The 72,089-nt window shown below is 41.9% G+C and overlaps 2 protein-coding genes and 2 pseudogenes across 2 annotated transcripts; 2 read left to right on the forward strand and 2 right to left on the reverse strand.

Moving 5' to 3' along the window:
• Positions 1 to 5,911: 5,911 nt before the first annotated feature.
• LOC119922180 (olfactory receptor 1020-like) lies at positions 5,912 to 17,305 on the forward strand. The gene is made up of 4 exons (XM_038742160.1): positions 5,912 to 5,965; positions 14,059 to 14,105; positions 16,441 to 16,507; positions 16,589 to 17,305. The coding sequence occupies exons 1-4, from the start codon at positions 5,912 to 5,914 to the stop codon at positions 17,303 to 17,305; spliced, it is 885 nt and encodes a 294-aa protein (XP_038598088.1).
• A 919-nt stretch (positions 17,306 to 18,224) lies between these two features.
• On the forward strand, positions 18,225 to 40,179 carry LOC119922181 (annotated as a pseudogene).
• A 945-nt stretch (positions 40,180 to 41,124) lies between these two features.
• Positions 41,125 to 42,186, reverse strand: LOC119922183 (olfactory receptor 1052-like). Its single transcript, XM_038742161.1, has 2 exons — positions 42,134 to 42,186; positions 41,125 to 42,007 (listed from the first exon to the last, which is right to left on the reverse strand). The coding sequence occupies exons 1-2, from the start codon at positions 42,184 to 42,186 to the stop codon at positions 41,125 to 41,127; spliced, it is 936 nt and encodes a 311-aa protein (XP_038598089.1).
• Positions 42,187 to 63,980: 21,794 nt separating this feature from the next.
• LOC119922184 overlaps positions 63,981 to 72,089 on the reverse strand; it is a 13,033-nt pseudogene continuing 4,924 nt past the window's right edge.

Consider the following 72,089-nt stretch of genomic DNA (forward strand, 5'->3'; position numbering starts at 1 on the left):
TTATTGAGTGCTTACTGTATGCAGAACACTGTACTTCCCTGCCTCCTTCCCTCCTGCCTCATGCTACCGATACTGCAGCATGGGGTAGTGGATAGAGCATGGGCCGAACAGCCATAAGGTCATGGGTTCTAATCCTGGCTCCACCATTAGTCTGCTGTGTGACCTTGGACGAGTCACTTAACTTATCTGTCCCTCAATTACCCCATCTGTAAAATTGCGATGAGACTGTGAGCCCCACATGGGACAGGGACTATGTCCAACCCAATTTGCTTGCATACACCCCAGTGCTTAGTACAGTGCCTGGCACATAATAAGCACTTAACAAATACCAGAATTATTATTATTATTATTAGTGCAGTTGCTGCTCACAATAGCCAAGTCTTCCCCTGCCACTCCTGAATGTGCTTCCCCAATTCTGATGGCTGGGTTTGTATTGACAGTAGCAGACACTTGTGGCTTGTATTTTCCTCCTCCTGCTCTCTGTCACTTGCTGTGGATCAGATTCCAGTTTCCCACTATTTCTCATAAGATGCCTTACGAGAGTATCTGGGAGTACACTAACGTCTCAATTATTCTCCAGAGGTTTTGCAATGCAAGCTCAATATTGGTTCTAAGTGTAGTTTTCCTTTAAGGCAAAGAAAGGTCCAAAGACAGTAATTGTTGAGGAGAGCCATTACAGGTAGAATATGAAGAGAGCAGGAAGATTCCAACGTGAACGTGATTCAATCCTATGAATCAAACACATTTCTCCTTTCATAGAGCATGCAGTTGCTGAAATGATTTTCAGAGAAGACACGTAACCTCAGCAAGGACATTGTATTAACAACAATGAGTCACAGAGAGTTCCATTAGGGTAAACTCTCTGGCAGAATTTGGTTCCATTCTAATGATAAACTGCTTCTACCTAGTTCCAAGGGGCACAGTGGAATAAATGGAAGAGAATAACTGTACCAGGGTGATTGAGTTCATTCTTTTGGGATTTAAGGACCACTCAGACTTACAATTTGTCATCTTTCTGCTGTTTTGGGCCATCTATCTCATCACTGTGGTGGAGAATCTGACCATATTCTTGTTGATCAAGATGACCTCCCAACTTGACAACCCCATACATTTTTCCTCAACAATCTGTCTTTCTTGGCTATCAGCTACTCTTCTATCATTGCTCCTAAAATGATGGTCAACGAACTTCTGGCCAAAAAGGTGGTATCGTTTGCAGAATGTGTTTTTCTTGTTCTCCCTAGCTGCTAGTGCTGAACGTTACCTTTCATTCATTCATTCAATTGTATTTATTGAGCACTTACTGTGTGCAGAGCGCTGTACTAAGCTCTTGGGAAGTACAAGTTGGCAACATTTAGAGACGGACCCTACCCAACAATGGGCTCACAGTCTAGAAGGGGGAAACAGACAACAAAACAAAACATGTGGACAGATGTCATCATCACAATAAATAAATAGAAATAAAGCTAGATGCACATCAGGCATGACAGAGGAGAGGGCAGAGTTAAGGCAGGAAAGGATAAACATTAAGTGAGCAAGTTTGGCTTGGTGTTTAGACTTTTGCCAGCAGTGTTCAGCAGCTTGAGCATAAGAGCAAAGGAGGCAGACACTGGCAGTGATCCAAAGCTGTGGGACAGTGGTATGAGAGTGGCGAAGGGAGAGGGGAGTGAGTGAGTTGAGTTGAGTAGAGAGAGTAGAGTTGAGAACAGTAATATGGCCATCAAGATTGGGTAGAGAGGATAGGGAGGCGAAGTGGGGTTTGATGCTCTGAGAAAGATGGATGAGGTCGAGAGAGTGGAGGTCTCTGTAGGGTAGTAATATAGATTTACAGGAGGAGGAGTGTGAGTGAGGAAGCAAATGAGAAGGTTATGATCAGAGAGAGGGATTTCAGAGTTGGTGAGGGTGGAGATAGTGCAGCGGTAGGAGATGACGAGGTCCAGGGTGTGACTAGGTTGGTTAGTGGGTGAGGTTGGGTGGAGCAGGAGGTTGGCAGCATCAAGGAGAGATCGAAGGCAGGCAGCAGAGGAGTTACCAGGGACATCCATGTGGATGCTGGAGTCTCCGAGGATCAGAGTGGGCATAGAAAAGGAGAGAAGGACAGTGAGAAAGGGGTCAAAATTGGTTTTAAAAGTTGAAGGTGGGGCCAGGGAGGCGGTAGATGACTGCTACAAGGATTTGGAGGGGGTGGTAGTGGCGATTAATATATGGGCTTCAAAGGAGGGGAAGGAAAGTGAAGGGGGAGGAGGGATAGTACGAAAGCAACATTGGGGTGCGAAAAGGAAGTCGACACCTCCTCCTTTGCCAGTGAGTCTGGGGGAGTGGGAGAAGAAGAGGCCTCTGCTGGAGAGAACAGCAGAAGTGACCGTGTCATCCGGGGTGAGCCCTGTTTTGGTTAGGGTCAGGAGGAGGAGAGAGCTGGAAAGGAACAGGTCAAGGATGAAAGGGAGCTTGCCTATTATAGAGCAGGAGTCCCGTAGGCCACACTTGGCAGCAGCTGTGAAGGGAGAAGAGGGAGGAAGAAGGGTGTGAGGGGAGGGTTTGTATTGGAATAAGTTGGTGGGGTCCTGGGCAGGGAGAGGGGGGAGAGGGGTGGTGATGGGCAGGGATAACTGGGATGGGGCGGGGGCGGGTAGGAGAGGAGAGAAGGGTGTGGAAGTGATTGGGTTGGAAGGGAGGGTTTGAGGGTTGGCACTGGTACAAAGGGACTTTGGGGAGGGGGTAAGGGGAAGAGTGGGGATGGGAGAAAGGGAGGGAAAGATCTGGGTGGGAGAGGGGAAGGGGAATGTGAGGCCTGGGAAGGGCAGATGGTTCCAGGGGAAGTGATAGTTCTTGGTGAGGTCAGATAGGTAAATGACAGCAAAGAGAGTAATTAACAATTAACATGCAATAACAATAATAAAATAAGTAGATGATGACATCACAGAGAGCAGTTAACAATTAACATGTGATGGCAACAATAAAATAAGCAGATATTGACATCACAGAGTGCAAGTAACAATTATAACAATTAACATGTGATAGCAATGATAAAATAAGCAGATGATGACATCATAGTGAGCAGTTAACAATTAACATGCAGAAGCATCCATAAAATAGCCAGATGATGCCCAAAGCAGCAGGATGAATTGTTCATGGGTCAGTCAAATCAAATCAAAAAGGCTAATGACAAGGAGAGTCCAGGGGCTCTTGGCAGAAATGTCTGATATGGTGGAGTATGGAGTCCTATGGATGGCAGCTCTGGAGTTGGGCGTAACTGTTATGAGTGTTCATGAGAGAAGAAACGCCTGGGAAGAGGAGTAAACAGACAAATAGCATAGGTGGGCTGAGTAGGTGTGAATGGGGTTATTATTGAAGTAACTCGGTGGGAACAAGGGCCTTTTTCTTCTGGGATGGGGGCAGGGGTAATCAGTCCTGGCTGGTCCGGGAAGGAGGGAGTGGGGGCTCCTCAAAGAAAGTCGCTTATGGGGGGGACGACGGGGGGATGGAAGTAGGGGGACACAATGTCTCATGATCCCAGTTGGCTACTTGGACAGAGTGGAGTTCCCTTCGAGGGGTGAGTCTAGTGATGATTTTTTTTTTGGAGGAAAACCCAGTCCAGGGGCCTCGGTGTCCTGGACTGATTGGGGTCGGGGATGCAGATGTTCGAGAGGAGGACGGCCAGGAGCCCGGCCACGAATAATGGCAGCCCAATAAGAGGCTGTTCGTGGAGGGAGGGAGAGTCCCCGCCCCTCGTGGCAGCGTCCGGAGGTGAGAGGTCCTTCCTGGAGCAGGGGCCCCACTCTGTAATGGCAGACGGGCCTCAGGATCAGGGATCCCGGGCCCCTATGGCGGAGTCCGGAGGATAGTAGCCTTCTGGGAGCAGGGGCGTCGAGAGGCCCCCCTCCTCCACTAGAATCACTAACTTTTCACCTTCCCATTCATTGAAAATATATTTTCCTCTGCACCATCCTTCTCAAACCCTCCTGGACCTTCTTGTTCCTTAGGCTGTAAATCAAGAGATTCAGGATCGTTAACAAGTGAGTCCCCCTCCCAGGGTCACACCTGGAGCATTTCTCGTACTCTACCAGCATCAGCTATGGGAGGGAGAATCAAGCAGTGGCATACCCATTCCATTCCGAGCTTGGCAAGTGACTAGTGAGAGGTAGGCAACCTGCTACAAGTCAAAACTCACCCATGCTGGGCAGGAGCGGCATGGGAGAGAGTCGAGGTCAGACACTTAAGTTTACTTTGCAGAAGGAGACAATGTTAAACCACTTCCATTACCAAGAAAACTCTATGGATACACTACCAGAACGATTTCGGATGGAGAGCAAGGCGTTCTGGGAGAGATGTGTCTGTGGTGCTGCTATGTGTCAGAAATGATTCAACGGCAAAAGACAAGGCAAGAACAAGAGAGTAAAAAGCACAGACAGTAATTTGGCCTGAGCCAACGGATAGGTGAAAGTTGGATGAAAATATGCAAATAGCATTGTTCCATTGAAAACGGTGATCACGGTCAGGTGGGAGACACAGGTGCGGAAGGCTTTTTGCTTTAGGATGGTCGAGAAAATATACACATAGGAGCTGATTACTCTCAGAAAGACGATTACTGTAATGGCCCCAGAGAAAGTCAAGAGCAAGACCTTATTGTTGTAGGCGTTGGAACAGGAGAGTTTGAACAATAATGGGATGTCACAGAAATAATGATTAATGACATTAGGTCCATAGAAAGACAAACTCAGTAAATCACTCGTATGCGTAAGTGAGTTCAAAAAGTCCATTAAGTAGAATTCAGTCACCGGACATATAAAGGCCTTTAGGGTCATAATGCCTGTATAGTTAAGTAGGTAGCAAATAGCTAAATATCGGTTGTAAGCCATCATAGCCAGCAGGTGACACTCTGTGGTTATGAACACGTTGAAACAGGAATATTGGAGGATACACCCTGCATCAGAGATGATTCTCCTCTCAGATATGAAGTTCACCAGCATCTTGGTAGGCAAAAATGATGAAGAGCAGAAATCTAAGAAAGCCAGGTGATCGAGGAAAAAATACTGGAGGGGAATGAAGCTGGCAACTCACCTCAATTAACACGATCATCCAGAGATTTCATACCACAGTTACCAAATAAATAAAAGGAAACAGCACAAAAAAGGTCATTCGCAAGCCAGGGTTATCTGTCAGCCCCAAGAGAACAAATTGTCTTATCACAATACCATTCCCTTTAGCCATTTATGAGACTTCTCCAAGTGATACCTGACAGAATAAGAGATCAGATCAGTCATCAGTTAGGGGACAACGGATTAAATATTAAATCTCACCTGTTTAAGTTACATCTACCTCAGCACTTAGAAGATTGCCTGCGACATAGTAAGAACTTACCAAATATGCAGTATGTCCCAGTGGCAAGAGTATGGCCTTGGGAGTCAGAGTACATGGGTTCTAATCCTGGCTCCGCCACTTGTCTGCTGTGTGAGCTTGGGCAAGTCATTTAACTTTTCTGTGCCTCAGTTAGCTCATATGTAAAATGGGGATTAAGACTGTGAGCCCCAAGTGGGACAACCTTATTACCTTGTATCTACCAGTGCTTAGAATAGTGCTTGGTACATAGTAAGTGCTTAACAAATATCATTACTATTATTACAGACATACCAACTCTAAGGTATTCTCCCAAGTGCTCGGTATTATGCTCTGCACACTGTAAGCATTCAAAGTACCACTGATTGATTGATTGATTTTAAAAAAATACCACTCATGTTAATAGGTAAGTGCACTTGCCCCAGAATGCTCAGATCCTGGAATCCCCAGATCAAGACCAGCAGCTTCATAGAGGAATTGGAAACACACATCACCATGGCTATTCGTCTAGAGTAGCCAGCCATGGTTATCCTGCTCAACCTCTTGAAGATGGGAGGGGTATAGAAGTGGAGCCGAGATGGTGACTGTCACCCTAGCAAGTGAAGTCTTCTGTTCCAGAGATGAAGAAGAGGTATTCTTAAAAAGATAGGAAGCTCCAGAGATGGTTCCAGATTTTAACTGCTGGTCTCAGTCGAGTAAAGATAGTTTTCTCGAATTCCTAGGTGTGGTTTCTGTTTTTGCTTCCCCACTGCTCCACCTGTCCCCCAGAGAAACAGAGTCCCCCTAAATGCCAAAATAAAAAGGGAACTTTTCCTGACCCCCTCATCTGATTAGGTAACTTGCTGAAAGGAGATAATCCTATTTTTCTCACAGTGAAAATTAAATGCACATTTGTGCATTTTTGCCATGCTAAAAAAATGTTGTTTTTCTTTCTTTTCAGAAAGGGTGGAGAGGGACACAGATTAAATGCATAATAAGAATGGGAAATCTTGTAGGAGGAGAAAAGGGAGGAAATCCAGGGCAAGTCTGAAGTTTGACTGCATCTCCATAATTGGAACACTTTTTAAATGTTTACCCACCTTCAAAGCCTTATTAAAAGCACATCTCCTCCAAGAGGTCTTTCCCGGCTAAGCCCTCATTTCAATTTATCCCACTACCTTCCTTATAGCTCTTGCATTTGTATTTGCACACATTATCCATCCATCCATTAGCACCACAGCACTTTTGTACATATGAGAAGCAATATGGCATAGTGGCTAGACACCTGGGAGTCAGAAGGTAATGGATTCTAATCGTGGCTCTGCAACTTGTCTGCTGTGTGATCTTGGGCAAGTCACTTCACTTCTTTGTGCCTCAGTTACATCATCTGAAAAATGGGTATTGAGACTGTGATACCCACGTGGGACAGGGATTGTCTATTTGCTTGTAACTATCCCGGCACTCAGTACAGTGCCTGGCACATAGTAAGCACTTAACAAATACCATTATTGTCATTATTATTATTATTATTATTATCATCAGTAGTTTATTTACTTATATGAATGTCTGTCTCCCCATCTAGACTGTAAACTCACTGTAGCAGGGAACATATCTAACAAATGTGACATACCATACTCTCCCTAGTGTTTAGTACAATGTTTTGCAAACAGTTACCACTCAGTAAATACAGTTGATGGATTAAATTAAATATCAACAGAGAAGATTTAAATATCAATTAGAGAAGCAGCGTTGTTCAGTGGAAAGAGCACGGGCTTTGGAGTAAGAGGTCATGGGTTCAAATCCCGGCTCTGCCAACTGTCAGCTGTGTGATTTGGGGCAAGTCACTTAACTTCTCTGTGCCTAAATTACCTCATCTGTAAAATGGGGATTAAAAGTGTAAGTCCCCCGTGGGACAACCTGATCACCTTGTAACCTCCCCAGCGCTTAGAACAGTGCTTTGCATATAGTAAGCACCTAACAAATACCATTATTATTATTATTATTGTTATTATTATCAACACCCCTTCTCTTTAAATGAGGCAAATTAATTGACTAGGACATTTTTCTTCCTCTTCTTCCCACCCCCCATACATGTTTGACACTGACAGATGTGGATAAAGGGTGTCAGAGTGAAGAAAGGGAAGTCAGAGTGGAAGGGGAAATCAGAAAAAGAAAAGTACACCCAGGTCCTTGGATTGAGGGAAAATATTTCCAGGACATTCGCAGAGAAGAAATGTGGGCAGTGATTTGATTTCCCAAGCTAACCGTTCAGAGAAGGAAATAAGTTTTATTCCTTTTATAGCTAGATGGACAACGTTTTATGAGGACTGAGGATTCAGGAAAGCTCAGGATACTTTATTTTTGTGTTAATTGAATCAAATTGGCTAACATTTAAATATTATTTCCTTCCCATAACATTAATAACAAAGTTCCTTCAGCCCAGTGTCCCAGATTTCAGAACATTCACTTTAGATATAATAATGCATGTGTTTGAAACCCTGGCAATCTCCTAACTTTTTTTAAATAGTTCCCCATATGTTTGCTAGAAGTTCTCCTTTCAGATGTACCTAGGCATTTTCTAAGCCAAGACAGGGCTGTGTCGTTTTAATTTCACCACTCCCATTTCTACTAAATGTCTCCTACTAAACCGTAATCACTAGACCTCACATAAAATCAGACTCACATTTGACAGAGCTCTATTCTTGCTGCACTAAAACACTGTTATTAATGTCAACAATCCACTCACTTGTTTCATTAACTTTTATAAGCTATTAACTCAGCGATAACAATATGCATCTCTTTGGAGAATAAGCATTTGCTTTATCTTGTAATTTAGTTTCAAAGAAATGCATTTTTTCCTACCTGATCCTACCTAATTCTGCTAGAAAGATCACCTGCAAGGGATTGTGAAATAAATTTGATATATTTCTGCAGTTCAGACCCAGATGAACTTCATTTGAGGTTTTATGTGCCTCAAATGAACAGTGCCTGATACTGACCAAGATTTCCTTCTTGCTTCATTATGTATAGAGAAGCAGTGTGGATTAGTGGAAATAGTTTGGGCTTGGGAGTCAGAGGTCGTGGGTTCTAATCCTGGGTTCTCCACTTGTGAGCTGTGTGACTTTGGGCAAGTAACTTCACTTCTCTGTACCTCCGTTACCTCATTTGTAAAATGGGGATTAAGACTGTGATCTCCAAGTGGGCCAACCTGATTACTTTGTAACTACCCCAGCATTTAGAACAATCAATCAATCAATCAATCATATTTATTGAGCACTTACTGTGTGCAGAGCACTGTACTAAGCACTTGGGAAGTACAAGTTGGCAACATATAGAGACGGTCCCTACCCAACAATGGGCTCACAGTCTAGAAGGGGGAGACAGAGAAAAAAACAAAACAAAACATATTAACAAAATAAAATAAATAGAATTGATATGTATAAGTTAAATAAATAAATAAATAAATAAATAGAGTAATAAACACAAACATATATGCATATATACAGGTGCTGTGGGGAAGGGAAGGAAGTAAGGTGGGGGGATGGAGACGGGGAGGAGGGGGGAGAAAGGAGGTGGCTCAGTCTGGGAAGGCCACTTGGAGGAGGTGAGCTCTCAGAAGGGCCTTGAAGGGAGGAAGACAGCTAGCTTAGCAGATGGGCAGAGGGAGGGCATTCCAGGCCAGGGGGATGACATGGGCCGGGGGTCCACGGCGGGACAAGTGAGAACGAGGCATGGTGAGGAGATTAGCGGTGGAGGAGCGGAGGGTGTGGGCTGGGCTGTAGAAGGAGAGAAGGAAGGTGAGGTAGGAGGGGGCAAGGTGATGGAGAGCCTTGAAGCCGAGGGTGAGGAGTTTCTGCCTGATGCGTAGGTTGATCGGTAGCCACTGGAGATTTTTGAGGAGGAGAGTAACATGCCCAGAGCGTTTCTGGACAAAGACAATCCGGGCAGCGACGTGAAATACAGATTGAAGAGGGGAGAGACAAGAGGATGGGAGATTGGAGAGGAGGCTGATACAGTAATCCAGACGGGATAGGATGAGAGCTTGAATTTAGCACATTATTATTTAACAAATAAAAGCATTTAACAAATACCATTATTATTATTTTGGCTCTGCATTTATACATGGTTTAGGGACAATTGGGGTTTGAATCTCTAGTGATTTGTCAAGTTTTGATTTTACACTAAACATGTTCCTGATTATGAACAATTAGAGCTAGGTCTGGGAATGAGAAGTCCCTCAGCTTTCAAGAAAATTGCTCCATGTTTTCTTAGCATGGAAATCAAAGGGAAGAGACCTGAATCATGAAAGGTTGGTATATGTATATACATGCACGTGAACACAATCAATCAATCATGGTATTTATTGAGTGCTTACTATCTGCAAAACACTCTACTGAGAGCAAAAACACACACTCCCAAACACACATGCACATGCACATGCACACACACACACACACACGCACACACATTCTCTCTCTCTCTCTCTCTCTCTCTCTCTCTCTCTCTCTCTCTCTCTCTCTCTCTTGGAATAAAGGATGATTTTACTGACTTTAATTTTTTTTGACCAAGTACACTAGTGTGCCTGGTAAGAGAAATATGATGGAAAATCTGTGATTATCCTATCCTATCATGTAACCACTGCAGGACTTAGCACAGTATTGGCACAGGGTAAATTCCTAACAATTATATCGCAGTTTTATTATTATTAGCAAACAATAACAGTAATAAGAATAATAATGATCCCTTCCACCTCATATGCATTTAAAGTTTGTAATAATAATAATAATAATAATAATAATGGTAATAATAATGGCATTTGTTAAGCGCTTACTATGTGTGAAACACTGTTCTAAGTGTTGGGGGATTACAAGGAAATCAGGTTGTCCCACGTGGGGCTCACAGTCTTAATCCCCATTTTACAGATGAGGTAACTGAGGCACAGAGAAGTTGTGACTTCCCCAAGGTCACACAGCAGACATGTGGCAGAGTCGTGGTAAGAATCCATGACCTCTGACTCCCAAGCCCGTTCTCTTTTCACTGAGCAAGAAGTAGTTTTTCTTGCAAGAGGTCATGCTCGAACATTGCTGTCCCCTTAGGGCAGAGTTAAGCAGAAATGCTTCCCTCATTATTCTCCCCTGAATCTACTATAGGTAACCTGTCCTTTTGAATTTGAGTCTTCTTTCCAAATCTTAACACTTAGCACCTCATTATCACCAGGGCTGGTACAGTTTAGTGATCATTTTGCAAATGAAGAAGATTCTGATAGATTTTTTTCCATGTTATTAAACAGAATCCCCAGAGGTTTATTTAAACTCTCCAGTTCTTATACCTTTTCTCCTGGTTTATTGCAAGCTCACTCACCCATGGATACGAGATTATTAGACTTGAATTTTAGGCTTTTGGAGATTGGTATTGTTTAAGTCAATCAATTCATCCAGCAATGGAATTTACTGAGCACTTGCCATGTGCAGAACACTAAACTACAGAACAACAGAATTATCAGACATGTTCGCTGCCCATAACGAGTTTACAGTCTAGATGAACTGAACTGAACTCTTTAACCCTGAACTAGGGATAAAATAAAAACAAAAAATAGGGACCATCCTATATTCAGAGAAATCCATGGAAAAAGAGTAGTTAGAAATCAATCAATTGTATTTACTGAGCACTTATTGCGTGTAGGTCATTGGGAGACAAGTACTGTGTCCAACCTGATTTTCATGTATATATCCCAGTGCTTAGTGCAGTGCTTGGCACATAGAAAACTCATGGCAAAATATTATCATTACTATTACTAAGTGCTTGGAAGAGAACAATACAGTGGGTCAATACAATTCCTGTTCTGATGGAGTTTACAGTCTTGTGAGAGCTAAGTACTAGTACTACTACTACTAATAATAATAATTAATGTTTGTTGAGTACTATGTTCCAAATATTGTGCCAAGTACTGGGGAAGGTACAATGCAATCGAGTCAGACACAGCCCTTGTCCCACATGGGTCTCACAGCCTAAGAGGAAAGGGGAACAAATATTGGATCCTCATTTTACAGTAGAGGTAACATTAATGTTTATCAAGTGCCCATTTGGTGCAGTGATAAGTGATTGGAAAGTTCAGAGTTTAAAAGTGGCATATTCTCTTCCCACAAGGAAATTGTACTCTGATAGGGGTGAAAAAAATAAATATATTTACAAGAGTAATCAAAGTAATTGAATGTGTAATGTAGAGTCCTAAAAATTGGTGTAATTAAGATCATAGTTTATATGGCATAAGGTGCTAGGGAATTAATCAAGAAAGGTTTATTAGAGCCTTTAATCAGTCTACCCAAATGCAACTAAAGAGACCCACTCATACTTGACTTGTAAAATGACCTTTAATAATAACAGTAACTATGGTATTTGGTAAGCACTTGCTATGTCCAAGCACTGTTCTAAACACTGGGGTAGATATAAGGTAATCAAGTTGGACACAGTCCCTGTCCCACATGGAACTCAGAGTCTTAATCCCCTTTTTACCAATGAGGTAACTGAGACACAGAGAAGTTAGGCAATTTGCCCAAGGTCACACAGCTGACAAGTGGCAGAGCTGGGATTAGAACCCATGTCCTCTGACTCCCAAACCCATGCTTTTGCCACTAGGCCATGCTGCTTCTACACACTTCTTAACTCTCAGTGGAAACCCCCAGAAATCAAAGTTGGGGATAATTGCCCCATGGACTGTGCCCAGACAAGTTCCTGAAACTGGGGAATGAGAACTATGAAGGGGCCTTCAATAGAGGAACCCTTGTATTATTTGGGGGTGATACCCCACTGTGGGGTATCTAGATTCATGCCCCCCCCCCTGTAATTAAAATCAATTACAGATGGGGAAAGCATCAGGGTATAAGGATATGCACATAAGTGCTGTGAAGATGGTGATGAGGTGAGTATCAGGAGTGCCTAAGGGGTACAGACCCATTCTATACACAACATAACTAACTCAATCAGTCAGTCAATCAACTGAATTTGTCCTTTGCTTTCTGTGTGCAGTGCAGTATACTAAGCACTTGGGATAGTACAATACAATTGGAATTGGTAGAATGAAACCTGCCCACAAGGCTCTTACAATCTAATAGGAGCGGTAGACATTAAATCAATTACAGATGGGGAAAACATCAGGGAACAAGGATATAATAATAGTAATAATAATAATGGCATTTATTAAGCACTTACTATGTGCAAAGCACTGTTCTAAGCGCTGGGGAGGTTACAAGGTGATCAGGTTGTCCCACGGGGGGCTCACAGTCTTAATCCCCATTTTACAGATAAGGTAACTGAGGCCCAGAGAAGTTAAGTGACTTGCCCGAAGTCACACAGCTGACAGTTGGCAGAGCTGGGATTTGAACCCATGACCGCTGACTTCAAAGCCCTTGCTCTTTCCACTGAGCCACAATGCTTCTAAGTGCTGTTAAGATGGCAATGAGGTGAGTATCAGAAGTGCCTAAAGGGTACAGACCCAAGTGCATAGATGATGCAGAAGAGAAGGTGAATATGGTGGGGAAATGAGAGACTAGTCAGGGAAGATTAAATCAATCAATCAATCAGTTGTATTATTTGAGCACTTACCATTTGCAGAGTAAGTGCTGGGGAGAGTTGGTATATATGTTCTTTGCCCAAAGGAGATTACAGTCTAGAGGAGTTTAGAAGCAGCATGGTGTAGTGGTTAGAGCAAGGGAATGGGAGTCAGAAGGTCATGAGTTCTAATCCCAGCTCTGTCACTTGTCTGCTGTGTGACTTTGGGCAAGTCACTTATTTCTCTGTGCTTCAGTAAACTCATCTGTAAAATGGGGATTGAGACTGTGAGCCCTCAGTGGGACAGGGACTGTGTCCAACCCAGTTTGCTTGCATCCACCCCAGCACTTAGTACAGTGCCTGGCCCACAGTAAATGCTCAACAAATACCATTATTATTATTATTATTACTACGTTCTTGGACGATATATGATTGTAAGAGGACTTTGGAGATTCTGACAGGGGTAGTATCACTGTTGTGCCAGAAGAGGGTTTTCTAGGCCAGAGGGATGTTGTATGTAAGGGATGAGTGGCAAGAGAGAGGATTAAAGGCATCAAGTTGTTGTTCTTTCCTGTTAAATCAAAACGACGTGAAAAAACAGTGAGTAAGGAAAAAGGACAGTTCATTCATTCATTCATTCAATCATATTTATTGAGCGCTTACTGTGTGGAGAGCACTGTACTAAGCACTTGGGAAGTACAAGTTGACAACATATAGAGATAGTCCCTACGCAACAATGGGACAGTTGACTTCAAAAATACAGAATTTACATCTCTGATCTATTTTTCTTCAGTCATGTATGCTGGAAAAATGGAAAACGTGAAGGAAGTCTCAGGCTTCACATGAGCAAAGTTTACCAAATTGCTTTTCCCCTCTCTAGAGAAATCAGTGTACTAATCTTGCTATAGGAGGTTTTTACCTCCCTCAGATGAATGAACAAATCCCCAGAGAGGGATGAGACTGGCCAACTAGGGAATTGAATGTATTCATTGAAGGGACTAAATATGCTTAGTCCCTTTAGTATACTAAAAGGGACTGAATATGCTTAAGCAGATGTAGATTCACTGATATAAATATAGATTCACATATATCATATGCTATGGTGGGTGTAAAATGTCAGGAGATGCCACAATTAGATTAAAAAGGTTTTGATTTAAGATTTTCTTGGATTATCATCCTTTCTTTTACTGGTTTAAGTATCGGCATCCAACCAAGAAGTCCTGTTTATCCATGAATGTGAAAAGGTATAACTTATCAAGTCTTTACAAATAATATTAAAAGGATGCCATGGGTCACGGGGTCAAATATGGTCACTATCCACAGGGAGAAGTCAAAGGATTAAGTGACCTACCACATTTATTGCGAAGAAATCCCGTGAGAAATGTGTTTAACTGCCAAAATAGTGAGAATGAAAGCAGCCCAGGGGGGTGATTCAGTTTCCTCATCTGTAAAATTGGGATTAGATATCTGTTCTCCCTCATACTTAGACTTTAAACCCTGATTTGGGCTGGGGTTGTGTTTGATGTAAATACCTTGTTTCTACCCCAACAGTTAGTGCAGTACTTGGCACCTAGTCAGAGCTTAACAAAAACTGTCATTATTATTGTTGTATTATTATTACTATTATGGCTATTATTATTATTATTATTGATTTTGAAGTGAAAGAAGGGAATAATGGGGGAAAAGCTAAAGAAAAACAAAATTCCAGGTACAATGGTCCAAATACTCAAGTGCCTCTCGTTTTTATAAATTCCTTTGACAAACAAATAAGAGAATTCTGATCAACAGGTTTCTGAAGATGTTTACTCCCAGCACATAGTCTTCCCCAAGACCCAGTGGAAGTAGCCAGGTCCCCAGTCCAGTGGCAGGAGTAAAAAGAGCAAATGGCTTCTTCTATTAACATTTAAAGGTCTCCACCCCAGGATTTCTGGGATGGCAGAACTTTTTTGCTTTCTGGAAAATGTAGTTTCCTAAGCAAGGAGAATCCCAGTTCCTTTTCCTGTTTCCTCTCAGTCTGTTAATTCCACCTCCTCCGTTTTAACAACCAGCCTTGCTAATAATAGGTATTACCTTTTATTTTATCCTCAGCACCAGGAATAAGAAACCTCCAATGTAATGTCCCTGACTGGCCTTAGTTTTTCAATCACGGGCTTAGAGGGAAATATTACCTCTTTCTAGACCAGTAGGGGATTGTGTGTAACTCTTCTCATCTCACCATAGTTGCATTCAGGAAATGCAACCTCCCTTCTCTCCTTCTACAGCCCAGCCTGCACCCTCCACTCCTCCACCACTAATCTCCTCTCCGTACCTCGTTCTCGCCTGTCCCGCCATCGACCCCCGGCCCACGTCATCCCCCGGGCCTGGAATGCCCTCCCTCTGCCCATCCGCCAAGCTAGCTCTCTTCCTCCCTTCAAGGCCCTGCTGAGAGCTCTCCTCCTCCAGGAGGCCTTCCCAGACTGAGCCCCTTCCTTCCTCTCCCCCTCGCCCCCCTCTCCATTCCCCCCATCTTACCTCCTTCCCTTCCCCACAGCACCTGTATATATGTATATATGTTTGTAATTATTTATTACTCTATTTATTTATTTATTTATTTTACTTGTACATATCTATTCTATTTATTTTATTTTGTTAGTATGTTTGGTTTTGTTCTCTGTCTCCCCCTTTTAGACTGTGAGCCCAATTTTGGGTAGGGACTGTCTCTATATGTTGCCAATTTGTACTTCCCAAGCGCTTAGTACAATGCTCTGCACATAGTAAGCGCTAAATAAATATGATTGATTGATTGATTGATTGAAATAATTCTGTCCTTATGTAAACAGTGATTACTTAGCATCTGGAGTACTGAACCACGTTTAGGGTTAGGGCTAGGGTCTAAATCTAACATTAAATCCTAAATATAGGGCTCAGTTTTCCTACAGATTTTGAAGAGCAGGTTCAGTCTGGCCTGGACATAGGCAGAGGGTTTTTGCCCAAAGAAGAGTAAGGACATAGTGTCCAAATTCAGCTCCCTGACCAAGGCCATCAGCATCTCAGAAGTGAAATTTATTACTTCATTAAGTAGCAGTATTGAGAACTTCCTATGGGCAGAGGAGGATGACAGAGTACAAAAGAAGAATTAGAAGACATTATAACACTTTTTAAATATTTCTCTCCCCCTATACATTAAGACTTACTTGTACTACTAGTTGTAGAAGTAGTAGTGGTAGTAGTAATAGTAGTAGTAACGAGAGCAGTAATAGCATTTATTAAGTGCTTACTCTTTTTAAAACACTGTATTAATCTCTGGTACAGAGTACACACCTGGGAATTAGGCATGGAGAACAGTGGGAGAAAAGCACTTCCTTAAAAATAAGCATGAAAATGGGAGAGAAATCCACTCATTCTCAATTTTTGTTTGGAGCTTAAATGTGCCATAAGATGTGAATCCCTGGAGAGCAACTGGATTAAGAATCTATTGTATCAAGACTCGGCTCTTCTCATGCACACTCACTTAGCAAGTACCCAACTAATATTGCATTGTTCCTTCCATTTCCATGGCAGAAGGAAATCTCACCATGTGGAATGAGTTTATCCTTTCAGGACTGACCGAGTGGATCTTCAGGTGGCCCTCTTTCTGTTTGTTCTCATGGCCTATTTTGTCACTCTGGTTGGCAACCTTGGGATGATGCTGCTGATCAAGATTGAGCCCCAACTTTACACCCCCATGTACTTTTTCCTCAATTGATCTTTTGCCGATTTCTGTTACTCATCATGCGTCACTCCCAGGATGCTAATGACCTTCTTGTCAGAAACCGAAGCCATTTCTTTCATTGGGTGTGTGTCCCAAGCTTATTTCTTTGGTGCATTTGGAACAACTGAGATATTCCTTCTAGTAGTGATGACATATGATCGATATGTGGCCATCTGCCACCCTCTGCTTTATACAGTCATTGTATCCCCCAGAGTCTGTGTTATCCTGCCATCAATTACTTACTTTGGTGGCTTTGCAAATTCTCTTATTCATACATATCTTACATTTAGGTTGTCATTCTGTCAATCCAATGTGATCAATCATTTCCTCTGTGAAATTTCACTACTGTTACAATCCTCTTGTTCAGATACGAGCATCAATTTCCTAGTGATGTTTATCTGTGTTACCTTTAATATCTTGAGCACACTCTGGACTATCCTGATCTCTTATATTTACATTCTTGCTGCCGTCCTGAGGACCCACTCTAGAGAGGGGAAATGGAAAGCTTTCTCCACTTGTACTTCCCACCTGACTGCTGTTTTTATTTTCTATGAGACCCTGATCATCATGTATCTCCAACCACATTCAAACTTTTCTCTAAATCAGAATGGATTGGTCTCAGTGTTTTATAATGTGTTTATCCCCATGCTGAATTCTCTGATCAGCAGCTTGAGAAACAAAGAATTGAAGAGTGTCTTTAGGAAAGTAATGTAGACAAAGGTGCTTTCTCTGTTTTTTGATGATTAAAAGTGGTACTCAGAATAAATCCCTTTTCCTCTTAGAATGTGTCATAGATATTGACACTTTTTCTATTAACCCAGAGATAATTTATGTCTTGGGAATGATATCTTACTCCTCCAAAATGCATGATGGTTAAAATTGTATGATCAGTTTCTTCCTCCCTCTATACCTCTCTTATGCTCTCTCTCTCTGTCTCTCTCTCACTCTCTCTCACTATCTCTCCCTCTCACTCTCTTTCTTTCTCTCTCTTTCTGAGGGACTATGCCTCCCTTCTTGAGGGAAGAGAAAAAAATCCCTATTGCCTGAGTCTGTATATGACATACCTAGTGTGATTTTAAAACTATTTTTAGCAGAACCTAAATCTCTGAGTGTCCTTAATGAAACCTATTTCACTAACCATTTATCAACAGGGGGATATGTTACTAGTTCTTGGCAATATAGTTCTACTCAGAAGTTCACCTAAAAAGCAAAAGGTTGAGGGAAACTAGAGTATTTTTTCTCTCTCTTCACTTATCTACCTCCTGATGTATTTAGAAGGATGTGCTGTTGAGAGATGCCACCTGGTGAAATGTTACTTAGTTGTCCTGTGGGTTCAAAGATGAAATTTTTAAGGATTTACACACCATCCTGGGTTGGCTACCACTGGCATCTCCCTACAGTCCAGTGTCACAGTAACTCCTTTGAGGTTGTGCTTCACTATGGTTTAAAACAGTTATTCTGTCTCCCCTTCTCGCTGTTGCCCTATATTAGCACCCAAGAAAATAGCCACTTAGGTATCTTCCTGCTAATTGTTCTTCTTCATAGTCTATCCAGGAAAGTTGTAATTCAGTAAATATGTCTTCAACACTGAAACACCGACTGTATTCCAGGAACTTGCCTTTTGTAATCTTAGATGGCTATTTGTTATGAAGTAGAACTGCTTGATATGAAAAGTGACTTATATGTTCTTGTGATGAAACTGCTTGAGGAGATGGATCTGTTATCTTTGGAAATCCCAGATTTCCCCTCTCCTTGGTCTCATGAGCAGATTCAGACCTGGATGTTCACAGTTCTAAGTATCAAATATTGCTCTAGCTTGTAATCCCCTTATAGGTGGGAAACATGTCAATTCTTTATTTTGTACTTTCCAAGGACTTAGATAATTGTTTGTCACCCAGTGGACTGTCAATAAATGATATTACCACTACTAAAAGGAATAATATTTATTATAATTTTTGTTCTCTTCCAGAGAAGCATAGGAGCATCTATGTTTTGTGTTCAGTTTTCTTAAAATTCTCATGTGCAGGCAAATTTTTTTTACACAGGATATGTGCTCAATAAATACCATTGATTGATTAAGTGGGGATTGGATGAATAACCATTTATTTCTGAGGAAGAATGGTTCATGGATTGAAATTTCCTCATGGCAAGAGCTGTGCCATTTACTTCTGCATCTTCCCAAGCACTTAGAAAACAGAGTAGGTGCTTAGTGAATAATACTGATGAGAACAGTCCATCTACTAGCAAATCAAAGGTAAAATGATGATATCTGTAGATAAATATTGATAAATATGTTCCTTAAGGAAGAGTTTAGAATCCAAAATGCACTTCACTGTGTTAAATATGACTGTCATCAATTTCCTCTATCAGTCTCCTAATTCAGAGTAATTATTTTCCCAAAGCCTCACAAATCATGAATTTAACAAAACAATCTAATTGCATGTTTCAAAATGAGCATTCATTAAGTCAATGAATCAAGGGTATTTATTGAATACTTATTGTGTGTAGAGATACGTACTAAGTGATTTGGAAAATACAGTACAACAGAGTTGGTAGACATCATCATCATCATCAATCATATTTATTGAGCGCTTACTGTGAGCAGAGCATTGTACTAAGCGCTTGGGAAGTACAAGTTGGCAACATATAGAGACAGCCCCTACCCAATAGTGGGCTCACAGTCTAAAAGGGGGAGACAGAGAACAAAACCAAACATACTAACAAAATAAAATAAATAGAACAGATATGTACAAGTAAAATAAATGAATAAATAAATAGAGTAATAAATATGTACAAAAATATGTACATATATACAGGTGCTGTGGGGAAGGGAAGGAGGTAAGATGGGGGGATGGAAAGGGGGATGAGGGGGAGAGGAAGGAAGGGGCTCATGTTCTCTGCACACACGGAGCTTATAGTCTAGAGGAGGAGAAAGAGTCAATTATATAAATAAGTAAATGAATAAGTAAATGAATAAATAAATAAATAAATAAATAAATAAATAGATAGATAAATTACAGGTATTTACATTAGTGACATGGGGTGAATAATGTTTACAAATCCAGGTGCAGTGGCCTCACAGAAAGAAGGAAAGGAGAGCTTAGTCTGGAAAGGCCTCTCGGAGGAGATGTGATTTGAATAAGGCTATGAGGGTGAGGAAAGTAATAATCTATCAATTATGAAGGGGGAGAGAATTCCAGGCCAGAGGCAGGATGTGGGTGAAGTGTTGGCGGTGAGATAAATGAGAACGAGGTACAATAAGTAGCAAAGAGGCTAAAGGAGTGAAGAGAGTTTGCAGAGTTGTAACAGAAAATCAGTGAGGTAAGATAGGAGGAGCAAGGTGATTGATTGCTTTAAAGCTAATGGTAAGGAATAAGATCATTCGGGTTGGCAATGTCTCATTCTAAACCATAAGGTAGAAAGATAGTTGAAGGAAAGGTGCATGAGTGCAAAGTTAAGCCACTCATCTCTGTCCTCATAATGCTGGTGCACAGTGGTATCATTCCAGCCAAGTGATGGGGCAAACTCTATGGGTAGAGACAGATACTCTATGGGTGGTTGAGAGTACTTCAGGGCTTATATGGTGAGGAAGTGTTCGAGTGGGAAGCAGTGAGGCCTAATGGAAAGAGCCCAGGCCTGGGAGTGAGAGGACCTGTATTCTAATCCAGACTCTGCCACTTGCCCACTGTATGACCTTGGACAAGAAACACAGTGGTAATTGTGGTATTTGTGAAGTGCTTCGTGTGTGTAAAACGCTGTTCTAAGCACTAGGGCAGATACTAGTTAATCAGATTGTACACAGTCCCTATCCAACAAGGGGCTCCACAGTTTAAGAAGGAGGGAGAACAGGTATTGAATGCCCTCTAGACTGTAAGCTTTCTGTGACCAAGAAATGTGTCTACCACCTCTGTTTTATTGAACTCTCCCAAACACTTGCTATGTTTGAAAGCCATTAAGCTTTCAATTAATACAAGTTGAATTATTGATTTTACAGACCAGGTAACAGGCACAAAGAAGTCAAGTGACTCGCTCCAAGTCACATACCAGGCACACGGTGGAGCCAAGGTAAGAACCCAGGTCCTCTGACTTAGGCCCATGCTCTTTCCATTTGGCCATGCTGTTCTTCTCTGCACCTCAGTTACCTTCTCTGTACAATGGGTATTGATTCCTCCTCTCTCCAATTTAAACTGTGAGCCCCATGTGGGACAGGAACTACAATGCTTGACATAGAGTAAACATTTAAGAAATAGCATTAAAAAAGAGATAACAGAGGGAATATTCCAGTTTTGTTGTTAATTAGTATCCCAGAAAACACATCCACATGTTTTTTTTTTGCTCCGGAAAATGAAGCCTTACTCAACTATAGAAATTCCCTATTTGAAAAGCAGAGAAAGTCGTGAAGAAACCAAACTGAAAATAAATTGGAATTTCATAAAAATTGCAATTGTTGAAAGGATGGGTTTAAGAAGAGCAACAATTACCATTCTTTCCCAAAGGGAGTGCTTGTTTCTTCTTTGTACATGGCAATTGGGGGATTAGGAGGAGAATTTGAATCATCATCATCATCATCAATCATCAATCGTATTTATTGAGCACTTACTGTGTGCAGAGCACTGTACTAAGCGCTTGGGAAGTACAAGTTGGCAACATATAGAGACAGTCCCTACCCAACAGTGGGCTCACAGTCTAAAAGGGGGAGACAGAGAACAAAACCAAACATACTAACAAAATAAAATAAATAGAATAGATATGTACAAGTAAAATAAATAAATAGAGTAACAAATATGTACAAACATATATACATATATACAGGTGCTGTGGGGAAGGGAAGGAAGTAAGATGGGGGGATGAAGAGGGGGACAAGGGGGAGAGGAAGGAAGGGGCTCAGTCTGGGAAGGCCTCCTGGAGGAGGTGAGCTCTCAGTAGGGCCTTGAAGGGAGGAAGAGAGCTAGCTTGGCAGATGGGCAGAGGGAGGGCATTCCAGGCCCGGGGGATGACGTGGGCCGGGGGTCGATGGCTGGACAGGCGAGAACGAGGTACGCTGAGGAGATTAGCGGCAGAGGAGCAGAGGGTGCGGGGTGGGCTGTAGAAGGAGAGAAGGGAGGTGAGGTAGGAGGGGGCGAGGTGATGGAGAGCCTTGAGGCCCAGGGTGAGGAGTTTCTGCCTGATGCACAGATTGATTGGTAGCCACTAGAGATTTTTGAGGAGGGGAGTAACATGCCCAGAGCATTTCTGGACAAAGACAATCCGGGCAGCAGCATGAAGTATGGATTGAAGTGGGGAAAGACACGAGGATGGGAGATCAGAGAGAAGGCTGATGCAGTAGTCCAGACGGGATAGGATGAGAGTTTGAATGAGAAGGGTAGCAGTGTGGATGGAGAGGAAAGGGTGGATCTTGGCAATGTTGCGGAGCTGAGACCGGCAGGTTTTGGTGACGGCTTGGATGTGAGGGGTGAACAAGAGAGTGGAGTCGAGGATGACACCAAGGTTGCGGGCTTGTGAGACGGGAAGGATGGTAGTGCCGTCAACAGAGATGGGAAAGTCAGGGAGAGGGCAGGGTTTGGGAGGGAAGACAAGGAGTTCAGTCTTGGATATGTTGAGTTTTAGGTGGCGGGCAGACATCCAGATGGAGATGTCCTGAAGGCAGGTGGAGATGCGAGCCTGGAGAGAGGGGGAGAGAGCAGGGGCAGAGATGTAGATCTGGGTGTCATCAGCGTAGAGATGCCAAGGCACCTCAGAGTAACTATGAACACCACCACCAGAGGGAAGTTGGAGTTACTGATAATCAGAGAGTAAATTATATAAATCTTTGTTCAGTCATTTGAAAGAACTAAACTTGATTTATAGTCGTAAAGCTGTAGATAATTTAATAAAGAATATAAATTTTAGACCATCATGGAGAGACCCAGGACCCAGAAATGGTATGTTTCTTGTGAGTAGGAAATATTTCTCTTATATTGTTGTATTGTACTCTCCTAAGAGTTTAGTAGAGTGCTTTGCACACAGCAAACTCTTAATAAATGTTGACTGATTGACTGACTATAGAATGTTGTCCCTGAGCCATTTGGGATCAGTACTGATAAAACATAAATAATTGAGGTAAAAAATTCAAAATAAACCATAGCTTTTGCAGAGACTTTTCTAAAGGTTTATTCAAGGAAAACAATTATAATTAATACATTACATACAATGGTAGTAGAATGAATTTCTATGAGGGCTGAGACAGTAGATTAAGATTTGGAAAAAAGGAAAGAGAAAGCAGAGAAAGAGAGGGATACAGTCAGCATGGCAGGAAGGAGTGAGATACACAGAGACAAAAAAAGGAAGAGAAAATAGAGAGCAAAGGTGAAGAGAAGAAACACATGCTTTCATAACTACACACAAACTTTCAACTCCCTCTCTAGCTCTACACACACACACACACACACGAACACACATGCGCGCATGCACACACACACACACACACACACACACACACACACACACAAATCCAGAAGAATATTCCAGAATGCCTTCTTCTTGGGCAGCCTGCAGGACACAGGAGTAGCAGAGATCATCTGAGAATGTCCCACCTCTGTCTGTCACGATGCTTACTGCCGTGGGTTCATGATGTTACTGTTACTGCTCCTGAAGTGAAGTTTCCTCCAGCTGGGGGAACGGCATGTACGTTGACTCCCTGGATCTTAAGAAACTCTGGAGAACAGCAGAGAACCTCTCTGTTCTCCTCTGAGATAGTGAAATGAGCCTGGGGCTGAAACAAGGGCAACATGGGAAGCACTGAAGTGTAGTGGGTAAATCACACAGCTGCTCTCTTTAAACTAAAAGATAGTTGAAGAAAATGGAAGATGAGTAGAAAAACGATCTACTCATTTCTGTCCTCAAAATGTTGGCCCACAATGGCATCATTCCAAGCAAGCTTCAGGGCTTACATGATGAGGATATGTTGACGTGGGAAGCAGCATGGCCTAGTGGGAAGAGACTAGACCTGGAAGTCAGAGGATTGGGGTTCTAATCCTGATCCTGCCGTTCATGCAATATTCAATATTCATTCAATAAATTCATATTTATTGAGCACTTACTGTGTTCAGAGCACTGTACTAAGTGCTTGGGAAGTACAGAGGATTGGGGTTCTTATCCTGATTCTGCCGTTCATTCATTCATTTATTCATTCAACTGTATTTATTGAGTGCTTACTGTGTTCAGAGCACTGTACTAAGTGCTTGGGAAGTACAAGCCGGCAATCAGTCAATCAATCAATCGTATTTGTTGAGCACTTACTGTGTGCAGAGCACTGTATTAAGCGCTTGGGAAGTACAAGTTGGCAACATATAGAGACAGTCCCTACCCAACAGTGGGCTCACAGTCTAGAAAGGGGAGACAGACAACAAAACTAAACAAGTAGACAGGTGTCAAAACCGTCAGAATGAATTTAATTATAGCTTTATGTACATCATTAATAAAATAAATAGAGAAGTAAATATATACAAGTAAAATAAATTAATAAATATGTACAAATATATACAAGAGCTGTGGGGAGGAGAAGCAGGTAGGGCAGAGGGAGGGTGGTGATGGGGAGGGGAGAAGGAGAGAAAAAAGGGGGCCCAGTCTGGGAAGGCCTCCTGGAGGAGATGAGCTCTCAGTAGGGCTTTGAAAGGAGGAAGAGAGCTAGTTTGACGGATGCATGGAGGGAGGGTATTCCAGGCCAAGGTAAGGACGTGGGCCAGGGGTTGAAGGCGGGAAAGGCGAGAACGAGGCACAGTGAGGAGATTAGTGGCAGAGGAGCGCAGGGTACGGGCTGTGCTGTAGAAGGAGAGAAGGCAGGTGAGGTAGGAGGGGGCAAGGTGATGGAAAGTCTTGTAGCAGTGAGTGAGGAGTTTTTCCTTGATTTCTAGGTTGACAGGCAACCACTGGAGATTTTTGAGGAGGGGAGTGACATGCCCAGAACGTTTCTATACAGAGATAATACGGGCAGCAGAGTGAAGTATAGACTGAATTAGGGAGAGACCGGAGGATAGGAGGTCAGAAAGGAGGCTGATGCAGTAATCCAGTCGGGATAGGATAAGAGATTGAACCAGCAAAGTGGAGGTTTGGATGGAGAGAAAAGGGTGGATCTTGGCAATGTTTTGAAGGTGAGACCGGCAGGTTTTGATGTTGGATTGGGTGTGTGGTGTGAATCAGAGAGTGGAGTCGAGGATAACATCAAGGTTGTGGGCTTGTGAGACGGGAAGAATGGTAGTGCCACCTACAGTGATGGGAAAGTCAGGGAGAGGACAGGGGTTGGGAGGGAAGCTAAGGAGCTCAGTCTTAGACATGCTGAGTTTTAGATTATGGGCAGACATCTAGATGGAGATGTCCTGAAGGCAGGAGGAGATGTGAGCCTGGAGGGAGGGAGAGAGAGCAGGGGTGGAGATGTAGATTTGGGTGTCATCAGCGTAGAGATGATAGTTGAGGCCGTGGGAGCGAATGAGTTCCCCAAGGGAGTGAGTATAGATAGAGAACAGCAGGGGACCAAGAACTGACCCTTGAGGAACCCCTACAAGGGGATGGGAGGGATGTCATGTGTCAGCTGTGTGACCTTGGGCCTCTCTGCCTCAGTTTTCTCAACTCCAAATGGGGATTTAATAGTTGATATTCATCTTAATTTGACTGTGAGATTCATATGGGACAAGAACTGTGCCTGACCTGATTAACTTGTGTCTACCCTAGTGCTTAGAGTAGTACTAAGTGTATAGTAAGAATTCAAGAAATACCATTTTTTTAAAAATGGAGGGATAGCCTAGCCTCAAGAATAGAGGCAGAGAATATGGAAGGGGCAGGGAGGGCATGATTATGTGACCACTCTGACTCCAGAAGACCCCCAGGAATGAACCTCTAACCAGATTCCAGAAACTCCAATTTCCTTTCTGCAGGGAGCCTAAGGAAGATGGATACTGGCACCACCTCCTCTAGATCTTGCTCTAAACACTGGCCTAGGAGCAGAGGGGCACGTGCCAGAATTCCCTTCACCCATCAGGTACCTAGATAAATTGGAAATTCAGAAAACTGGCATTCCCAACCCCTCCACCCCGAAGTTGAGTCAGGATTTGGATAAGTGGTAGGGTGAAAAGGCTAAGTGCAGCTCAGAAATCAGTTATGCTTTTATGGAGCTCTTCCTGTTTGCATAGCACAGTAATAGGCGCTTGGAGAAGTACAGTACAGTAGAGCTGGTAACCTGGTTCCTGCCCTCAAAGAGTTTGCAGTCTAGTAGATTGTCCACGGCACACAGTGTCACATTTGTTGTGGTGCCCACAAGGGCTGAGTGACCACCCTACAAACCAGATTTGGACCAAAGAAACTGGACCCCTGGTATCACTCTACACACTCAGGAGAGGCAACATTGCTTTTTGATTTTAGTGTTTTTCTCTTCCTTAATAAAATTTTTAAAATTTTGAACAAAAACTATCTATTACTAGTTTGCTTCCTGATGCTCTAAATCAGTCCATAATTCTTCTTCTACTGTGGGATTATGGGAGACACAGGCTTTATGTTTCCTCATCTGATACTGATGGAGAAAACCTTCAGTGCTGGTAGGTTTAATATTGAGTTAACCTAGAGATATTTCCAAGAGAGGAGACAAATATACGGCACGTTTTACACAGTTGATAACACCAATGGATCAATTTTTGAGGGCCTGAGAGAGACTCAGTTAGTGGAGGATAGATCTTCCTCCAGGAAGGTAAAAAGGAATCTGCTCATTGTCTACACCAGTTATTCACTTCAGTGATTTTCAGGGGGAAAATTATCAGAGAGCCTCAGACTTTTTGCTTTCATTTCTTTGACCAGATTCTGTCACACCCCAGCAGAGGAAAAACACACATTTTGGAGATCTGGCTGCAGCAAACACCACAGTGACCGAATTTATTCTTGTGGGTCTGGTTGACAATCCAGATATGAAGGTCATTGGCTTCCTGACATTCTTCATGATTTATTTGGTCACCTTGATTGGAAATATAGGGTTGGTTACAGTTATTAAGGCTGACACTCAACTGCACACCCCCATGTATTATTTTATCAGTCATTTGGCTTTCTTAGATGTCTGTTATTCCTCCACCGTTCTTCCCAAGATCTTAGACAACCTCAGCGCAGAATGAAACCATTTCCTTTAACGGATGTGCTGCCCAAATTTATTTTTTAATTGTTCCAGCCAGCAGAGAGTGTTATCTCCTGGCTGCAATGGCTTATGATCGTTACATGGCAATCTGTAATCCCCTGCTTTATTCATGCATTATGTCCCAGAGCGTCTGTTACCTCTTAGTGGCCGGCTTCTATCTGGTTGGCTTTATAACTGCCACCACGCAGACCTATCTCACCTTCAGATTACCCTTCTGTAGCTCCAGTGTCATTAATCATTTTGTCTGTGATGTTCCCCCACTGTTATCTCTGTCTTGTTCGGCTACCTACCTCAATGAGTTTGTGCTATTTGTCTTTGCCATCTTTCTTTGAGTATTAACCTCCTCAGAAATCTTGCTCCCTTATATATGCATATTAGGTGCCATCCTGAGAATCCAATCTGCAGAGGGGAAGCAGAAAGCTTTCTCCACCTATGCCATCCACCTGTGTTCGGTGGTACTTTTCTACGGGACATCAACATTTATTTACATGCGGTCAGCATCTGATTACTCTCTGGGGTGGGATAAATTGATTTCGGTGTTTTATACAGTGGTGATCCCCATACTGAGCCCCATCATCTACAGCCTGAGGAACCAGGAGGTCAAGAGGGCTCTGAGAAGATTCACTAGTATAAAAAAGGTTTTTTCATGCTGAATTTAAATGCAGCAGAATAATAGCATTGGAAATGGAGTGTTTGCTTTCTAGTTAGTCAACCATAGTTATTGAGCACTTATTGTTTGCAGAGCATGGTACAAACACTTAGGAGAGTACAGTATAACAATATCATAGACACATTCCCTGTCCACAAGGTGTTCACAGTCTAGAGGAGGAGATAGGCATTAATCTAAATGAATAAATTACAGATATGTACATAAGAGCTGTGGGGCTGGAAGGGGAGGATGAAAAAAGGGAGCAGGTCAGGTCGATTCAGAAGGAAGTTGAAGAAAAGAAAAGGAGAGCTTAGTCAGAGCTTAGTCTACTTAGTTAATCTTTAAAATGAGGATGTTTACAAATGTTAACTAAATTCTGAAATTTAATATAAAAATCAAATAGAAAAATCCAAATATTTCCTATGCATTTATATGAACAGATGTACCTCATGATTTCCTTTTCTGAAATTCAAAAATAGTGGAAAAGTATGACGCATACTTTGTTAACTGTCCTATACCAGGCCTGTTTTAACAATAATAATGATAATGATGGTATTTGTTAAGTGTTTACTATGTGCCAAGCACTGTTCTAAGTGCTGGCGGAGATACAGTGTTATCATGTTATATCAGATGGGGCTCACAGTCTTAATCCCCATTTTTACAGATCAGGTAACTGAGCCACAGAGAATTTAATTGATTTGTCCAAAGTCACACAGCTGACAAGGAGCCAGGATTAGAACTCACAACCTCTGACTTCCAAGATGGTACTCTTTCCACCAGGCCATGCTGCAAGCCTGCCTCTTAATATCTTAATCTTTGTGAAGACTTTGCTCAAAGAAGAGCAACCCCTACCCTTCTTATTGATGGGCCACTTCTGCAATGGTCTTCCAACATTCCACTACTATATCCCATTGGTAGAGATTGTGCTTCACCAGGTCTTTTCAAGGTTCATTCTGCCCTTCTGGCTTGGGTGTTTGTCCCCTTTCAGGTAACCAAACCATCATTGTTCAACTATTTGCCATAGATTTCCTACCCAAGGGAGCTGTGTTGCTGTGACCACCACCGTTCTGTTGTGCTGACTGAGTTTCAGTTTCCCATCGTTGGTAATTTCTTCCTGCCATTTGATATTGTGTATGGTTCATAGATCATACTGACTGTAGGAGATGGATGCAGATCTTGAAAATAAGTAGCAGCCTGGCCTAGTGGGTAGAGCACCAGACTGGGAGTCAGAAGCACTTTGTTTCTAATCCTGTTTCTGCCGCTAGTCTGCTGTATGATCTTGGGCAAATCACTTTACTTCTCTGGGCCTCAGTTACCTTATCTGTAAAATGGGAGTTAAGACTGTAAGTCTGATGTGGGACAGAGATGATAACCAACCTGATTAACCCCATTAGTACAGTGTCTGGCACATAGTAAGTGCTGAACAAATATGATATTTTTAAAAATACAAACATCACAGTCATGTTCAAGTTTAGATACCACAACAATCCCCTCATGGACTCCAACTAGGCTTGGCGTTAGTTAACTTGGCATTTCATATTATTAATCTGCCAAAAGTCTTTTTGTATGTCTGGATTCTGTGTTCTACTGAACTCTGTTGCACAGTCACCTCTCTTCACTATGGTCTACTTCATCACTTGCATATTACCCCATGGCAGTGACTTGCTTTCTTGTTTCCGGGGCCTCTGGTATTCTTCACCTTACTGTGATAGTCTTGACAGTTCTTTGATTATACCTCCCTGCTCAGCTCAGGTACTTTCTTGGCTCTTTGCATTATCAGCATCAACAGCATTTCGTGAGCATCTACTGTGTGCAATGTTCAGTATTAGATGCTTGAGAAATCTATCGATGGTATTTACTGAGCACTTACTATATTCAGTCCACCGTCCTATGCATTTGGGATGGATAAATACCACAGAATTAGCAGACATGTTCCCTGCCCATAGCAAGAAAATACAGAAGAAAAAGAGGTGATTCCTTTTCTTGAGGAGCTACACTACCCACCCTATCCTGGTTTTTGATCAGGGCAAAAGGAAGAGATCAGAGCACAGAGGAAAATATCGTGCCTGATTCCAAGGTCAGGAAGTGGAGAAGACTGGTGAATTTAGTTGGGGAGGAATGAAGGGAAAATCTAGGCTAGATGCATGAGGGTGGAAGTTGTAAGATAATAACTCTATTCTTCTATCCTAAGCAGAGAGTACCCACAGAAAGCAATCAATAAATGCTATTGATTAATAAGGAACAACGAATTTAGAGGTAGGAAGGGACTTGGAAAAAGAAATGAAGAAGTATTTGAGAACCTGAGAGACTTGACTAAGATGTCCTGCAACTCAGCCCTGGATCTTTCAAAATCAGTGACATGCTCCCTTGAACAGAAGCTTTGTCTCCCAGCTAATTCTGTGCCTGTGTTGTCTGGAAAATTTTATATTGTACTCTTCCAAGCTCTTAGTACAGTGCTCTGTACATAGTAAGCACTTAATAAATATCACTGATGATCATCAATGATGATGTCTCTTAGAAATAATAATTATAAAAATAATGGCATTTGTTAAGCACTTACTATGTGCCAAGCACTGTTATAAGTGCTGGGGGGGGATACAAGGTAATCAGGTTTTCCCACGTGTGGCTCACAGTCTTAATTCCCATTTTTCAGATGAGGCAACTGAGACACAGATAAGTTAAGTGAGTTGCCCAAAGTCACAAAGCTAACAAGTGTCGGATCTGGAAATAGAACCCATGACCTCTGATTCCCAAGCCCATGCTTGCTGTGTCTCAGAAAATACCCATTGCTGTCTCTCTCAGAAACCCCTGCAGTGTGGCTTCTTCCATTAGGAGGTCTTCCCTTGACAAGAAATGTTGTATTTGATCTTGCCATACAAAATCCTATATTTAAGGACGTTTTTCTCATTCAGCTGTGAATGGAAGGCTTGAGTAATGGAGTTTTCATGTGACTTGAGACATCAGTGAGGTTGAAGCAATTGTATGAGCTATAGGGATGAAGAACTCATATTAACATCAGAAGAAAGGAAGGAAAGTGAGGAAAAGAGGTAGGGAGGGAAGGGAAGGAGTTTCATTCACCTTGAACTGGACTCCCAGGAGCTGAATCTGTTTACTGTGGTTTGGGTGGACATGAAGAAAAGTTAGGAGAATAGGAGTTTTTCCCAACTAATGTTCTTGTCCCAATCATCAAACTACATTGCTGCCTTGACCATACTCCCAGAGTGGGTCCAGAAAGAGGAGAAAGCCCTGTTTTTGCTTCCTTGAGGAATCTTGGCATTTTCCACCACTTATCTGAGATTCTTCTGGCCAGGTTGGGAGGTGTTCGCAGCTTTTCAGAGAGGGATTGTGGGTCAAGGGTAGGGAGGCCAGGGAAGATAGATTGTTGCTCTTACATAAGACAGACAATTATTTCAAAGCCTTATGGAAAGCACATTAACCTTCAAGAGACCTTCCCTGACTTGACACTCCTGTCCTCTTCTCCCACTCCTTTCTGCCTTGCCCTGACTTATTCCCTGTATTCACCCCCACCAGCCACCACCACCCCCACAGCACTGATGTACATGTCTGTAATTTTTTTTATTTATGTTAATATCTGCCTCCCCATCTAGAATGTAAGCTCACTATGGGCAAGGAATGTGCCTGTCTGTTGTATAATAATAATAATTGTGGTATTTGTTAAACACTTACTGTGTTCCAGGTACTGTACTAATTTGCACTGTACAAAGCACTGTTGTGGATACAAGCAAACCGGGTTGGACACAGTCCCTGTCCTGCATGGGGCTCAGTCTTGATCCCCATTTTCCAGATGAGGTACCTGAGGAACAGAGAAGTGAAGTGACATGCCCAAGGCCTCACAGCTGCCAAGTGGTGGAATGGAATTAGAACCCATTACCTCCTGACTCCCAGGCCTTTGCTCTATCCACTATGCCATGCTGCTTCTCAACAGCATGTACTCTCCCAAGCACTTAGTACAGTGCTCTGCACAAAGTAAATGTTCAATAATTATTATTAAATGACTGACTGGGAGAGAAGAGGTAGAACCAGTGGTGCAGGGGAAAATCTTATCCATTTCGGGAACTTTTGAGAGGATTTCTGCCTGTGGTCTCCCTTTGTAACTGGAGCTGGCTAGAGCCAGTTGAAGGTGTGATGAGTTTTAAACGACTGGGACGAGTTTCCCCCCACCCCCCCCACCCCATTAGACCAAGTTGACATGTGCTCAATCTACTTCGGACATCTACAGCTGTTGCAAAATGACAAACTAAAGTTACCTCTTCATTTTTAAGGCAGGAACCTCTCTATCACTGGTGTAGCCCAAGCATGTGCACCAGCACAGAACTCAAATTCCCATAGTTAATATTCACAGTAATCACTATTCAACCCAAATGGGGAATATGATATTTTAAAAAACAGAAAAGCAAGAAGAATTAATAAAAGAACATTCTTGGTGGGAATGCAAGATCAAGATTTGTTGAAGTGTTGCAGGTTGTTCAACTAGCAGAAAGCAATAATTCACATTTCCATAACCAGGGATTATGTCTGATCTCATTATCTTTAACTATTATCTTGTATCTACCTCAGTGCTTGGCACCAGGTAAACCCTTAACAAATACCGTGGTAATAATGTATATTATTAGTGTCTCACTACAATAGGAACACACTGGCAGACTGGCTGGGCCACTAAGCTCTGTTTCAAAGGGAGCAAACATTGCTGAGTATGCCCAGGCAGGCCACCCTGGATTCAGCTTCTTCTAGCATTTTCATATTTATATATACCCACCCTCAGCATTTACATATGAATGTTAATTATTACTATTATCATTACTGTCAATAATGTCATTGTCAATGTCATTGTCATTACTGTCAATAATGATAATAATAATAACTTTATTTGTTAAGAACATACTATGTACCAAGCACTGTAATAAGCACTGGGATAGACACTAGATAATCAAGCCCTACATAGGGCTCACAGTGTAAATTGAAAGGAGGGCAGGGACTGAATCCCCATTTTGCAGATAAGGGACCTGAGGCGCAGAGAATTTAAGTGACTTGTCCAAGGTAACACAGAAGAAAAGTGGCAGAGTAAAGATTAACACCCAAGTCCTCTGATGCCCAGACCAATGCTCTTTCCATTAGTCTACACTGCTTATTTTCATTCAATTATTTATTCTGATTATTCTATTTGTAAATATTTTTATGTCTGTCTCCACCTTTACAGTGGAATCTCACTGTGCCTTGGGGTTCTTTTGTATAGCAATCAATCAATGTTGTATTTAAGTGTTTACTGTGTGCAGAACACTGTACTAAACCCTGGGAAAGTACGATATAGTAGAGTTGGTAGATGTGATCTCGGCCCAAATTCAGCTTCCATTCTACAGGGGAAGACACATTAAAATAAATGGCAGATACGGGAAATAAAGGATAAGGGTATTTTATATTGCCCCAGGGAACCTAGGGAGCTCTCAGTAAATACTGTTACTGCTATCAGTAAATCAATTAATGGTATTTATTAAGTGCTTCCTGTGTACAGGGCATTGTAATAAGCATTTGGGAGAGTACAATACAACAGAGTAGGTAGGCACAGACACTGCCTTCAAGTAATGTACAGACTACAACTACTAGTTGGACTGTGCTTCTCTGTAGGCTCAGTCCCACAAGAATGAATCCAGTTACTGTAGTGGGATTTCCTACAGCCATTTAATGATCTAGTCAGTTATAAAATCCCATATATTTTTATGAGCCCATACAATAGAAAGATGTATCATTAACATTTATAGACAGTTACAGATAAATTGCTTGTGAAATACGTATGTATATATGCATACATACATATATATATGCATACGTATACCATTTAGGGAGTCTTTTAAAGATATTCACATTAAAAAGTCTTTGGTTTTGTTTTACTTTCACCCATCTCTTGGCCTTTATTCATTTGATCCTCACTGTTCTTCTTTCAAGCAGTTATGCTAGATTTAAACTATTTTTATCCAACAATTTGGAGAAGTCTACTACTTCATTCTTCAGGGTTGAACTTCGGGTTATCCACCCTTGTCACCCATACTTCTGTTCTTGAAACTGAAAGCATGACATCAAAATGTTCATCTGTAAGTCTAAATGATGATGATAGCATTTATTAAGCACTTACTATGTGCAAAGCACTGTTCTAAGCGCTGGGAAGATTACAAAGTGATCAGGTTGTCCCATGGGGGGCTCAGAATCTTAGTACCCATTTTACAGTAGAGACAACTGAGGCCCGGAGAAGTTAAGTGACTTTCCCAAAGTCACACAGCTGATAGTTGGTGGAGCCAGAATTTGAACCCATGACCTCTGACTTCAAAGCCCAGGATCTTTCCACTGAGCCACGCTGCTTCTGAAATATCAGGTAGGTTCATTTTCCAGGAACATATGGGCGAACGGAAACTTCTGATAGTCCATGATTTCCTTTTTAATCCTGAAATCCTGAAAGAAAGGAGTCTATAAACTGGTCAGAAAGGTAAAATTAAAAGCAGTTCATTTTTCATAGACTAAATGTATTAAAATAAATAAATGTCAAATTCAACTTGACTCCCAATTTGGAGGAGAGTTGAACAGAAAATGAAGTTCTAAATTCTAAGGCAAAGATTCTAGTTTTGATAGCTTTGTCTCAGATTACCCCAAGTTTGAAATTTATACATCTTTCTAACAAAATATGGGAGATTCAACCACTTAAAATAAATGTTTGTTCAAAAGCTTAAAAGAAAATTTTAAAGTGTTCTAATAAAGCCAAAAAATCCAGTGGGCAGAATTGAATCACATTAGTAGAGGATTTTAAAAACTCAAATGAGTTTTACTATGTCAAAAACTGGTAAATGTAAGGTGATAATAATCAGGACTCTTGTGATTTGTCTTAGCTGAATCACTGTAATAAGTTTATTTCTAAAGCTTATTTTAGGCTCCTTATAAGTAACAAAATATGACGGTTTTAAAAAAATTATCAAGTACTGTTCTGATTAAATTAGGAATCTGTTCTTGAGCAAATTTCCCAGAAACCTTTGCTTAAAAAGAAATCTGATTCAGTGACCCTATCTCCACTTCAGATGTCTGAAAAGATGGACGTTCTAGCTCTCTTCTAACCAATCCAGGGCACACATTCACCTTACTAGAAAACAAATATTTCAAATATTTTTTAAAAAAAATCACCTGATTATATAGATATAAAATGGATGTTTCTTAGTAAGGACAGAGAACTAGAACTAGAATTTACCTTTAAACATTCAAGGCTTCCATAATAATAATAGAATTATTAAGAAATTTGTAATCAAGTTGGTGCAGTCTCTATCCCAAGTGGGGCTTAAAGTTTAAGGAGAGATATGCACTAAAATAAAATTCTGATAGGACTGAATAATAGTAATAATAATGATGATATTCATTAAGCACTTACTATGTGCCAAGCATTGTTTTAAGTGCTGGGGTAGATACACAAGCTAATCAGGTGGTTCCACGTGGGGCTCACAGTCTTAATCCTCATTTTACAGATGAGGTAACTGAGGTACAGAGAAGTGAAGTGAATTGCCCAATGTCACACAGCTGATGAGTGGAGGAGATGGGATTAGAACCCATGACCTCTGACTCCCAAGGCCGCGCTCTTTCCACTAAGCCACATATATGAATATATAAATACTCTGGTATGTCCTTAAGGGCTTGGACGGTGCAGAAGGACTGACGTGACAGGGAAGTATAAAACAGGGTGATTAGCAATTAGCTGGTGAAGGGCTCCAAAAAGACGAATAATAACTATAATAATAATAATAATGACATGTGTTATGCTCTTACTATGTGCGAATCACTGTTCTAAGTGCTGGGGGGATACAAGGTGATCAATCAATCTATCAATCATATTTATTGAGGGCTTACTGTGTGCAAAGCACTGCACTAAGCACTTGGGAAGTACAAGTTGGCAACATATAGAGACAGTCCCTACCCAACAATGGGCTCACAGTCTAGAAGAGAGCTAAATATTTTTCTTGCTCTATGGTTATAATTTTTTCAAAAGAACCTACAAATATATAAACTCATTAAGCATATGGTTGGTTTCTTTCAATGTCTCAAACACTTGCTCCTAAAAATTGCTGAATACCAAAAATAGTACAAATTTCAGTAGCTTGCAGAATAACAGCACATTTGTCTGAATAAATCATTTTTAAAAAGTTGCATAAGTGTCTGATTATCATAAGAACTCATACAATAAAATCACTCTCATATAAAGTAACTATAGGGCATATCTGCAAGATCGTCCTTGGATACCCATACCTGTATTGAGTGTTAAAGCCAGTGAGCATCACAACTTCTTTCATTGCACTTTATTATTTAGTTTGGAGCAAATTGGAAAATTAAATTCTAAAAAGTTCATTTCACTTTAAATAGCCCAAATAGGGCTGTAAATATGCAATGTAAGAATAACACCCAAATCAGACAGTAATTTCCAAAATGCATAAATCCTTAGCTTCTGAGCCTTGTATGGATAACCCCTTCATGGGACAGACAATTCTGCCATGAGTTGACTCCATAGGTTCTCTTAATATTGGAGGTAAGGACATTTGGGGACACAGTCCCTTAAGACCTTCAGAGCTCTGAATCCTAGCTCAGAACCTGAATCCAATTCATTAAAATATCTTGTGGGACTTCTGATGACATGTCTCCTCCCTGGAGTGTGGAAATACTCTGGTGGTTTGTTATTTTCCTTTCTTATTTTAGTGATTCCTTTCCTATTCCCAGAAAAAGGTTTGTCATCAGTCCCAATCTGGTGCATCTTCAAGAAATCTATTTTATCAATGATAAAATGACATAAATCGTAACATGGAGAGCCAAATAAAAAATGGATTTTATCTGAAGTGGGGCTGCAAGTTCAAGTCCAATCTGTAAGCAACCTTGATTGTACTATGTCCATCAATCAAAGGCGCTTATTGAGCTCTTGGGAGAGTAGAATTTGATAGAGTTGGTAGATATGATCTCTGCCCTCAAGGAGCTTACAATATAGTGGTAGAGCCAGACATTAAAATAAATTACAGAAAGGGGAAACAGCAGAGTATAAGAATATGGACATGAGTGCTGTGGAGCTGAAGATAGAGTGCATATCAAAATGCGTAAAGTGTACAGACCCAAGTTCATAGCCAGCGCAGGAGTTTGGGTGACCAGGGTGGGGAAATGAGAGGTTAGTCAGGGAGGCTTCTTGGAGGAGATATGATTGTAGGAGGGCTTTAAAGACGGGGAGAGTGGTGATCTGTCAAATATCAAGAGGAAGGAAGTTCCAAGCAAGTGGGAGAAGAAGGGCAAGGGGTCAGTGGTGAGAAAGATGAGATCAGGAACAGTAAGTAGGTTGACATTTGAGGAACGAAGTGCCAGGGTTGGGTTGTAGTAGGAATTGAGTTAGGTTAGATAGGGCGGGGTCGAGCTGATTGAGTGCCTTATGACCCGTGATAAGGAGATTCTGCTTAATGAGGAAACAAATCGGCGACCACTGGAAGTTTTTGAAGAGTGGGAAGACCATGAGTCTGGGAACCAGAACACACAAGAATTAGTCCCAGCTCTGCCACTAGCCTGTTGAGTGGCCCTGGGAAAGTCACAACCTCTCTATGCCTCAGTTTCTTTATCTCTAAAATGTTGATAATAATAATAATAGCTACCTCTCCCTACCTTAGATGTCTTTCATGCACAAAATGGTATGCTTGATGTGAAAGCACTTTGGAGAAATGAAAAATCTATGCAAATACAAGGTGATATTCTTTTAATTATCATTACAATGAAATGCTCAGCCTTTCCTGTCCCATGTGGGCAGCGATTGTCTCTCTTTATTACTGTATTGTACTTTCTAAGGTCTTAGTACAATGCTCTGTACATGGTAAGTACTCAGTAAATTCGAATGAATGAATGCAAGAAGTATTGACTAACCCTGTCTCATCCATCTGGCCCTGTGCTTCAGAAGATCTGGGTGTGGTCCAAAGCTTCCCGAACCACCCCAAGTCATCCCTGGAAAGCTTCAGGAGGCTCCCCTGGAAGTTTGCCATGGTGACTTTGAGGGATGTTGCACATGGCCTTGCGATCCAATCATCATCATCATCATCATCATCATCATCATCATCATCATCATCAACATCATCAGCATCATGGTATTTGTTAAGTCATTACTATGTGTCAGGCGTTGTACAAAGTGCTGGGGTAGTATACAAAGCAAATTGGTTGGGACATTGTCCCTGTCCCATATGGGGCTCGTAGTCTCAATCTTCATTTTACAGTTGAGGCAACTGAGACCCAGAGAAGTGAAGTGACTTTCTCAAAGACTCACAGCATACAAGTGGCAAAACCAGGATTAGAACCCATTACCTTCTGACTCCCAGGACTGTGCTCTATCCTCCATGCCATGCTGCTCCGCTGTCCCTGTTTGGGTCAAGAAGTGGGTTTCTGGAATTTTGAGGATCACCTTGCACCCTCCTACCTCAACTCCCTTCTCTCCTTCTAAAGCCCAGCCCACATGCTCCACTCTTCTGGTGCTAATCTTCTCACTGTGGCTCGTTCTCATCTGTCCCGCCATCGACCCCTGGCCCACATCTTACTTCAGGCCTGGAATGCCCTCCTTCCTTACATCTGCCAAAGAAGCGCACTTCCCCCCTTCAAAGCCCTAATGAAAGCTCACCTCCTCCAGGAGGCCTTCCCAGACTAAGCCCCCATTTTTTCTCTGCTCCACCTCTCCTCCCCATTTTTCCGACTACCTCCCTTTGTTCTACCCCCCCTTCCCACAACACGTGTGTATATATGTACATATTTATTATTCTATTAATTTTATTAATTATGTGCATATATCTATAATTCTATTCATTTCTATTAATGCTATTGATGCCTGTTTACTTGTTTTAATGTCTGTCTCCCCACTTATAGATTGTGAGCCCATTGTTGGGTAGGGATTTTCTCTATTTGTTGCTTAATTGTACTTTCCAAGAATTTAATACAATGCTCAGCACACAGTAAACACTCAATAAATATGATTGAATGAATTAATGAATTTGGCTGTCTTCCTGCTCCACTCTTACTCTTATTCCTGCTCCCCTTCTGCCTTCTACTTCACTTTCCCAGGGGTGGAGAAAGTGCAGAAGCAGTGGGTGGGACCTGAAGGAAAGGAAGCCTGCCTATTCCATGCCCGGAACAGATTCCTTTTCTCCCTTCTTTCCCTGCTCTCACCATGGCCCTTCCTTCTATGAATGTGCTCCCTCATTAGACTCTCAGCACCCTGAGGGTAGGGATCCTGTCTTCAAACTCCACTGTTTTATTCCACATGCTTAATGTAGCACTGTACACATAACAGGCTCTCAATAAATACTATTACTTGTTGACTATTGCTACCCTTACCTCCCTGATTGTGTCCCTTTCTTTCCCTCTTCAACCATATCCTTGACAGAATTTTTAAAATATGTTTTAGTTCCTTTTGAGGATTCCAAAAGAAGTTGGGACCCTTACACCTCCAGAATCACCCATATCAGTCTGAATAGAATTCCTTTTCTGAAAATCACACTGGTTTCTCCTGTGTGTTTGTGTGCTGCACAGAGACTGTTAGGTCAATACAGAGCCACATGGAGCCTTGGGCCACAAGGGGCCTCTGCTGGGATACAGAATCTAATAAAGGGCTCACCAGGGATTCAGTCTTGGGGTGAATCAGAGTTTGAGTGTTATCTCCCAAAAGAGCAAATTTAGCTGCTCTAGGACCTTTAAAATTTACCTATGTGTCCTCTTTCTTGTCAAGCTACAGCATCTTAGCCAGCCCACATGGAAGTGTGTAACTACATTCAGAGTTCTGGAGTTTGAGATTTCTGGATTTCCTCACAGCATTCCAAATGCATCCTCTCCATCCGACCCCCTATCTGAACCACCACCCTGGACACTTTTCTCTAATAAAAATAATAATAGTAATAATACTAATAACACTAATTGGGGTACTTGTTAAGTATTTACTCTGTGTCAAGCACTGTACTAAGCTCTGGAGTGGATACAACACAATCAGATCATAGTTCCTGTGTCTCCTAGGGCATACAGTTCAAGTAGGAGAAGGAAAAGGTATTTAATCTCCATTTTATAGATGAGGAAACTGAGGTTCAGGGAAGTTAAGTGACTTGCCTAACATTGCACAGGAAGTAAGTGGGGAGCCGGGATTAGACTCAGTTTCTCTGACTCCCAGGCCTGGGACCTTCAGCTCCAAAGCTATTGGATCCCAGTAGGGATCTCCCTATTTCTTATGTTCCTGCATGTTTCAAAAATGAATTCAAACAGCCGAAACCTACAGTGCATTCTTTACAGAAGTGAAAATGAAGTCTCGCATCAGACTAAAAAATATAAAGCAGTATTTATTGAGCATACAACTATGAAAAGGAAATAAAACACATTATCTCTGCTTTCAACTTCCAATCTAAGGAAGAAGCTTACTCACAACTGTATGATTCTGTACCTTGCCTGTTGATTTCTGTTATTGCTTCTTGCCTATAATTTCAAGAAACCTGAAGCTTCTCCCAGAGCCAGCTACACCAGGTTCCGAGCAGTCCTTGTGCAAGAAGGAAGAATAGAACTGAAGGAACGAATGGTAGGGAGAGAGAAATTGAGAGAAAGAGAAGTGAAGGGAAGGGAATGAGGGAAAAAAGGGAGGGAAGGACAATGAAGTGGAGAGGAAAGTTATGAATGTTATACTAAACATTTGATTTGGTGTAAGGTTTAAATGTGCTCTTTGTGCAGTGTGGAGCCACTTTCCAACGGATTCATCCATCATAAAGCCCTCCAACCCACGAGCTCCATCAGTGGCCTTGTAAAGTGAAAATTCTCCTGGCCTGCTCCGAGAAGGCCCATCAGCCCTGACATAAATTCTGCCTTTGGTGCAGTGAGGTATTTGGGAAGTTAGGGTTACACCATGTAGAGGGTGGCCACCCAATTCCTTTTTGGCACAAAGCTGGACAAGTGTTCTCAGCATAATTAAAGATAAAGTTACAGAAAGAGCCATAGCTAATAGAAAATAGCAGGATCTTGGTTCTAGAACACTAACCTTATTCCTAACATCCCAAATATGTAATAGAGAGCAGAGCGATCATAAAGCAGAAACACTGTGAGAATATTTTGTTATGGACATCAGTCAATCAAGCCGTGTTATGCATTGAGCACTTAGTGTGTGCACAGCATTTTACAAAGTACTTGGAAAAGTACAATGCATCAGAATTAGTAGACATATTCCCTGCCAACAAGGAGTTTTCAATCTGGAGAAGGACCTTACAGTTTAGAGTTTTCACAGGAAATCACCTGAAAAATGTTGGATTTAATATCTTGGAGATGTTCACCCATTAATTTGTACTTTATATACCCCTGTTCACACAGAAAATGTTTTACCCTAGAGCTCTTCTATGATTTATTTTTGCCTTCCTACTATGAACGTCTGTGTTACTATTCTCATTCATTTATTGTTCATTGTTGCCCATTTATTGTTCACTACAGAATCAGGGCAGTCTAATAAAAAGACCACAAGCCAGGGAGTCAGAGGATAAAGCTCTAATCCCAGCTCTGCCATTTACCTGCTGTGAAAACTGGGGGAAGACACTCAACTAATCTGTGCCTAATTTTCCTCATCTATATAATGGCGATCCAATACCTGTTCTCCCTCCTATTCAGACTGTGAGTTCTGGGTGGAACAGGGACTACTGGCGTTGCTTAAAGAAGGTTTTGATGTAATTATTGGTGGCAATTTTTCCACTTTATTGACCTTTTCAAAGCCTCCTTCACATTCTTGTTCCTCAGGCTGTAAATCAGGGGGTTTACCATGGGGATGACCAGGGTGTAAACCACTGCAGATACGTTCTCTTGCTCCAGGGAATACTGGGAACTGGGCTGAATGTAGCTGAACGACAGAGAGCCATAGAAGAAGATCACAGCTGTCAGGTGGGAGGCACAAGTGGAGAAGGTTTTGTATCTCCCCTTGACTGAGCCTATCATGAGGATGGTGGTGACAATTTGGACATAGATCACGGTGATAATTAAGGTGATTGCTGCAATCGCTCTAGAGAAGGTCAGAAGCAGCAGCTCATTGGTGTGGGAGTCAGAACAGGAGAGTTTCAGGAGAGGGGGAATATCACAGAAGAAATGATTGATGACACTAGGTCCACAAAAATTCAACCTCAGTAATACAATTGTGTGTGTTAACAAATGTGCAAGACCTCCCAGGTAGCATGCAAGCACTAGCTGAAGGCAGATCTTTGGGATCATGATAGCTGTATACAATAGGGGGTTGACAATCGCTGTATAGTGGTCATATGCCATGATAGCCGGGAGGAGGCCCTCAGTAGTAATATAAATGGCAAAAAAGAAACTCTGAAAGACACAGCCAATAAATGAGCTGGACTTACGTTGCAAAAGGAAATTAATCAGCATTTTAGGGGCCAGGATAGTCGAGTAGCAGATATCACAGAGTGCGAGGTTACACAGAAAGAAGTACATGGGAGTGTGAAGGGTGGCATCAATGTGGATTAATAGGATCATACACACATTTCCTATCATAGTGACCAGATAAATGATCAAGAACAGGGCAAAGAGAGGCATCTGCAATTCTGGACGATCAATCAATCGTATTTATTGAGTGCTTACTGTGTACAGAGCACTGTACTAAGCGCTTGGGAAGTACAAGTCGGCAACACATAGAGACAGTCCCTACCCAACAGCGGGGTCACAGTCTAGAACACTATCTGTCAGGCCCACAAGCAGGAACTCAATCATTGATGTGTTGTTGCTTCCAGCCATGTATTCAGATTTTCAAATGGATTTTCCTTTTAAATAGAAAGCAAAATGATGCCAACAATAATCGATCATATCATTTATTAAACATATTTATTAAACTATGAAAGGGAGCAATAATTGGGGTATTAGTGAAACACTTATTATGTGCTAAGCACTGTGTAAGTGCCAAAGTAGATAGAAAATGATAAAATGGGACAAACAGGCTGCCCCATGGGATTCAGCCTAATCACCATTTTACATAGGAAACCTAGGCCTAGAGATGATAAGTGACTAGGTCACAGAAAAGGTAACAGAGCTGAGATTTGAACCGAGGTCTTCTGTGCTCTAGTGACAGGGATTGTAGTAGTAATGGTATATATTAAGTGCCTCTTTACTGCCATGTACTGAACTAAGGACTTTGGAGAGTACAATAGGAACAAAAGACACTTTCCTGGCCCATCATTGAATCAATCAATCAATGGTAAGAGGAAGATATTCACTGAGAGAGTGCTTAGCCCCAAGCCTCTGCTAATACAGTCAGCCCAGAGAACTTACCTAAATTCCTTCCAGATGTATTTTTTGGTTTTGTTTTGATTTGTTTTCCAGCTGCTACTACTGTTGCTATGGATTGTGATCCATAGCCTGTGGGCTTACTCAAAACACTTCTTTCCTAGTTTGGAAACTAAAAGGTAAAACCATTGAGACGACTCATAACCATACCCTATGCAGCTATGCAACCTCAGGATGTGGGGTTTGAAAGAAACCTGAATCAGAAACCAAAGTTATTTTATGGCCATGAAAACAAATCCTATTTTTTCTATAATAACTGAGTCCTACTCTCCTTTTTGGAGTAGTTTAGGAACTATGGAGGAGAAAGCAACCACTCTTATTCCCAATCTCTTCCTAATTAATTCTCGATTAGAAAGAGGTGGCCATTCCAAGGACAGAAGCCACATGTTCTGCAGCCTACTCGGACCTTTGATAGTGTTGATCTCTCGATACATAGACGAAAGATCAACTGGGGGACAGAGCAATAGTAATCAGCATTCTGGAGATACTCCAGGAATGTGTGTCTGCCCCCCTGATCCAAACACATGCCAGCCATGGTGTTAAATGGTGCCTCCTGACTGTCCACACAATAATAATAATTATAATAATACTATTTGTTAAGCACTTACTATGTGACAAACACTGTACTAAGCACTGCAGTGGATGCAAGATAATAGGATCCCACATAGGGCTCTAAAAGGGAGGACAGATATTGAATCCCCACTTTTACAGATAAGAGAACTAAGGCACAGAGAAGTGACTTTCCCAAGATCACACAGCAGGTAAGGGACAGAGCTAGGTTTAGAACCCAGGTCTCCTGACTCCCAGGCCCACCCCTTGATTTCTTATGCTGAACATAAGAGGGACGGATATGAATTCTCCTTTCTCTAAGTCCTTATGACATCCCTATTAGTCAGCCCAGTTGTCTCAAGTACAGAGGGCAGAAATTATTACTGTCATCGTTATTATCATTTTTATTATTATTATTTAAATCAGCTTCTGGCCTCATTAATATATTTTTCTCTCTGCTGTGTATCGATGGCAAAAAGCAAAAAGAACGAAAGTTTTACCACCCTAAAAATATCTTTGTTTTAAGGGCCCCCCAAGAAGCTGAGTTGCAATATAAAGCCTCAAGGAGAAAATTTGGCAGTTTGAGTAGACTAAAATGAATAAGTCGTATTTGAAGAATTTGCAGTTCTTCCCCTGGTAGGGCAGAGAAAGCACAGCACTTTCCATTGAGGGAGTGCTCAGTATGTAGGGAAGCAGCATGGCTTAGTGGATTTAGCATGGGCCTGGGGGTCAAAAGGATCCAGCTTCTAATCCCAGCTATGTCACTTGTCTGCCATGTGACCTTGGATAAGTCACTTCATCTCCTCAGTTTCCTCATCTGTAAAATGGGAATTAAAACTGTGAGCCCCATGTGGGACAGGGACTGATAGACTTCTTAGCGCTTAGTGCAGTGTCTGGTACATTGAAAGCACCTAATACCACTGTTATCATTATTAATATGTCCCGTTAACTGGCTGGTAAGATGACTCACTTTATTCTTGAAAGATTGGCTGTGATCTCAACAATTTTTACTTGTAAATCAGTCTCTTCCACCTTCCTCCATTTAAAAACCATCCAATGACTTAGACCATGCTTCTCCATTGTGCACTGTGGAACTGGTGATATTCAGAATGGCTCCACAAAGCTGTAGAGTACAGGTAGGGAACTGCATTCTGGGAACAGCCGCTCACTCACTGGGCTTCCACTGCTGCGATTCAGCTAGGAATGGGTTGGAAGGAAGGGACAAAATTTAGAAAAGCCTCTTTTCCAGTGTGCTCCAAGCTAGGAAGTTTATGGCATAGATCTCCCTTATTCACTGAGAAACCACCTGATGGTATTCATTGCTCTAACTGTTTAGGTGGTGTAACCTTGCATTTGAAAGTCCAAATAGCCAGATACACGTTAACATAACCGCATACTAATTTCACTCAAAATGTCCTCACCTGTTTAGTAGCTTTGATTTTTGTCTTACAATTCTACTCTACAAGTAAAAAAATAAATATAGCCACTTACTTTCATAATAGAGGAATTTTTCCCATCAATTTTAATCAGAATCACTAGATCTAGTTCGACTCTCCACTTCATGTGCCTGCAGAGACCTAGCCAGTAAATGGAGAGCAGAATATTCTTCCCTCCAATCTTTCACACTGATAGACTTCTCATATCAGATGAGGGTGTTAGAATGGCAAAGAAATACTCGCTGTCTTTAATCATGCAAAGTCCAGAATGATTAAACGCCTGTTGCTGGGAGGATTCAGCCTTAGCAGTTTATATGGGTAATGAAGATGTTTTTATATTGGATTGAGGATCACTTGGGGACAAACTCCTTGGCTCATAACACAGTTCCGAAACTCAGGCAATCCACAGATTGGATCATTAACTTGCCTTTTGGGTCCCCTGGGCTCAGACTTCTCTGATGGTAATACTGTAGATTCCCCTTCTTTTTAACTTTGGGACTTACCAACCCCAACATTTAGGGAAGAGCAATGGCAAAGCTAAATGTCTGTATGTCCTTGTTTGTATTAAAGTGAATGTATAATCACTAATGTATGATAGTAGACAGTGCTCTACATAAAAACCAAAATTTTTTTTCAGAGAAGGAGGAAAGAAGCAATGTGACCTGTAGAGAAGCAGTATGGTCTGGTAGACAGAGCACAGACCTAAGAGTCGGGAGACCTGGATTCTAATCCTGGCTCTGCCACTCGTCTGTTGTGTGGCCTTGGGCAAGTCATTTAAATTTCATGTTCCTCAGTTACCTCTTATGTAAAATGGGGATTGAGACTGTGAGCATTACGTGGAATAGGGATTGTGTCTAGCCCAATTATCTTGATTCAACCCCAGGGCTTAATACAGCACTTAACAAATATCATACTTTCAAAAATGTGATCAGTTGGATTTGTAGATCAGTTAGGGCTTAAGAAATAGAGTGATGCACTCGAAGATCTGTACATAAGTGCTCTTTTACATTGTGAATTCAGAAGTGCTCAGGTAATGCAGAACTGTTGAGATAGCAGATGGAGTGATTTAACCTGAAGAGAATAGCAATTAACAGAGAAAGTCTCTTTGGAGAAGATGTGAATATAAGAGGGTTTTGAACCTGAGAAGAATGAGGAAGATGATCTTTCTGATTTGAAGTGGGAGGGAGTTCCAGGCAGAGGGAATGTCATGGGGAAAATGTTGGCAGTATGAGAGACAAGACCATCCCTGTTCCTCAGGCTGCAAATCAGGAGGGTCAACCCGGTTATATATTATATTGGATATAAGCCACTGTATGTACTTTCTCTTGCTCGATGGAATACTGGCAGCTTAGTTGGATATGAGTTGGTTAGCTTGAGAGGAGTGAAGAGTGTGAGCTGGGGTGTAGTGGGAGAAGAGAGTGGATAAGTAGGAAGGAGAGAATTAATTTAGTGGTTTAAAACCCACTGATTTAGGAGTCACTGGGTGCTGCAGAGAGGAGTGGGTAACTACTAGAGTTTAAACAGTGGAGACAAAAGCAGAATGGCATTTTTGAAAATTCTCTTTTGGGCAATAGAATGACATACAGAATGGAGAGGGGTAAAATTAAGTGGTTCAACTCATCATCATCATCATTGAAATTTATTGAGTGCTTACTATGTGCAGAGCACTGTACGAGGCATTTGAGAGAGTACAGTATAAAAGAGTTGGTAGACGTGTGCCCAGCCTACAATGAGCTTACAATGTAGAAGGAGAGACATTAATATAAATAAATGTTACCAATTTACACGAAACTCTGTTATCAACACTAATGCATGATGATGCCATGCAAACTGTTGAAAAAACCAGAACTATTAAGACTCTGTTTTTGGAGGAAAAAAAATTCTCTTTTAAAGCTTAGGAGGAAAAGAGCATCACAGATTCCACAGTAGTCAAATTGAACTATATCATCTGCTGGAATCTCCTGAGGAATGAATTCAGTTTAGCAGATCATAAAATCCACTCTAATATAGAAGGTGCATGAATAAATTAGGATGCAACACTGGAAAACAGACTTGGCCCTACCTTCCCATCCCAAGGTGTGCAATTTAGAGCATGCTGGTCTCTAAGGTCGAAGCTGAGTGTCAGTTAACTTATTTTCATGTTTTTGTCTGTGTGCATGGTTGTATTTGTGTAATAATAATAATTATGGTATTTGCTAAGTGCTTACTATATGCCAAGCACTGTTCTAAGCACTGGGTAATTACAAAGTAATCGGGTTGTCCCACGTGGGGCTCACAGTCTTAATCCTCATTTTACAGATGAGGTAACTGAAGCTCAGAGAAGTGAATTGACTTGCCCAAGGTCAAACAGCAGACAAGTGGTGAAGCCGGGATTAGAACTCACATCCTCTGACTTCCAAGCCTGGGCTCTTTCCACTAAGCCACAATTCTTCACTTTTGTGTATATGTGTATCATCAGAGGTGCAAGTGGTCTCTAGATATATGAGTGGGTCTCTGTATGAGAGTGGGTGGGTGACAGTGGAGAGAAGAGAAAGATGTTGATGGAGAAGATGGCAGTAACAGTATAGATTAACCTTAAGTGGTAGGGATAAATAAGGCTACTTAATTTGCTGGTAAAGCAAACTGTAATACGGAATATTTTATTCATATAGAGCCCGGGCCTGAGAGTCAGAAGGATCTGTATTCTAATCCCTGCCTCGCCACTTGTCTGCTTTGTGACCGTGGGGATGTCATTTCACTTTTCTGTGCACTTATCCAGGTAATGAAGACCAAAAATCTACTCTTGAAGAAAAAAAAATGACCTGGACCCTTGAATCACCTTGGTTCAAATTTGATTGTTGTTCAAATTTTTATTTCACCTTGTTAAATAAATCCTTCACCACAAATCACTCACCACAATAGAATACATGATACTGCAATTTGTTTTCTTGAAACTCCCTTTCTAAAGGCTTTTGAAAAGAAGAAAACTATATTCATTTGGAAAAACATTTTCTCTGTAACAGTTTATTGACAGCATTTTTTGGAACTTTATTCCTCAGGCTGTAGATAATTGGGTAAAACATGGGAAAGACTACAGTATAAAACCCAGCAACAACTTTGTCTGTGTCCAGGGAATAGATAGCAATAGGGCATAAGTACATGAACAGAAGGGTCCCATAGAGTTAAGTGACAGCTACTAGGTGGGAAGCAGGTGGATAAGGTTTTACTTCTTGCTCCTGAAGATTGATATTCAAGACAATGATAAGAATAGATACATGTGAAGATGATCATAAAAATGCTTGCTTGGATAAAGCCACATAAAAGAAAAAGCAAGAGCTCATTTAAATGGGTGTCAGCACAGGACATTGCTAATGATGGGGGAATATCACGAAAAAAATGATTTATCAGATGGAGCCACACAATGGCAACCTGAACGTGAGGCAAACATGCGCAATTGAGGTGATGCTCCCGCTTGCATACACTCCACTATAAAAACAACACAGACCCTCTGAGACATGAGTGTTGAGTAAAGCAATGCGTTGCTGATAGCCACTTAGCAATCGTATGTCATTGCCACCAAAATAAGGCATTTGGTGACTGCAAAGCAACTGAAGAAATGCATCTGTTGTGCACAACCATGCAAAGAAATGCTTCTTTTGGATGCTAAGATGTTCACTAGCATTTTGGAAGCAATGGCTATTGAATAACTGATGTCCAGGAAAGACAAATTACTGAGAAAATAGTACATGGGGAGTTGAAGACTTGAACTGGTATTGACCAAAACCATTATTCCAATATTCTCCACCAAAGTTGATACATAAACCCCAAGAAACACCAGATAAAGGTTAACTCTGAAAGGTCGATAATCTGTGAATCTTACAAAAATGAATTCAGTCAGCAAGGTAAAATTTCTCTCAGCCATCATCTTGATTTGGATGTCCTTTATGCCGGGGTCCACCTGTAGATGAATTGTGGGAGTTAACTTCCTCATGGGAAAGAGTGGTGTTACAAAATCCTTGACGCTTCAATAAATGTCATTTGCCATTATTATTTCTTTTTAAAGGAGGATGTTTTTAGAAGATTCCAGGTTGGGGAACTAGGAGCCCTGCAGGATCAATGAAAGCAGTTGTTGGAGAATCCAGATTTCTTGCAGTGCATCACCATTCTACAAGATATATGCAAAAATAATTCACAGATAAATAAGCACACATACGCATCTTTCTTTCTGTAGAAAGTGTTCCTCTATGTTACTGTGTTTGTTAACCTACATCGAGTAGAGGAGGGAAATTTCACCTACTGTGATCATCCTAAGTCATTTCAAGAGCCTTTTGTTTGGAATCCTCTCGAAACACCACAGCAGCATGGTTTGAAGCCAACATCTTGCAAGGAAGAACAGGTCCTTGTATTAAGAAGCTAAAGTTTGTATCCATATGCACCAGTTTATACCCTTCCTAAATGAATCATTTGTTGTGATGTCGACTACTCCAGCCCAGGCCAGTCCAGCCCAGGACTCGACCACCATGCATGCGATCTTCTGGACTTTTAGAAGTTTGAGAAGGACACTAGCAAGGCTGCACCTGTGACTTTTGGGAATGTTATGTGGATGAGTCTGAAATCCTGGTACTCCTTTCATCAATTAACCATATTAATTGAGCACTATGTGCAGAGCATTGTACTAAGTGCTTGGGAATATGAAACACAACAGAAATAGCAGGCACATTCCCTGCCCATAATAAGAATGCTTGCTGTCATTTGGTCTTGTATTTTGATCGCTCTTCTATCATTCATTCAATCGTATTTATTGAGTGCTTACTGTGTGCAGAGCACTGTATCAGGCGCTTGGGAAGTACAAGTCGGCAACACATAGAGACAGTCCCTACTCAATAACAGGCTTATGTCTGTTGCCAATACTGTTCTCGCCCTCCCTCCCTGACTCCCCATGCCATGCTTCTTAGATTGTGAGCACACTGGAGATCAGGAACCATGTCTAAAAGTCATCTATGTTTTTCTTTCCCTGTGCTGAGTAACCATCTTTGCACCTAGCAAGCACTAAAAACTTTTACTGCCAAATAAAACACTATTTTTATTACTAGAGGTCACGTTCTTTCTTCCTAGTTATACAAGGGGTACTAGGGAATTCCTATCTCTGGACGACTTATTCCTATCGACTAAGGCATATATTTTCTTCTTTCCTGAGGTATTTAGAAGCTCATGGACTAGGTGAAAGGATCTTAGTTGTGATAGCTTCCAGTTAGATAATCCCTATTTGAGGCTGGGCAGCTCCTAGAGGCATAGGGCTGGACTGAACTATTTAGGCCCCCTGTGACATCCTCTTCGCTCCCCCCCCAAACTAAACTGTAATATCCTTGAGGGCAGAAATCATGTCTACCAAGACTATTGCATTGTACTCTCCCAAGTGCTTAGTACAGTGCTCTGCACACAATAAGTAGATTGTAAACTTGTTGAGGACAGGGCTTATTCCTATTTCTCTTGTACCTCCCAAGCAGTTTTTTATGCTATTTGTTAAGCATTTACCATGTACCAGGCACTGTACTCAGCACTGGGGTAGATACAAGAAGTGGCATGGCTTAGTAGCAGGATCATGGACTTGGGAGTCAGAGGTTGTGGGTTCTAATCCCAGCTCTGCCACTTTTCAGCTGAATGACTTTGGGCAAGTCACTTAACTTCTCTGTGCCTCAGGTACCTCATTTTCCAAATGGAGATTAATATTTTGAGCCTCACATGGGACGACCTGATTACCATATATGTACCCCAGTGCTTAAAACAGTATTTGGCACATAGTAAGTGCTTAACAAATACCATTATTATTATTATTACAAGATAAGCAGGTTGGACATAATCCATGTCCCACATGGGGCTCACAGTATCAATCCCCATTTTACAGATGAGGGAACTGAGGCACAGAGAAGCTAAGTGAGTTTCACAAGGTCACACAGCAGACAAGTGGTGGAACCAGAATTAGAACCCAGGTCCTTTTGTGTCCAGAGCACTTTAATACAGTGCTAAAAGGCATGGCCACTTCTAACAACTGACTTTATTTGTCACTACTGAGTGACTGACTTGTAGACCCTGAAAGCCACCAGAAAAGCTCAAAATATATTGGGTAGATAGATGTTTTGGGATAAATACTGTGTACCCTGCATACAGTAAGGGTTCAATAAATGTCACTGATGTACAAATCATGCAGTGGTTCACAGGAATGTCCTTTAAATGCAACAAAATTGATTTAGCCAGCACATGAACCTAGTGGTACCAAGGTGCTCATTTTCTCTAGATGAGAATTCAGTTGGGGAGTATATAAATTCTTCCCCACTGTCTTCCCCCAATTTCCCTCTCCACACTCCAAAACTTTAAGGGGACAAATCCTACGTTGAAAAACACTCATTGAGATACAGCTGTGGTTGGGTAGGGACGGTCTCTTATTGTTTGCTCAATTCTACTTTCCAAACTTTTAGTACAGTGCTCTGCACACAATAAATGCTCAAAAAATAGGGTTGAATGAATAAATGAATACTGCTCTGGACCAAAATTTCCCATCAGAAGAGTGAGTTCTTACAGAAACATTTGTGGCCTACAGGACAGAGCACGGGTCTGGGGGTCAGAAAGACTTGAGTTCTAATCCCATCTCCATTGCTTGCCTGCTGTGTGACCTTGGTTAAATCACTTCACTTCTCTATGCCTGTTACCTCATCTGTAAAATGGGGATTAAGACTGTGAGCCCCATATGGAATAGGGAATGTGTCCAAGCCAATTTTCTTGTACCCACCACAGTACTTAGTGCAATGCCCGGCACATAGGAAGCACTTAACAAATACCGAAATTATTATTATTATTATTATTATTATTATTATTATTATTATTATTTTTTAGTAATGGATTGAATCTTGAACCATTCAGAATTTACCATTGCACTGCATTGCAAGCTCCTGTGGGCAGGGATTGTATCTATCAATTTGATTGCAATTCATTCAGTCACTCAATCATATTTATTGAGTGCTTACTGTGTGCAAAGCACTGTAGTAAGCGCTTGGTAAGTACAATTCGGCAACAGATAGAGATACTCCCTACCCAACAACGGGCTCACAGTCTAGAAGTGGGGAGATAGACAACAAAACAGAACAAGTAGACAGGTGTCAATAGCATCAAAATAGATAAATAGAATTATAGATATCTACACATCATAAAAAAATGAATAGAATAATAATCAAGAAGAAATATACACAAGTGCTGTGGGGCGGGGAAGGGGGTAGAGCAGAGGGAAGGAGTTGGGGTGATAGGGAGGAGAGGAGTAGCAGAGGAAAAGGGGGGCTTATTCTGAGAAGTCCTCCTGGAGATGAGCTCTCAGTAGGGCTTTGAAGGAAGGAAGTGAGCTTTTTGGTGGATGTGAGGAGGGAGGGAATTCCAGGCCAGAGGTAGGACGTGGGCCAGGGGTCAACGGCAGAACAGGTGAGAGTGTGCAGGCTGGGCTGTAGAAGGAGAGAAGGAAGGTGAGGTAGGAGGGGACAAGGTGATGGAGAGCTTTGAAGCTTTGAGGAGATGCTAATCTACTCTCTCAACTGCTCAGTATAGCTCTGTGCACACAGTAAGTGCTCAGTAAATATCACTGATTGATGTTGATCATCCATTCTATGTCTGTACAGTGAAGTTACCCACCTGGGTTTGTTTGTGAAATACAAGAGGCTGAGCTCATACTATACAGTACTGGAAAGGGAAATGGAGAGTGTATGAACTCTCAAGAACTCTTCAATCTTATAATTACAATCTTATAATTCAACTTCGACCTGTACTACAGCTAATAATACAAATCTGGGACCCCAAAACCTCTATTTCTAAGGGAAACTTTGTTTTCCCAAAATAATCAAAATATTTCCCTCAATTTTCCATTTCCTTTTCTCCATTCAAACACAATCAAAGCTCAGTCTTCGTGAGGATCACAATTCTTACGGAGAAACAAACTAGTGCAGATGGATGCAGACAGTCTAGATTTCAATACATCTCAGGGGAAAAGTATTTGGAAGTATTTTATTGATTCACTAAAGGGAGAGGACTGCAACTGATCTATTAGCCAATTCATTGGTTCTTGCCTGATAAACAATGAAATCAGCCCAGGAAATCTGACCATCTTCTAACTCAGAAGCCAAACCTGCCCTGTGGGTACAAGGCATGGCCAGGGTAGTGACAACTGAAGTCACTTGTTAGACAAGTGACTGACTGGCTTATAGATCCTGAGAGTGGCACAGATGAAATCAAAATACATTGGGCTAATAGATGGTTTGGGTTATATAACAATGTCAGTTTGCATGGACTCATCTAAAATATTATTACAATCATCATTACATTTGTTCAGCACTTACTTTGTGTCAAGCATGTTCTAAGTGCTGGGGTAGATACAAGTTGATCAGTCCCAAATGATTTAAAATAGAGATTACTTTCCATGAAACAAAAATATAATTACATTTTACAGAAAAATCACTCCTGCTCATGACCAAAAAGCATGTTATTCACTATTTCACCCAATCATAGATGCCATCTTGCTGCTAAAGACAATGGTGCAGACAACTTAAAATGTATGGAACATTGTTTTTAAGTGGCGTTTCTTAAACCTCTCCTGCATAACCAATTTCCAAAGCAGTAGAAAATGTCCCAAGCTCCATGTAGCATTTGGAGCCAGAAGAGAATGTCTGTGATGCTCCTTCTTCATATTAAGAGGGTAAGTCTGTTTTTCATTAAATACATTTATGTATAGGAGAGATAATTTATAGAAAAAGCTCTCATCCTTTGAGGTTGCAAATAGGTTTTTTGACCCCCAATAAGAACAGCCCTTCGGCCATTGTAAACTAGTTTGATATCAGGGAGAGCTTTCCAGTGTAGTATCACCAGTTATTTCTAAACAAGGAAGGCATCATAATTAAAATTACAATCATGTGTACAATGAAAAACAACAGAAGACAAGCATACTGTACCTAGTCATAGCTTTGGGGATTCAATATATTTGTTATTAGTTCTTGAGTCTGCTACGTTATTGAAGAAAACCAACGAAACTACCACCCACACTCTTCCCAAGTGCATTTTGACTGTGCTCAATGTTTCTCCTCTTGACAACTTGAATCCTAATACTTACATACAGATGGAGGGGAGCATTTCTTCTTTAGTTTCTGAAGCTGCTATTGTGAATGGTGAGTAGGTTTTTATCTTCTGTTTGATGACATATGGAACCTGATCTCTGAAGCATTTTATCCTCAGGAGAGCAGAGGAGTTGTAATTAATCCTACCGAATAATGGCTGATTTCTTGTGTGTTGAAATTTGTATAGTTGGAGCAGCATGACTTAGTGGAAAGAGCACAGGGTTAGGAACCAGAGGTCACAGGTTCTAATCCTAAATCTGCTACTTGTCACCTGTGTGACTTTGGGCAATCATTGAACTTACCTGTGCCTCAGTTACCTCATCTGTAAAATGGGGATTAAGACAGTGAGCCCCACGTGGGACAACTTGAATATGCTGCATCTACCCCAGGGCTTAGAACAGTGCTTGGCACATAGTAAGTGCCTAACAAATACCATTATTATTATTATTATTATGAGAAAGCCACTCAGTCAGTGCAGGGCTGTACAGGGGGTTGGATGGGCTTTTTCCCACTAAGATTTCCCTGTGGACAGTGATTAAAGTGGCTCTGAAAGGAAGCATTGGAGCAGGAGTTTGGGGAAAAAAGTATGAGGGCAAGTATCATTTTTCATTTTAGCATTTAGGTAATATCTTCGTCTATCATCTTGGATTCTTTTCCTTCTACTAGTAGTAGTAGTAATAATAATAAAATGTTGTGGTTAGTGTAGTCGTGCTATTTTTTTAAAAAAGCAACCATCTGCTCCTAAATAGCTCATTGTAATCAAGATAATGGGAGATCAGCTGGAGGTAGTGGGTGGTGGTAGTAGTTTCATCTGAAAGAGCTGGAAAAAAGTGTCCTCTTCCCCAGTCTTCATTTTTCCCTCTGGACTGTTGGCTCGCTGTGGATGGGGAAAGTGTCTACCAACTCTATTATACTGTACTCTCCCAAGTCCTTAGTACAGTGCTCTGCACATGCTAAGTCCTTGATAAATACCATTGATTGATATTAGTAATAGCATGTCACTGCTGCTGTATTAAGCACTTAGGAAGTAAAAAACAACAGACTCATTATCTCCCAATAAGGACTGTAAGCTCCTCGTGGGTATGGAATGTGTCTGTTTGTTACTATACTGAGCTCTGCATACAGTAAGTGCTCAATAAATACAATTGAATGAACTAATAAGGTGCTTATATTTTCTAGTGAAATAGATTGACATAAGAGTACTCAGAAAGAGTAGATCAAAATAAACAGTTGAATATATAATTGAATAAATGCATGTACAGAAGTCCTGAGGATGACAGAAATAGGTACTGAAGTGATAGAAATGGCTGGCAGGTTTACATGGCTTGGGAAGCTGGGAATTAATTGGGGAAAGTATGTTGGAAGAGGTGGACCTTTCAGGAAGGTTAGGAATAGGAGGAAATTATTTATTAGTCTGTCAGATTTGGGGAAATAAAAAGCTCTAGGACAGGAAAATGGTGTGAGCATAAAGGGGAGAGATGGGTGAATTGAAAGCATTGTACAGTTAGAAGATTAGCATTGGAGGAGTGAAGAGTGAGGGCTGGGGAGTAGCAAATGAAGACAGCAAATATATAAGGTGAAGTAATCTGGTGGAGAGCCTTGAAGCCAGTAATTGTGACCCTCAATTAAATGCCCATCACAACCATCATAATTTTTTTTACTTTTATTTATTTTACTTGTACGTATTTATTCTACTTATTTTATTTTGTTAATATGTATTGTTTTGTTCTCTGTCTCCCCCTTCTAGACTGTGAGCCCACTGTTGGGTAGGGACCGTCTCTATATGTTGCCAACTTGTACTTCCAATGCGCTTAGTACAGTGCTCTGCACACAGTAAGCGCTCAATAAATATGAATGAATGAATGAATGAATCATAAAATTCATCCCGGGTTTTTTGTTTTTTATGTTATTTTTTAGTGCTTATTATGTGTCAAGCACTGTTCTTGGATGTGGATGTTATAAGTGCTGGGGTAGATTCAGGTTTTATTAGGTTGGACACAGTCCCTGTCTCACAGAGATCTCACAGTCTAAATAGGAGGGGGTAGGATTTAATCCACATTTTACCATTGAAGAAACTGAGACACAGAGAAGTTAAGCGACTTGTCCGATGTCACACAGTGGACAAATGCTAGAGCTGGAATTGGAATCCAGGTCCACAGATCACCACGCCTATGCTCTTGCCACCAGGCAACACTGCTCTTTTTCTGAGTTTCAATTAGCACCCTCCACCAGAGTTAGGCTCTGGTACCTAGCAATTTCCCTCCCCATTTCCCGGCTAGGTAGAGTGGGGAGGGTGGGGAATCAGTGTAGCTGATGCTCTGTACTGAGGGATAACTTGATTGGAGGGGTTCCCTGGTCTCATCAACAGTCCTTTTTTGGGTTTGCAAAACTTGGCTAAAACAATTTTAAGAGACAGGATCGAGATGAAGTGGGACAGGGACAAGTTGACAGGGTGGTGGGGGGAAGCGAGGCTTGGGCAAGTAAAAAGGAAAAAATAATGTTTCTGTGACTATGAGGCCTGACCTACACAGTGGGCTTCAAAAGGACAGTCTTGTTTAGAAGTAGATGAGAACACTATTGCTGTTCACTAGGACATGCCTGCCTGACCGGTACTCACCTTTGTCAGGCCGAGGCAAAGGAGCCATGTGGGACTGTTGTTCCAGCTGCCCAGTCACAGCAGCATAAGTCAGTTGGAGGCTGATGGAAGAAGGAAAACAAGGTACTGGTCTTTGTAAGTGGGGTTTATGGATTAGGGCCCCACTTTTTTTCACAATCTACTTCACACGATTAGGTGGGATCACAAGGGAATTACTTGGGATCCCTCTCCTTCCACCCAGTCTTGATGATCAGATTACTGCTCTTAATTCTACTCTTTCTACTAAGCTAGACTCACTCGCTCCCCTTTCCCTTTGCCACTCTCATACCACTAACCCACAGCCGTGGATCACTGCCACTGTCCACCTCCTTCGCTCATATGCTCGAGCTGCCGAACCCTGCTGGCAAAAGTCTAAACACCATGCCAACCTCGTTCACTTTAAGTTTATCCTTTCCTGCCTTAACTCAGCCCTCTCCTCTGCCAGACAAAACTATTTTTCCTCCCTTATTGACACCCATGCCCATCATCCCCGTCAGCTCTTCCGTACATTCAACTCCCTTCTCAGGCCCCCGGTTCCTCCCCCTCCTCCTTCCCTCACCCCTAACGATCTGGCCTCCTAATTCATTAATAAAATTAAATCCATCAGGTCCGATCTCCCCAAAGTCACTCTCCCCCACTTCTCCAATCCCCCGGCTCTCAACACTCTCTGCTACTCTCCCATCCTTCCCAGCAGTATCCTCAGAGGAGCTCTCCTCCCTCCTCTCAAGTGCTACTCCGGCCACCTGTGCTTCTGACCCCATTCCCTCTCATCTCATGAAATCTCTCGCTCCATCCCTTCTCCCCTCCTTAACTTCCATCTTCAACCACTCAATCTCCACGGTTCATTCCCCTCTGCTTTCAAACCGGCCCATGTCTCTCCCATCCTAAAAAACCCTCTCTTGACCCCACCTCACCTTCTAGTTATCGCCCCATCTCCCTCCTACCATTCCTTTTCAAAATCCTTGAACGAGTTGTCTACACGTGCTGCCTAGAATTCCTCAACACCAACTCTCTCCTCGACCCCCTCCAGTCTGGCTTATGTCCCCTACATTCCACGAAACTGCCCTCTCAAAGGTCACCAATGACCTCCTGCTTGCCAAATCCAACGGCTCATACTCTATCCTAATCCTCCTCGACCTCTCAGCTACCTTCGACACTGTGGACCACCCCCTTCTCCTCAACACGCTATCCAACCTTGGCTTCACAGACTGCCCTCTCCTGGTTCTCCTCTTTTCTCTCCAGTTGTTCATTCTCAGTCTCCTTTTCAGGCTCCTCCTCCCCCTCCCATCCCCTTACTGTGGGGGTTCCCCAAGGTTCAGTTCTTGGTCCCCTTCTGTTCTCGATCTACACTCACTCCCTTGGTGACCTCATTCACTCCCACGGCTTCAACTATCATCTCTACGCTGATGACACCCAAATCTACATCTCTGCCCCTGCTCTCTCCTCCTCCCTCCAGGCTCTCATCTCCTCCTGCCTTCAGGACATCTCCATCTGGATGGCTGCCCGCCACCTAAAACTCAACATGTGCAAGACTGAACTCCTTGTCTTCCCTCCCAAACTCTGCCCTCTCCCTGACTTTCCCATCACTGTTGACGGCACAACCATCCTTCCCATCTCACAAACCCGCAACCTTGGTGTCTTCCTCGACTCCGCTCTCTCATTCACCCCTCACATCCAAGCCATCACCAAAACCTGCCGGTATCAGCTCTGCAGCATTGCCAAGATCTGCCCTTTCCTCTCCATCCAAACCGCTACCCCGCTCGTTCAAGCTCTCATCCTATCCCGTTTGGACTACTGCATCAGCCTCCTCTCTGATCTCCCATCCTCGTGTCTCTCCCCACTTCAATCCATACTTCATGCTGCTGCCCGGATTGTCTTTGTCCAGAAACGCTCTGGGCATGTTACACCCCTCCTCAAAAATCTCCAGTGGTTACCAATCAATCTGTGCATCAGGAAGAAATTCCTCACCCTCGGCTTCAAGGCTCTCCATCACCTCGCCCCCTCCTACCTCACCTCCCTTCTCTCCTTCTACAGCCCAGCCCGCACCCTCCACTACTCTGACGCTAATCTCCTCACCGTGCCTCATTCTCGCCTGTCCTGCCTTCGACCTCCGGCCCACATCATCCCCCTGGCCTGGAATGCCCTCCCTCCGCACATCCACCAAGCTGGCTCTCTTCCTCCCTTCAAGGCCCTACTGAGAGCTCACCTCCTCCAGGAGGCCTTACCAGATTGAGCCCCCTCCTTCCTCTCCCCCCTTCAGCCTCTCCATCCCCCCCTTACCTCCTTCCCTTCCCCACAGCACCTTTATATTTGTATATATGTTGGTACATATTTATTACTCTATTTATTTATTCATTTTACTTGTACATATATTTTCTATTTATTTTATTTTGTTAATATGTTTGGTTTTGTTCTCTGTCTCCCCCTTCTAGACTGTGAGCCCACTGTTGGGTAGGGACTGTCTCTACATGTTGCCAACTTGTACTTCCCAAGCATTTAGTACAGTGCTCTGCACACAGTAAGCGCTCAATTAATACGATTGATTGATTGATTGGGAGTGTTCAAAGCATTCAAGAAGTTTACTGACATGACAAAATAAGTAAACACCGTCTAAATGAAAACACCGCGTATAGTATCTGAATCAAATTCCCAATCTATACTAGATAACTAGATAAATTAAATTGTAACAGGAGGTGATGATTCTTGTAATTCAGAAAAAACAAAATACTATTTCTCTAGAAATTTTCAAACAACTGAAGAAAATGTATTTTCTTTCTTGAAATATCTGGATAATTACTTCAATTACTTCACTTATTACTGTACCTGGCTCAGAATTGTCATTTTTTTAACATCTCAGCTAAGCATTAAACAAAATGTAATCAAAAATAATATGAATCCTGCCTATCAAGAGCATATAGTTTATCATAGAAAACAAAAATAATACAATGTAGATGCAAAGGCATGGGCAGATAAACATAAGCATTCATCATCATCGACAACAATAATATATTTTTTAAATGACAGGTTTTGAGGACATAGCCACATATGCAGAGTACAAAGGACATAAGCAATTGCTTAAGGGGCAGGGTAAGAAACGATATCAGACAGAGCACAGGCCTGAGACTCAGAAGGACCTGGGTTCTAATCCTGACTCTGCCACATGTCTGCTGGGTGACCTTGGACAAGTCATTTAACTTTAACTACTAGAGAAGCAGCGTGGCTCAGTGGCAAGAGCACGGGCTTTGGAGCCAGAGGTCATGGGTTAAAATCCCAGCTCCACCAATTGTCAGCTGCATGACTTTGGGCAAATCACTTAACTTCTCTGTGACTCCGTTACCTCATCTGTAAAATGGGGATTAAGACTTTGAGCCCCCCGTGGGACAACCTGATCACCTTGTAACCTCCCCAGTGCTTAGAACAGTGCTTTGCACATAGTAAGTGCTTAATAAATGCCATTATTATTATTATTACTTTGGGACTCAGTTACTTCATCTGTAAAATGGAGATTAAGCCCTATGCGTGACAGGGACAGGGACCAAACTGATTAGGTTGTATCTACCCCAGCACTTAATACAGTGTTTGGCACATTATAAATGTATAAAAAATAGCATTAAAATAGTAAAATGATAGACAACGTAGAATGGGAACAAGGGATTAACTAGGAGAAGGGGAGGAATGAAGAGGAAAAGTAGTGTCTCTGAAAAGCAGGAACAATATATGAGAAACTTTCTTCCTTAAAAGAAAGATCTCAAAACTGTTGACTTCTGGGCCTACGTCTGGTCGTGAAATAAATCATAATTGTGCTATTTGTTAAGTACTTACTATATGCCAGACACTGGACTAAACACTGGGATGGATGCAAGCAAATCAGGTTGGACATTGTCCCTGTCCCACATGGGGCTCACAATCTCAATCCCTATTTTATGGATGAGGTCACTGAGGCACAAAGAAATAAAGTGACTTGCCCAAGATCACATATCAGACAAGTGGCAGAGCCAAGATTAGAACCCATGACCTTCTGACTCCCTGGCGATTACTCTATCCACTATACCATACTTTTCTCAAATGAAGCAGCAAAATGAATGGCCTTCTCACTTGGAAGGTGGTCACACTATGCTCACAGCAAAGGCACTGACTGAAAGTCTAAGGACCTCACTATGTTGCAGGCCATGGGCTTAAAGATGGTTGGGAGCAATCTAACCCCATTTTGGCCATTAGGACGACTTCTGCAGGCACAAAACTGAGCACAAATTAGTCATGTCACTCATCCAGAGAATGAAAATGTTTTTCATTCATTCATTCATTCAGTCGTATTTATTGAGCACTTACTGTGTACAGTGCACTGTACTAAGCACTTGGAACGTATTATTCAGCAATAAAGAGAGATAAAGCCTGTCCGCAATGGGATTACAGTCTAGAGTCAGAGGATCTGATTTCTAATCCCATGTACCAGCTGTGTGATCTTGGGAAAGTCACTTCACTTCTTTGTATATCAGTTCCCTCAACTGCAAAATGGGAATTCAATACTTTCTCTCCCTCCCACTCAGACTGTGAGCCCCAGGTACGACCTGATTATATTGTATCTACCTCAGTGCTTAATACAGTGCTTGGCACAGAATGTTTAACAAAGAACACAATTATTATTATTATCATTATTATCACTATCATTATTAGTGTTACTGGTTGAATTACTGGGGCTAGGATCTAGGTGTCTTGACATTCTAACCCATACTATTTCCAATATTTAGTATCATAGTTTATTCATGATACAATGTATAACTAAAAATCCTTACAAAAAAGAAATTTGCCCAGGATAGTTAAAACAAAACAAAACATTAACAAAATAAAATAAATAGAATGGTAAATATGTACAAGTAAAATAGAGTAATAAATGTGTACAAACATATATACAGGTGCTGTGGTGAGGGGAAGGAGGTAGGATCGGGTGATGGGGAGGGGAAGAGAAAGGAGGAGGCTCAGTTTGGGAAGGTCTCTTGGAGGAGGTGAGCTCTCAGTAGGGTTTTGAAGGGGGGAAGAGAGCTAGCTTGGTGGATGTGCGGAGGGAGCGCATTCCAGGCCGGGGGTCGACGTGGGCCAGGGGTCGATGATGGGATAGGCGAGAACAAGGCACAGTGAGGAGGTTAACGGCAGAGGAGCGAAGGGTGCGGGCTGGGCTGTAGAAGAAGAGAAAGGAGGTGAGGTAGGAGGAGGCGAGGTGATGAAGAGCCTTGAAGCCGAGAGTGAGCAGTTTTTGCCCGATGTGTAGGTTGATTGGTAGTTCCTGGAGATTTCTGAGGAGGGAAGTAATATTCCCTGAGCATTTTTGCACAAAGATGATCCGGGTAGCAGCATGAAGTATAGATTGAAGTGGGGAGAGACAGGAGGATGGGAGATTAGAGAGGAGGCTGATGCAGTACTCCAATCGGGATAGGATGAGAGATTGAACCAGCAGGGTAGCAGTTTGGATGGAGAGGAAAGGGCGGATCTTGGTAATGTTGTGGAGGTGAGACTGGCAGTTTTTGGTGACAGATTGGATGTGAGGGGTGAACGAGAGAGCAGAGTCGAGGATGACACCAAGGTTGTGGGCTTGTGAGACAGGAAGAATGGTAGTGTCATCAACAGTGATGGGAAAGTCAGTGAGAGGGCAGGGTTTGGGAGGGAAGATAAGGAGTTCAGTCTTGGGCATATTGAGTTTTAGATGGCAGGCAGACATCCAGATGGAGATGTCTTGAAGGCAGGAGGAGACACTAGCCTGAAGGGAGGGAGAGAGAGCAGAGGCAGAGATGTAGATTTGGGTGTCATCAGCGTAGAGGTAATAGTTGAAGCCGCGGGAGTGAATGAGTTCATGTGGTCCTCATGATATTATTGTCTGGAAATAATCCCATGATAATGGAATGTAGGGACATGAATTACCTTTATGCAACTGTCCAAGCATATATATGGATGTGGGCTAAAAAGGTGAGTAAAAATAGTCCATTCCACATTGTGCACATGCAACATTGTCCTCTGCAGTGCGGTCGCATTTGCGATTTTTAGCACCATTTCATGGTCCTCAGACTTAATGACAGTCCATATTTCCATGCTGTCTCAGTGAAGCAGTTCACAATCACCTGCATGTCTTCTGCCAGACTTTCCTCAAGTTTTAAAAGTTCCTGAGGATTACCTCAAATGAATTTTGACCATATTTAAAGTCTGCTGAGTTGGAGGTTTCCCAGTGTATCAGAAGACTATCAGAAAAACTTTCAGTTCTTGTTTAATCCTCAAGCCCAGCAGAATGAAACATATCGCTTTGCTCCCTCTGATGATTAGGAAAGGATTCTAAAGGGTACTTCGAAATCCTGCTCTACTAATCACACTGCTGAGGAGCAGAGCTTGGATTTTGATGTACTTCTGTTGTCCATCTAACTTAATTAGTACTATAATTGTCAGGACACAAGTATGCTGATGGTATCAACCAGTTTTGTAAAGTTTACATCTACAACAAAGATGTTTTTGTGTTGCTTGTGCGCTAGTGTTATCTGTTCAACTGATCATGCCGTCTGCTTTTCTACATTTTATTCTGAAGCTACATGGTGATTTGGGAACTACACGGTTTACTATATTCTTTAATAGTCAGTCTAGGAGGATTCTGGCTGTTTTCTATCCCTCCCTGGTAAACAGTTAGGTACCCTTTATGTTGCTTGGTTTTTCTTTTTTTGTTTGCTTTCTTAGTAGTATTTGTTAAGCACTTACTATGTGCCAGGCATTGTACTAAGCACAAGAGTAGATACAAGCTAATCAGGTTGTACACAGTACCTGTCCCACATGGAGATCATAGTCTTACTCCCCATTTTACAGATGAGGTAACTAAGGCCCAGAAAATCTGTGACAACATTATAATAATGATAATAATAACAATAAAAAAGAATTCCAAAGACCGTAGTAATTCACTAATAGCACTCACCTAAGGCCAGTTCCTTCTATTTTCTGGGTTAGAAGTTTTTTATTTCATAAGGTTGAAGGCAAGCTTATGCGGGATTCATTTATTCATTCAATTGTATATTACATATTTACTATTCTATTTATTTTATTTTGTTAATATGTTTTGTTTTGTTGTCTGTCTCCTCCTTCCAGATTGCGAGCCCGCTGTTGGGTAGGGACCGGCTCTATATGTTCCCCCTCCTCCCCCTCTCCATCCCCCCCGCCTTACCTCCTTCCCCTCCCCACACCACCTGTATATATGTATATATGTTTGTACGTATTTATTACTCTATTTATTTTACTTGTACATATTTATTCTATTTATTTTATGTTGTTAATATGTTTTGTTGTCTGTCCTCCCCTTCTAGACTGTGAGCCTACTGTTGGGTAGGGACCGGCTCTATATGTTGCCAACTTGTACTTCCCAAGCGCTTAGTACAGTGCTCTGCACACAGTAAGCACTCAATAAATACGATTGATTGAATGAATGAATGAATCCTAAACTCAGCTCACGATCATTGCTTGCTAAATTACTCAAACAACCTAAATAATCATAGGAATTCTGTTTCTCAAAATCAGTTTCTTTAGAGCTTCCTTCACCTCCTTGTTTCTCAAGCTGTAGATCAGGTGGTTTAACATGGGGATCACCACCGCGTAGAAGACTGACATCACACGATCTTCATTTAGTGAATAGTTAGAACTAGGTTGTAGATACATAAAGATTTGCATCCCATAGAACATAATGCAGCTGTCAGATGGGAAGCACAGGTAGAGAAGGCTTTGTGCCTGCCCTGAGCAGTGTGCAAGATGGAGGATAGGACATATGTGTAAGAAGTTAGAATTATGAATAACATGCCTAACATATTTAATCCTGCATATGTAAAAATGAAACTTTCATCCACATGGGTGTCTGAGTAGGAGAATTTGAGGAGTGGAGGGCTAACATAGAAAAACTGTTGGATGATATTAGAGTCACAGAAAGACAGGCTACTTATGTAACTTGTATGAATCACTGACTTCAAGAAGCCTGCAACATATGCCCCAGTGATCATTTTAAGGCAGATTGCCCTGGACATAATTATAATGATAATAATGACATTTATTTATTCATTCATTCATTCAATAGTATTTATTCATTCAGTCATATTTGTTCATTCAGTTGTATTTATTAAGCACTTACTGTGTTCAAAACACCGTACTAAGCGCTTGGGAAGTACAATTTGGCAACATATAGAGACGATCCCTACCCAACAACGGCCCCACGGTCTAGAAGGGGGAGACAGACAACAAAACAAAATATATTAACCAAATAAAATAAATAGAATAGTAAATATGTACAAGTGAAATAGAGTAATAAATCTGTACAAACATACATACAGGTGCTGTGGTGAAGGGAAAGAGGTGAGGTGGGGGATGGGGAGGGGGAGAGGAAGGGGAGGGGGGATAGGGAGGGGGAGAGGAAGGAGGGGGCTCAGTCTGGGAAGACCTCCTGGAGAAGGTGAGCTCTCAGTAGGGCTTTGAAGGGAGGAAGAGAGCTAGCTAGGCGGATGTGCGGAGGGAGGGTATCTTAGGCCATGGGGAGGACGTGGGCCGGGGGTCGATGGCGGAACAGGCAAGAATGAGCCCCAGTGAGGAGATTAGCAGCAGAGGAGCGGAGGGTGTGGTCTGGTCATAGGGGTATTTGGTGTCCAGTCGGCTGTCCGCGACCCTTCCCCATGAAACATTTAGAGAGGAGAATAAAGGGTGAGGCATTGAGGCAGTATATCCACACACTGGAGAAACCTAGGAGAAAAACAACTCCAAGGCAAGGCAAAGCAAAACCATGAAGAGTTCTAGAGGGAAGGTGTTAGGGCAGCTCACTGAGAAAGGAGGCAGACATAATGGTTTCCAATTTCACTTTGATAAACAGGCAGGATTATAACTCAACTTAGATCAGGTACATTCAACTCATTTGTCAATTTAGAGTATTTATTTGTGGGTTATCTGTGCAGGTTTTTCAGAACTCATCAGCTGCAACCCTACAGCATGAAGCAGGAAGCCGCGCGAAGCAGCATGGCTAAGTGGAAAGATCATGGACTTGGGAAGCAAGGTAGTGGGTTCTAATTCCAGCTCCACCACTTGTCAGCTGTATGACTTTGGGCAAGTCACTTAACTTCTCTGGGCCTCATCTGCCTCATCCATAAAATGGGGATTAAGATTGTGAGCCCCACGTGGGACAACCTGATGACCTTGTTTTTATCCCAGTGCTTATAACAATGCTTGGCACATAGTAAGCACTTACCAAATACCAACATTTTTATTATTATTATCATCAGTCAGTATTTTCTCTTGGGAACTTTCTCCAAGGAGTATTGTGGAAAGTGTATGATTCTGGGAATCATGAAGCCCAAATTCTGATTGGCCTGCTGATTGATCTAAGGCAGGTTATGACTTCTCAACATCAATTTACTCTTCCTGGAATAGGGATAGTAATCTCTGCCTCTTCCTATGTCCCAGAGATACTGTGTGAATTGATTGAAATTGTTGATGTGCAAATTCATTAATTCTTTCAATTGTATTTATTGAGCACTAACTGCAGAGCAATGCAACAATAAACAGACACATTCTCTTCCCACAACACTTTTACAGTCTGGACTATTTTTGGGAAAGAAACAGTATGGAAATTTACTCTACAGTCAATTTTTCCACTGTACAAATGTGCACCTTCTGTTTCGAAGAGAACACAGCAATTTATTCTTCTGACAACATGCTTCTGCCTGGAAACTGCACAAAGAAATAATTGTGTGTAGGTGAGTAACATTAGATTGTGAGTTCGTTGTGGGCAGGAATGTTCTTGTTGCTATACCATACTCTCCCAAGTGCTTGGTACAATACTTTGCATACAGTAAGTACTCAATGGATTTGGCTTAATGAAGGAATCAGACTCAGAGTGTTTCACCATAATCAATCAGTAGTATTTATTGAGCGCTTATTGTGTGCAGAGCACTGTACTAAGCGCTTGGGAAGTACAAGTTGGCAACATATAGAGACAGTCCCTACCCAACAGTGGGCTCACAGTCTAAAAGGAGGAGACAGAGAACAAAACCAAACATACTAACAAAATAAGATAAATAGAATAGGTATGTACAAGTAAAATAAATAAATAAATAGAGTAATAAATATGTACAAGCATCTATACATATATACAGGTGCTGTGGGGAAGGGAAAGAGGTAAGATGGGGGGGAAGAAGAGGGGGATGAGGGGGAGAGGAAGGAAGGGGCTCAGTCTGGGAAGGCCTCGTGGAGGAGGTGAGCTCTCAATAGGGCCTTGAAGGGAGGAAGAGAGCTAGCTTGGCAGATGGGCAGAGCGAGGGGGCGGATGTGCCGATGGAGGGGTTCACCATAAGTTTTCCTTAATGCAGGTTCTGCGTTCCCCCCAACATTTTCCATTTAGTACTCTCTCCAGGTATGTATGGGATACGTTTTTTTTTTATTCCCCATCAAACGTTTAGAGAGGAGAAAAGAGGGTGAGTCATTTCCACTGCCTTCTCACAACATCTGATAAGCCAAACAAACATCCTTCCCCGTACTTTCCAGAAGAGGTCTTCCCTTTTTGGATTTATCTGTGGTCTGCCTTGTTCACATTATTGCTCCCCTCCATTGGATGAAGATTACTGATAATTGAGAGAACTTAATTCCTTCCCACTTCAAAGAGATGATGAGAAAGTGAACAAGATCACCACCATGCCAGATTTTCCTCAGATATACATTAGCTTGCAAGTTTATTATTTTAGATGAAATGTGACTTGGGCATTTGACAACGTACACAGTACAGTTTCTATGTACTCATTCCTGGCTGAAAGACCTACTGCCCTGAATCCTGGGTCATGGTGTTGCTTTTATTCCCCACCATTCTACCTCCACTATTCAAATCCCCAACATGTCTCTCAGTGCCAGCATCTTTAGCCAAGGGAGTCAGGGTAAAGTGTAGGTTAGGAGCATTCCAGAGCTCTCTGCCCTACCCCCTCTCATTTTTTACCAATAAAATGGGTTATTTCCTGTAATTGCTCATCTGATACAAGGTTGTAGCAGGTTGTAGCACCTACACTCCAGGGGGAACCTTCTGATCTGCTACATTTCTGACAGAGGAACCAACTTTAGCGTGCTTTAAGCAGTGCTACCTCTCTCAGGGTTGCACCTGGAGAGTTTCCAGTACTCCCCAAGTCTCGATTATGGGAGGGAGAGTCGAACAAAGGCATACCCATTCCCTTCCTAGCTTGAACATTGGCTAGTGAGTGGAAGGCAATCTGATACAAGTCAAAACTCATCTGCGCTGGGCAGCAGCAGCATGAGAGAGTCAAAGGCAGTGACTCATTTACTGTGCAGAAGGAGGCAATGATAAACTGCTTACATATTTAAATGAAGAAAACTCTATGGATATACTACCAGAATTGTTGCAGATGGAAGTGGGGCAACCTGAGATAGATGTGCCTATGGCATTACTATAGGTTGGACATGACTTGACAGCATAAGACAACAAGCCTTGCTAAAACATCATCACTTGCCTGCAGTGTGATTTTGGGCAAGGCACTAAACTGCTCTGTGCCTCAGTTTCCTCATCTATTAAATGGGTGTTCAGTACCCATTCTCCCTCTTATTGACACTGTGATCCCAAAGTGGGCCAGGGACTCTACCTGATCTGTATCTTGTATCTACCCCAGCACATACCTGAGTACATGGCACATCATAAGCACTTTTTCATGGTATGGGTAGATACAAGCATGGAGTAGATACTAGCTAATCAGGTTGGACACATTCCGTGTCCCATTTGGGGCTCACAGTATTAACACTTATTTTACAGATGAGAAAACCGAGGCACAGAGAAGTTGAGTGATTTGTTAGAGGCCACATAGCAGACAAGCAGCAGAGCCAGGATTAGAATTCAGATCGTTCTGATCCCCAGGCCAGTGTCTACCCACTATGCCATGTTACTTCACTTAACAAATACCACAGTTAGTTTTAATTATCATGAAAAAGTAGCAAGGTGTATTGGATAGGACACGGGCCTGGGAGTCAAAAGGTTGTGGATTCTGCTCCTAGCTCCATCACTTGTCTGCTGTTTGATGTTGGGCAAATCAATTCAATTCCAATCTGTCACCAAAACCTGCCAGTCTTCCCCCTACAACAACCCCAAGATCTTCCCTTTCCTCTCCATCCAAACTGCTACCTTGCTTGTTCAATATCTCATCCTATCCCAACAGGATTACTGCATCAGCCTCCTCTCTGATATCCCATCCTCCTGTCTCTCCTCACTTCAGTCTATACTTCACTCTGCTGCCTGGATTATCTTTGTGCAGAAACGCTCTGGGCATGTTATTCCCCTCCTCAAAAAACTCCAGTGGCTGCCTGTCAACCTACGAATCAAGCAAAAAATCCTCACCTTCAGCTTCAAGGCTCTCCAACTCCTTGCCCCCTCCTACCTCACCTCCCTTCTCTCCTTCTCCAGCCTAGCCCACACCATCTGCTCCTCTGCTGCTAACATCCTCACTGTATGTCGTTCTAACCTGTTCCACCGTCAATCCCCGGCCCATGTACTTCCCCTGTCTTGGAATGTCCTCCCTCCACACATCTGCGAAGCTAGCTCTCTTCCTCCCTTCAAAGCCTTACTGAGAGCTCACCTTCTCCAGGAGGCCTTTGCAGACTGAGCCCCCTATTTCCTCTCCTCCCCATCCCTGCCCCCAGCCCTACTTCGTTTCCCTCCCCACAGCATTTGTATATATATATATATATATATATATATATATATATATATTTGACAGATTTATTACTTTATTCATTTGCGTGTACATATTTACTATTCTGTTTATTTTGTTAATGATGTGCATATAGCTTTAATCCTATTTGTTCTGACGATTTTGCCACCTGTCTACGTGTTTTGTTTCGTTGTCTGTCTCCCCCTTCTAGACTTGTTGGGTAGGGACCGTCTCTATATGTTGCCGACTTGTACTTCCCAAGCGCTTAGTACAGTGCTCTGCACAGTAAGCGCTCAATAAATACGACTGAATGAATGAATGAATTCCCTTTGCCGGGCCTCAGTTACCTCATCTGTAAAATGGGGATTGAGAATGTAACGCTCCTGTGAGACAGAGACTGTGTTCAACTCCATTTGCTTGTATCACCTCAGAGCTTAGTACAGTGCCTGGCACATATTAAGCACTTGCAAATACCATAATTATTATTATTATTAGCTTAATACTCGTCAGCTACAAGATTTGTGGAGATTGAAGGGCTATAGAAAGTAGCAATGGGAAAATCATCCTATGAACAGACTCTCTAGGAAACACTTGTCTGTCTTACGCTGTTGAGTCATCTCTGACCCATAGTGACTCAATGGACATGCCTTTCCCAGAAGACCCCACCTCCATCTGCATTTGTTCTGGTAGTGTATCCATAGAGTTTTCTTGGTAAAAATACAAAGGTGCTTTCCATTGCTTTCTTCTGTACAGTAGACCTGAGTCTTCACCTTCATTCATTCATTCAATCGTATTTATTGAGCATTTACTGTATACAGAGCACTGTACTAAGAGCTTGGGAAGTACAATTCAGCAACAAACAGGGACAATCCCTGCCCACAACTGGCTCACCCATGTCGCTGCTGCACAGCACAGATGAGTTTGATTTGTAGCAGATTGTCTTCCACTTGCAAGCCACTGCCCAAGTCTGGAATGAAATGGATATGCCACTACTTGACATTCCCTCCCAGTGCTGAGACTGGTAGATTACTGGAAACTCTCCAGGTGCCATCCTGAGAGGGTTTTAGGAATTGCTAGTAAAGTTTATTTCTGTCAGATTGGAGTCATACTGATTGGCTTAGCTAGCACCACCTAGACAGATCCTCATCACTCTTCTCAGTAGGCAATTCTCCCACAGTGAGAATTGCTTCTGGCTAATCTCAGCCCCAGACTGATTGACTGGTAGTGCTATCTCCTACCCCAGTGCCCCAGACTATGCAAAGTGATGACAATCCAGATGACAATTTAAGGCATTTAAAGAGGCATCACAGGAAGACATTAAATTCCCTGGCCTATCAACCTTCCTAGGAGGATTGGGTAGGACAAGGGAGTTAAATAATTTGTATTTCATTGATTTTCCAGGTCTGTTCTGGGATTCGATTTGGAAATGTTGTTATTTGGTCTCATAACTTTTGAGATTTGTTTCCCCAAATGATCTGAAAACTGATGAAATATGAAAGCATAAGGATTGGGCAATTCAAATGAATTAGTCAATCAGTGGCATTTAGTAAGCCCTTACTGTTTGCTGAGCACTATACTGAGCACTTGGGAGAGTACAATACAATAGAACTAGTAAATGCATTCCCTGCCCACAATGAGCTTACAGCCTAGATGGGGGAACAGACATTAATACAGATATATTTTACAATATAACATTATCATGCATTCTTCCAGGCTGGTTCACAGATTACATCTTGGAGATAGAACGTATTCAACTCTAAGGGGAACGGTTAGGTTGTATCTAGTGGAGTTCCCATTCCTCTGTTAATAGCAAAGGGGGGACACACACTATCAATCAATCATATTTATTGAGTGCTTAAGTTAAGTGACTTGCCCAAAGTCGCACAGACGATACTGGCAGAGCCAGGATTAGAACCCATGACCTCTGACTCCCAAGCCCAGAATCTTTCCACTGAGCCATGCTGCTTCCCTACTATGTGCCAAGTGCTGGGGTAGATACAAGATACAATATAATAAGGTTCCACAGTCTAAATAGAAGGGAGAACAGGCATTGAATTCCCTCTTTGCAGAGGAGGGAACTGAGGCACAAATAAATTAAGTGACTTGCACAAGGTCACACAGCAGGTAAATGAGGGAGATGGGATTAGAACCCAGGTCCTCTGACTGTGGGTTCCGTGCTCTTGCCACTAGGCTGAAGTGATTCTCTATCTTCAGGCCATTGTAGAAAGGTTGTTATTTTGGAAATCTTATGAGGAGTCCATTAGAAAATTTTAATAACTAATATCAGTGTTGTTTTAATACAGTCAAGAATTGAAATGCTAAATGTGATACTGTTCATGGCAGTAGCTTGAGGGGGAAAATGGATAGAGAAACATTTCTGACAGAGAAGCATATTCGTAAATTTCAGTTCTTAAAATTTTCAGTTCTATCTTTACTACCTCATGCAAGTAGCCAGTCAAGGAAATGTTCCAGGCTACAATGTGCAGTGAGCCAAATTTTCCCCAAGACTTAATCCTTTCTTGGGACTTGATGAAGCTCTAGCTGTCTATTGACGAATTGTACTTTCCAAGCGCATAGTACAGTGCTCTGCACACAAGTGCTCAATAAATAGGATTGAATGAATGAATGAATGAAGCACATTAAAGTTTTTAGTAAACTAGAACAATTAAATGCACAAATGTTGCAGGACTAGAATTCAGTGACATCTCAAGGTGACAGTTTCAGTATTCTAGTTTTACCCCAACTTTAATCATTGGAGCTATTCACCCCCTTTAAAACTGAGGGCATTTTAGGAAAAAGAATTTCAACAGCACATCCCTATTTTGGTGTTTGGTTGATGGCACAGTGTAACACTGTTGTCTTTAAGCAGTGTAAATGGTTCAAGAATGAATTATTGTGGGCTGTAGAGGTTGGATATATA

The sequence above is a fragment of the Tachyglossus aculeatus genome, unplaced genomic scaffold (genome assembly GCF_015852505.1).
Source record: "Tachyglossus aculeatus isolate mTacAcu1 unplaced genomic scaffold, mTacAcu1.pri scaffold_100_arrow_ctg1, whole genome shotgun sequence".
NCBI classification, from domain to species: Eukaryota; Metazoa; Chordata; class Mammalia; order Monotremata; family Tachyglossidae; genus Tachyglossus; species Tachyglossus aculeatus.

Bases quoted from the DNA above. Each gene is read 5' to 3' on its own strand.
- LOC119922180 (XM_038742160.1), top strand. From the start codon at position 5,912: ATGGTGACTGTCACCCTAGCAAGTGAAGTCTTCTGTTCCAGAGATGAA. The intron at 14,106-16,440 runs GTATAACTTATC...TTATCCTTTCAG, and splicing joins TTATCCATGAATGTGAAAAG to GACTGACCGAGTGGATCTTC. The intron at 16,508-16,588 runs GTTGGCAACCTT...CTCAATTGATCT, and splicing joins TGGCCTATTTTGTCACTCTG to TTTGCCGATTTCTGTTACTC.
- LOC119922183 (XM_038742161.1), bottom strand. From the start codon at position 42,186: ATGGCTGGAAGCAACAACACATCAATGATTGAGTTCCTGCTTGTGGGC. The intron at 42,008-42,133 runs AGATAGTGTTCT...AATACGATTGAT, and splicing joins TTCCTGCTTGTGGGCCTGAC to TGATCGTCCAGAATTGCAGA.